The sequence below is a fragment of the Chiloscyllium punctatum genome, chromosome 6 (genome assembly GCF_047496795.1).
Source record: "Chiloscyllium punctatum isolate Juve2018m chromosome 6, sChiPun1.3, whole genome shotgun sequence".
NCBI lineage: Eukaryota > Metazoa > Chordata > Chondrichthyes > Orectolobiformes > Hemiscylliidae > Chiloscyllium > Chiloscyllium punctatum.
The window spans coordinates 89349143-89421231 of record NC_092744.1 but is presented as its reverse complement, the minus strand read 5'-3'; the positions used below and the strand labels follow the sequence as shown (position 1 = coordinate 89421231).

Sequence of the window (72089 nt, the reverse complement as noted above, 5' to 3'; positions counted from 1 at the left end):
AGAGACCTGGGTTAAATTCCCACCTCAGGCTGTGTAGCGTTTGCACATTCTCCCTGTGTCTGTGTGGGTTTCCTCCCACTGTCCAAAAATGTGCAGGTTAGGTGAATTGGCCATGCTAAATTGCCCGTCGTGTTAGGTGAATGGGTCTGGGTGGGTTGCGCTTCGGCGGAGTCGGTGTGGACTTGTTGGGCCGAAGGGCCTGTTTCCTCACTGTAAGTAATCTAATCTAATCTAAACGAAATATTGTGTCTGGAGCCTTACTGTCTATTATTGAAGGCAGTAATTTGTCAGAGGAGAAGGGAAATCCATTTCATTATGTAGTCTGTCTGCCTTGATACTGAAAAGTTTGTAAACCACTGCCTAGAAAAAATATATCTGAGAAACTAATTAGGCTAAAGACCGACTGGACCCTGGAACTGCTAGAATACATCCTAGGATATTAAAGGAAATGATAGTGGATGTGCTGGTAGTATTGTTTCAGGAATCCTTAGATTCTGGAAAAGTCCCAGATAATTAGAAAACTGCCAATGTAACATCTTTGTGACTTCACAAAGGGGAAACCATGCCTGACAAATACATTTGAATTTTTTCAGGAGGTATCAAGCATGATAGACAAAGGGAACCAGTCGATGGAAATATGTCTGGATTTCCAGAAGGCATCTGACAACGCACCATACATTAAGCAAATTAATAAAAGAAGTGTCTATGGTTTTAGCATGCATAGAAGATTAATCAACTAATTGAGGCGACACGGTGGCTCAGTGGTTAGCACTGCTGCCTCACAGCGCCAGGAACCCAGGTTTGATTCCAGCGACTGTCTGTGTGGAGTTTGCACATTCTCCCCATAACTGCCTGGGTTCCCTCTGGGTTGTCCAATCCCCTCCCATAGTCCAAACAGCAGGACCTATACACCTTAATGGTAAGGTCCTGGGAAGTGTTGCTGAACAAAGCGACCTTGGAGTACAGGTTCATAGTTCCTTAAAAGTAGAGTCACAGGTAGATGGGATAGTGAAGAAGGCGTTTGGTATGCTTTCCTTTATTGGTCTGAGTATAGGAGTTGGGAGGTCATGTTACGGCTGTACAGGATGTTGGTTAGGCCATTTTTAGAATATTGCTTGCAAATCTGGTTTCCTTCCTATTTTTAGGTGAGGATGTTGTGAAACTTGAAAGAGTTCAGAAAACATTTACAAGGATGTTGCCAGGGTTGGAGGATTTGAGCTACAGGGAGAGGCTGAATAGGCTGGAGCTGTTTCCCCTGGAGTTTCTGAGGCTGAGTGGATGGCACAGTGGCTCAGTGGTTAGCACTGCTGCCTCACAGTGCCAGGGATCCAGGTTTAACTCCCACCTCGGGTGACTGTCAATGTGGAGTTTGCACATTCTCTCCATGTCTGCGTGGGTTTCCTCCGGGTGCTCCAGTTTCTTCCCACAATCCAAAGATGTGCAGGGTAGGTGAATTTGTGATGCTAAATTGCCCATATTGATAGGTACATTAGTCAGGGGTAAATGTAGATGAATGGGTTTGGGTGGGTTGCTCTTCAGAGGGCCGGTGTGGAGTTGTTGGGCAAAGGGTCTGTTTCCATACTGTAGGGAATCTAATCTAGTCTTACAGAGGTTTATAAAATCATGAAGGGCATGGATAGGGTAAGAGAGTCCAATACTAGATGGCATACATTTAGCATGAGAAAGGAAAGAAATACAAGGGACCTAAGGGGCAACATTTTCACGCAGAGGGTGGTCCGTGTACGGAATGAGCTGCCAGAGGAAGTGGTGGAGGCTGGTACAATTACAACATTTAAAAAGCATCTGGATGGGTACATGAATAGGAAGGGTTTAGAGAGATATGGGCCAAGTGTTGGCAAGTGGGACTAGGTTAGGTTGGGATATCTGGTCAACATGGACGAGATTAGATTAGATTACTTACAATGTGGAAACAGGCCCTTTGGCCCAACAAATCCACACCGACCCGCCGAAGCGCAACCCACCCATACCCCTACATCTACCCCTTACCTAACATTACGGGCAATTTAGCATGGCCAATTCACCTAACCTGCACATCTTTGGACTGTGGGAGGAAACCAGAGCACCCGGAGGAAACCCACGCAGACATGGGGAGAATGTGCAAACTCCATACAGTCAGTCACCCGAGGCAGGAATTGAACCCGGGTCTCTGGCGTTGTGAGGCAGCAGTGCTAACCACTGTGCCACCGTGCCGCCCACTGTGCCACCATGCCGACGAGTTGGACCAAGGAATCTGTTTCCGTGCTGTACATCTCTATGACTCTGTGAGTCTATGTGCTGTTTAGGTGAATTGGCGATGCTAAATTGGCGAGGCTAGGTGCATTAGTCAGGGGGAATGTAGGGTAATAGGGTTGGGGAATGGGTCTGGGTGGCATACTCTTCAGAGGGTTGGTGTGGACTTGTTGGACCAAATGGACTGTTTCCATGTTGTAGGGATTCTGTGATTATTTAAAAGGGAGAAAAGTATAAAACAGATGACTATAGTCAAATTAGCATAATGTATGTTATTGGGATCATATCAGTCTATTATAAAGGATATAATAGCAGAGCATTGAGAAATACATAATGTGATCAAGAAGAGTCAATGTGACTCCACAAAGGGGAAACCATGCCCGACAAATTCATTTGAATTCTTTGAGGAGGTACTAAGCAGGATAGACAAAGGGGAAGCAGAGGATGTAAATACATCTGGATTTCCAGAAGGCATCTGACAATGCACCATACATTAAGCAAATTAATAAAAGAAGTGTCTATGGTTTTAGCATGCATAGAAGATTAGTCAACTAATTGAGACGGCACGGTGGCTCAGTGGTTAGCACTGCTGCCTCACAGCACCAGGAACCGAGGTTTGATTCTAGCCTCCGGGCAACTGTCTGTGTGGAGTTTACACATTCTCCCCGTATCTACATGGGTTTGCTCCGGTTCCCTCCCACATTCTAAAGATGTGCAGGTTAGGTGAATTGGCCTTACTAAATTTCCCATAGTTTTCAGGGATGTGTAGGCTAGGTGCATTAGTCAGGGGGAATGGGTCTGTGTGGGATACTCTTCAGATTCCAGCCTTGGGGTTTGCATGTTGTCTGATGGTTCCTCCCACAGTCCAAAAATGTGCAGGTTAGGTGGATTGGCCATGCTAAATTGCCTTGTAATGTCCAGGAATGTGTAGATTAGACATGGTTACCATTGCATAAGTTACTTAACACACAAAGCATTTAGTTTTGCAAACAAACAACAAATTTTCACTTATTCTGCTTCAAGTCCCTTCCCATCCCATCCCACACATTCCTGAACCCTGCCACGTCATGTCATGTCTGGTGTCAAGGTAGTTTGTTACAAAACTCCCTTCAAACAACTTAAGGCCAAGCCACCATTACCACCTGCTGAGATAGACAATGAGAATGGCATACCTCATTCAATCAAACATTCCACCATCTACTGCAAACACATTGACACACACCAGGCTGACAAAGACTGGTCCACCTCCCTACTGACTCATTAATCAGGAATGTAATTCATCTGAAGCACTGAGCATCTTGCAGTAGTCAGAATCTTTTGAAAACATTTGAAAAGTTTCACACTAAAGGGAATGTTACAATGTGCAATTGTGTAAATTGACTGATTGTGAATTGAATCCTGCTTTAAAGTCCTTTTATTTTCATATCCACCAGTCTCAATATTGCACAAAGTCAAGATTGATTTCCACCATCTCTGTTTTATAAACTCTCAGTTTTTGAATGTGGAGTGAACAGTTCTAAGTTTAGACCTTGGCAGATGCATTTGAACTCTGACGGGTTTTATGGTGATTATCACATTGTAGTTTGCCATAGCACGTAAATTGCCTGACAGCACCAGCACTGCAGGTTTCCTACCTTTATGTGTACTAATAACCATATGTGAAGGACATGCCTCCAGTTTCTCATGTTTGACTTCAAGTTTCCTAAGCTTGCTGTTAGATCAGAAGATCATAAGATGGAGGAGCAGAAGTTCACCAGTTGAGTCAGCTCCACCATCCAGTAAGATCATAGCTCTTCCTTAACTCCACTTTACTGCCTTTTCCCTGTAACCTTTAATTCCCTGAAGTGGAGGTGCTGGGTGTTGGATTGGGGTGGACAAAGTTAAAACTCACACAACACCTGGTTTATTTGGAAGTACTAGCTTTTGGAGTGCAGGTCCTTCATCAGGACAATAACCTGGTGTTGTGTGATCCTTAATTCCCTGACTGATTAAAAATCTGTTTCAGATTTTCAACATCTGCAGTTCTTGGTTTAATATCATTGTTATGATACAGTCTAGTTGTTTTCCCTATCACCCGCAAACTTGGTGATAGTACTTTCACTGCTGTCATCTAAGTCAATTATACTAGCATCACAGAGATATACAGCATGGAAAAAGACCCTTCAGTCCAACTCATTCATGCTGACCAGATATTCTAAATTAAGCTAGTTCCATTTGCCAGCATTTGGCCCATATTCCTCTAAACCCTTCCTTGTACCAAACCAGATGCTTTTTAAATGTTATAATTGTACAACTTCACCACTTCCTTTGGCAGCTCATTCCATATACACACCACCCTCTGCATGAAAAAGTTGCGCCTTAAGTCCTTTTTAATCTTTCCCTTATTGAAAGTAGAATCACAGGTAGACAGGATGGTGTAGAAGGCTTTCAGTACACTTGCTTTCATTGGTCAAAGCATTGAATATGTGGAACTACCACTGTGTTTAATAGGAGACATTCAGAACTGATACAGTAACTCAAAACCATCTCCCGTTGACATTCCATGACATTACAATCACTGGATGTCCTACGATCAACACCCACAATTGAACTAGACTCACAATATATATACAGTAGCAAAAAGGGCAGGTTGGAGGCTAGGAATCCTGCAGTGAATAACTTACCTCCTGACTCCCCAAAGTCTGTTAACCATTAGCACAGCACAGGCAAGGAATGTGATGCAATACTCCCACTTGCTAGATAAGTGCAACTCCAAAAACACCCAAGAAGCTTGACACTATCCAGGACAAAGCAGCCCACTTCATTGGCATCATATCCATGAACATTCAGTGTTTTCACTACAGTCAATCAGTAGCAGTGGTGTGAACTATCTACACAATGCACTACAGAACCTCACCAAGACTCCTTTAACAGCATCTTCCAAATCTACAACCTATAATCTGGAATTATATTGCTAATTTATCATTGGGTCAAAATCCTAGAACTGTCTTTCTAACATCATTTTGTGTGCCCCAATACCACCATCTTCTCCAGGGTAATTAGGGATCAGCAATAAATACTGCTCCAACCAGTGGCACCCAATCCCATGAATGAATAAAAATCCTCCCTCACGCACCGGCCTTTATGCCCACATTGTTAACCCTCCATGTTTGTCTCCATGGAGGATATTTCAGGCTCATTTTTAATTACAACTTCCGGTTCTTTATCACATATATGATAACAGGCACTTTGCAAGAGTCTAATTGGACAGCATAGATGCTGAGAAGCAGAAAGTTCTGTGAGACATGGAGACAAAATTCTTGGTCAAAGGTGGAGGTTTAAGCACCATTTTAAAAGCAATAAGTAATAGAACAGTGAAGGAATTCTCGTGCTTCACTGCTAAAACAATGGAATGTGCAGTGAGCACTACTACAGCAATTAAAATTCAGGATTCAACAGAGACCAACATTGAAGGCTTTATGTAATATACGGGCACTTGGTATCAGTCACATTCAATTCAAGATATGAAAAAAGAAATTGATGAATATACTACTGCTGCTGCATGCAAGCTGCTACTTGCTGGTTGTTATGAGATTTTGCTCAAGCAGTGGGAGACATGGTTGGCTGTTTGCTGGGAGTGGGTGATTACAGACTAGCTCAATCGGTACTGTCAGTGCAACAGGCATGGGACAGCTGCAGGCTGTGGAAGATGGCCTCAGTCAGAGCTTTGACAATCAAGAGTTAATGATCAACCAATGAGATTGTGAGATCTGTGAAATACAATTTAAAAGGCTCTAGAATTTGTTACAGTTTGTTATTGGTCGCCATTACAAGCAGCCTCAGTTTACAACTGCATTCCATTCTTGAGTCCATTAGCAAGTTGATTTGCATGCAAGTCAGAACACAATGCAGGACAATGGAAAACAAGCATTTGTAAGTCCAGGAAATGTCTATATGTCAGATCTTTAAAATTACACCCCTTTATGGGATTGCTTTCGTAAGCATCCGCATGCAATTCTAAATTAGATGTTTGTAAACTGGAGGCTCCTTGTAACTCATTCTCCAACTATGACAGTAAGTTGTAGCCACTGCGATTTGGTTTGTTTTCTGTACTTAGAAATATAATATATTTAATTTTTAGCTGTTTCATACTGAAACATGTGCTATTGAAGTTGTGACCTAAGTTTATAGATCTCCTTTTTGGATGTCTCCTCTGTGAATTGTACAGCTTCCCTTCGATATTTACTTTCGGAGTGACATTATGTCTGCTCAACTGTCAGCGTTTCCAGGTGATCAACTTTATTCCCTAGATCTAACTTTCAATGTCGGAATAAATTTTGGGAAATGTATTTCTGCATCTGCTTAAAATTTCCAAATGAGGTCTCTTTTCTTTTCCATCAGGATCTGCTTCTGTCTGTCAATACTATCTCTGTAAATCGCATTAGCTGACTGCAACGCATTCATTTTGTTTGGCATATTATCTTAAAATAATAGAATTCACCCAATCAGTAGGCTTAGTGACGCTGGCAATCTCTTTCTTGCTTGTGACACTGAGGGTGCACATTATTTTCACCCCTCAGTGACACGTCCTTCAAGTTTTTGTTTCCTGAAATCTTCCACAGCTCTTTGCAACTCTTCAAGCAAAGGTTAGCAGGGTCACCTGTTTCAGTGATGTGGAACATTCAGTAAACATACTTTACCATGCTTGTCCCTCTGAAGTACTTAGCAATCAGAAGTTCCTAACTGTCAAATCTCATTTCTCCTCTGCACTGTCAGCATGACCTTCATCAGTTTCAGAGAATCAATCTCTGGATATCCATTTTCTTTCATGTTTTCAGGAACACTAGTGCTTCCAAATAAACATTTGGACTATAACCAGATGCTGTGTGATTTTTAACTTTATTCTGGAATATTCAGAACCAGGATGATGTTATTCAGTGCTGCAGATGAAACGTTTCCTGGAGATTTATAGTTATTAATTTATTTCTTTTGTTCTTGCTGATCTGAATGGTTTTGAGAATCTGTGAAATATATTTGGAGAATTCTGTGCGTAAAAGAGTGATTAGTGTAAACATTTGGGAGCCACAAAATGTAACATGGTGGCAGTCAGTGCCTATGAGTTAAGCACAAACATCCATAGAAAAGGCTATTGTTAGGTAACAAGTACACGTGATTACAATAAATACAACTACATTTGATCTAATTACTCAGACTTTAAGGGGCTAATACAGATACATCTGCTCCCACGGAAAGTTAAAGTTGAACTCCTTGACTCTACCCATTGACTGTGTGATATCAGCAACACGGGTGCAGCCACTGTAAAAAGGTCATAGAATCCTGCAGAGTGGAAGCAGGCCACTCAGTCAAGCAAGTCCACATGATCCCCTTGAGAACATCCCACCAAGACCAACCACCCTACCCTATTCCTATAACCATGCATTTCTCATGGCTAACCCACCAAACCTGCACATCCATAGAGTCAGACTATAACAGGGATGTACAGTACAGAAACAGACATAGAACATAGAACATTACAGCTGTTATGACATGAGGTAAACACTTCTGCTCAATGTAAACCAGCAACACAGAAAAGATTTATCTCGTGCAGTAATCTGTGAAAATTTGAGAGGCCAAAGCACTATTTAAAGTAAAATTTAACAAATTCATTTCTTAAAGTATAACAAAGAATAACTAACTAACAACTATTTACAACTCATTCCTCTAACCTATCTTTTACCTTTCCCTTCTACAATACAAGTCTGATAAAGTTCCCAATTGAGATTTACAAGACAAAAATTCTTATCTCAAAACCAGACAGCTTTCAGTTTTCTCTATATTCCTGTCTTCTTTTCTTCTTCTTGAGAATTCTGCTTCACAGGTTACTGATTGATAAAGATACCTTTAAGAGAGCTATTTTTCAGACAGTCTTTACATGCTGGTAGCTTGGTAGTTCTCCTCTCAACTGTTCATTTTTTCCCAGTCTTATACCCCCAAAGCATCAGATTGTGTCATTGGCTTTTAAGATTATCAACATACTAAATTCAGACTTGATTGGACTTTGGTATTTTTCGGGGTATAATTTAAACTGACTGGCCTAATTCAAATCTGTTTTGTTGATTCCAGGCAACCAGCTACCCTAGCTACCCCAGTAGCTGGAACACATGTTACATTGTATCTTATTGAGAGCACTTGGTGCTGTCACTGCTAGCTTTTAACTCTCTTAAAGGTTGAGTACATCCACATCTTCCTAAGACAGCACAGTACAGCTCCTTCGGCCCTCGATGTTATGCTGACCCACCTCGGGTGACTGTCTGTGTGCCTGTTCTCTCCTTGTCTGTGTGGGTTTCCTCTGGGAGCTCCAGTTTCCTCCCACAATCCAAAGGTGTGCAGGTTAGGTGAATTGGCCATAGTGTTAGGTGCATTAGTCAGAGGAAATTACTCTGGTGGGTTACTCTTCAGAGGGTTGGTGTGGACTTGTTAGGCCGAATGGCCTGTTTCCACACTGTAGATAATCTATTCTAATTTAATCTAATCTGAGCTGTGAAATCAATCTGAAGACCATCTAACCTACACTATTCTTTTATCATCCATACATTTATCCAATAGCCATTCAACTATCCTTAAAGTTGGCAATCTATTGCCTTTGAAGACTGGGCATGGAACTTTACTCTTTGAGTAAAGAACCTATCTCTGATATCTGTCCTATATCTATCGCCCCTCAATTTAAAACTATGCACCCATCACCATCTGAGGAAAAAGGTTCTCACTGACCACCCTACTAACCCTCTGATCATCTTGTATGTCTCTATTAAGTCACCTGTTAACCCTTTTTCTATCTAATGAAAACAGCCTCAAGTCCCTCAGCCCTTCCTGATAAGACCTTCCCTCCATACCAGGCAACATACTGATACATTACCTCTGCACCCTTTCCAATGATTCCACATCCTTCCTACAACGCGGCAACCAGAACTGTATGCAATACTGCAAGTGCGACTGCACCAGAGTTTTGTACATCTGCAACATAACCTTATGGCTCTGACACTCAATCCCTCTACCAATAAAACTAACACATCGAACGCCTTTTTGACAGCCCTGTCAATCTGGGTGGCAACGTTTATGGATCTCTGTACGTGGGCACCGAGATCTCTCTGCTATTCTACACTATCAAGAATTAGCACAGTGCTCTGTATTCCTGTTACTCCTTCCAAAGTGAATCACCTCACTGTTTTCTGCATTAAACTCCATTTGCCACCTCTCAGTACAACTCTGCAGCTTATCTATGTCTCTATGTAACTGCAACATCCTTCAGCAGTATTCACAACTCCACTGACCTTAGTGTCATCCGCAAATTTACTAACCCATTCTCCTACACCCTCATCCAGGTCATTTATAAAAATGACAAACAGCAGTAGCCCCAGAACAGATGCTTGTAGTGCACCACTGGAATAGAATCCCTACAGCGTGGAAACAGGTCCTTCAGCCTTCCAAGTCCACACTGACCCACCGAAGAGTAACCCACCCAGACCCATTCCCAAAACTATTACTCCACATTTACCCCTAACCTACACATCCTTGAATACTATGGGCAATTTAACACATCTTTGAATTGTGGGAGGAAACCAAAGCACACCCATACAGACACAGAATGAATGTGCAAACTCCACATAGAGAGTCGCCCAAGGCTGGAATTGAGCCCGGGTCCCTGGCACTGTGAGGCAGCGGTGCTAACCACTGTGCTACTGTGCTGCCCAGTAATAACTGAACTCAAGGATGAACATTTCTCATCAACCATGACCCTCTGTCTTCTTGCAGCTAGCCAATTTCTGATCCAAACCTCTAAATCACCCTTAATCCCATGCCTTCGTATTTTCTGCAAAAGCCTACCATGGGGAAACATATCAAACACTTTACTGAAATGCATGTACCTGTACACCACACCAACCGTTTATCCTCATCCACCTGTTTGGTCACCTTCTCAAAGAACTCAATAAGGTTTGTGAGGCACGACCAACTCTTCACAAAACCGTGTTTATTATCCCTAATCAACGTATTCCTTTCTAGATGATTATAAATCCTACCTTTGTCAACACTTTACCAACAACCAAAGTAAGGCTCACTGGTCTATGATTACCAGGCTTCCCTTTCTTGCACAACATTTACTATCCTCCAGTCTCCTCGCACTATTTCTGTAGACAATGACGACATTCAAGATCAAAGCCAAAGGCTCGGCAATCTCCTCCCTGGCTTCCCAGAGAATCCTACTGTAAATCTCATCTGGCCCACGGTACTTACATATTTTAACACTTTCCAGAATTGCTAACACCTACTCCTTGTGAACCTCAATCCCATCCAGTCTAGTAGTTGTATCTCAGTATTCTCCTCAACAATATTGTCTTTTTCTAGTGTGAATACTGATGAAAAATATTCATTTAGCACCTCTCCTATGTCCTCAGACTCCACGCACAACTTTCCACTACTGTCCTTGACTGGCCCTAACCTTGCTCTAGTCATTCTTTTATTCCTGACATATCTATAGACAGCTTTCAGGTTTTTGTGATCATACCTGCCAATGACTTCTCATGTCCCCTCCTGGCTCTTCTTAGCTCTCTCTTTAGGTCCTTCCTAGCTAGCTTATAACTCCTAACTGAGCCTTCACTCCTTATCTTTATATAATCCTTCTTCTTCCTCTTGACAAGAGATTCAACTTCTTTAGTAAACCATGGTTCTCTCGCATGACAACTTCCTCCCTGCCTGACAGGTACATACTTATCAAGGGCACGCAGTAACTGCTCCTTGAATAAGCTCCACATTTCAATTGTGCCCATCCCCTGCAGTTTCCTTCCCCATCATATGCTTCCTAAATCTTGCTTAATCGCATCATAACTGCCTTCCCCCCAGCAATAACTCTTGCCCAGCAGTATATACCTATCCATTCCATCACTAAAGTAAATATAACCAAATTGTGGTCACTATCACCAAAGTGCTCTCCTACCTCCAAATCTAACACCTGGCTGGGTTCATTCCTGACTACCAAATCTGATGTGGCCTCGCCCCGTGTTGGCCGGTCTACATACTGCATGAGGAAACCCTCCTGCACATATTGGACAAAAACTGACCCATCTAACTTGAACTATAGTATTTCCAGTCAATATTTGGAAAGTTAAAGTCCCCATAACAACTGCCCTGTTACTTTCGCTCCTATCCAGAATTAATTGCTATCATTTCCTACATCTCTGGATCTATTCAGAGGCCTATAGAAAACTCCCAACAGGGTGACCTCTCCTTTCCTGTTTCTAACCTCCGCCCATACTACCTCAGTTGACGACTCCTCATCAAATGTCCCTTCTGCCACCGTAATACTGTCCTTGACCAACAATGCCTAGCCTCCCTCTCTTTTACCACCTCCGCTGTTCTTACCAAAACATCTAAACCCTGGAACCTGCAACAACCGTTCCTGTCCCTGCTCTATCCATGTCTCTGAAATGGCCACAACGTTGAAGTCCCAGGTACCAATCCATGCTGCAAGTTCACCACCTTATTTCGGATGCTCCTGGCATTGAAGTAGACACACATCAAACCACCTTCCTGCCTACCAGTGCACTCTTGTGAACTTGAAATCTCACTTATGACCTCACTACACTCAACCTCCTGGACACTGGAACTATAGTTCAGGTTCCCATCCACCTGCTGAATCAGTTAAAACTCTCTCTAAGAGCATTAGCAAATTCCCCCTCCCCAGGATATTGGTACCCCTCTGGTTCAGTTGTAGACCATCATGTTTGTAGAGATCCCACCTATCCCAAAATGAGCCCCAATTATCCAGGTATCCGAATTCCTCCCTCCTGCACCATCTCTGTAGCCCTGTGTTCAACTCTTGTCTCCCCTTTTCCTCACCTTGCTAGCATGTGACACAGGTAAAAAACCAGAGATAACAATTCTGTTTGTTCTAGCACTAACCTTCCAGCCTAGCTCCCTGAATTTCTGCCTTACATTCCCATCCCTTTGCCTACCTATGTCATTGGTGCCTGTGTGGACCACGACTTGGGCTGCTCCCCCTCCCCATTAAGGATCCAGAAAACACAATCCGAGACATCACAGTCCCTGGCACCTGGGAGGCAACTCACCCAATGTTGGAAAAAGCACAGCAGGTCAAGCAGCATCAGAGGAGCAGGAGAGTTGACGTTTCAGGCAGGATCCTTCATCAAGGCTAGGGAAGGGGAAGGGTGCTGAGAAATACATGGAGGAGGGTGGGGCTGAGGAAAAGGTAGGTGGAATGGTGATAGGTGCTGACAGACAGGAGGAGATTGAGATTGGTCATTGGGAAGGGTGGCCTCAAAATAGAGCCACACCCAAACTGCAGGAAGAACACCTCATCTTCTCCTCAGGAGTGTACAACCTTATGGCCTCAATGTAGAATTCACCAGCTTCCAAATTTCCCCATCCCATACCTCACCTCAAGTCCAGCCCTCCCTCTCCACCTCGCTCCCTTGACTTAATCTAATCTGTCCATCTTTCTTCCCACTTGTCCGCTCTACCCTTCCCACTGACCAATCTCAATCACCTTGTACTTGCATCCAGCTATCCCTATCGATAGCTATCACTATCCCATTGACCTTTTCCCTAGCCTCATCGCACCCCCCCCCAAACAACGCCCCCCCCCCCCACCTCCAACGGTCATGATGAACAGATCTGCACAAAACATTGACTTTCCCGCTCCTGCTGTGCTTTTTACAGCTCCACATTTTATCAACAAATGACATTTACCCAAACCAATTTATTTCACATTTAGTGTCATATCCTTTCTTAGCTATTGCTCTCCAAGGACACCAAATCCTCTGAGGTCCCACAGGCAAGGAGAAGCATTTTCTTTCTTAACCCCAGAACTGTGCCAGTTGACCCTGATGTTTGGTATGCTCAGCAATGATTAGGCTCAATGAGCTGAATGACTAACTCTTGCACTGATTTCTTACATTCTCATGTGTTCTGAAAGTAGCAGCAAAATCATTTCAAAATAGCCAGAAAGGTAGGTTGAGCTACAGAAGGGAAGTTTGCAAAGAATAATGCAAAATATAGTAACAGGTTATTCACCTCAAGAGCTCACACATTCATAGCTGATTGCTACTCATTTAAATGGAGAGAAATAACATGAGCTATCACCTGATTTACAGTAAAACTCACCCTGGGATCAACTGAGAGGTGAGTGATATGCAAAATGTGTCACGGATAATTTCAGACTGTAAGATAGAACTGGCTTCATTGAGATTGGCCTCTGCTCAGATGCTGTGCTATAAATCTTCACTGTTGTAAAGTTTTATTACTACACTCAACGTTCCCACACAGTTTTGATAAATAAAAAGCTATAAATATTCGTGGTTTTGAAAACCCCCTCTGTCAGGATGTGTAACACAGCAGCAAAGGCACAACACGGCTGGAACTGGCATGTCCCCGCCACAATATATTGTACAAAGAAGAAACAGCAGTATTCTCATTGCAATCCACATAACTGCAGCTGAAAGATCCAAACCTTTGACAACAGGTTTCAGAGGAACTGAATAGTATATTCAGGCTAAAGGTGTGTTCTGTCTTCATGACTAGACATAACTTACCTTGTTGGACAGGCAATGTGAGCCAGGAAATGCTGCCATTGTTGTCAGGGCATAGAACACCATGGCTCCCATTTGGAAGACAAACCCAGCCCAAAATAATACCCGCTCATCACTGCTAGTACAGAGTTAGAGGAAATTACTATGAACCTGCTTTACCAGGAACATTACCAAAAAAAATCATGACAACACATTGCACAGGAAACATGAGAGCACATAATCAACATGAGGCAGAAGTTAAGGAGTCTTAAAGGTAGAGCCAAAGACAGAACATTTCAAGAAGAAGCAGATCTTAAAGGGAATTTGGGCAATCTTGTTGTCCTCTGCAGCTGATGATGAACATGTCTACAGTAAATAAACGTGTTGCAGTATGGAGGGGAGTGGGAGTTGTGGCGGGCTTGCACAGAGTTGATGAAAGACACCATACATAGGCCATTGGTCATAGCCTGGACAGCAGATTTGTCCTATCTTTTGCATGGGAGGAGGTCACACTTCAATGGGTTTCTTGCTTGGAAACAAATTTCAGATAAATAAGATTTGACAGTAAATGTGACTGTTCAAAAAGAAACAATTTAGCACTTTGGAATTTAACTAAATAACTAATTAAAAAGAGAGTGACCTGTAAAACTTGCCAAGCAGCCGAGCTCATTATTGAAATAGAACATAGAACATAGAACATAGAACAATACAGCGCAGTACAGGCCCTTCGGCCCTCGATGTTGCGCCGATCAAAGCCCACCTAACCTACACTAACCCACTATCCTCCATATACCTATCCAATGCCCGCTTAAATACCCATAAAGAGGGAGAGTCCACTACTGCTACTGGCAGGGCATTCCATGATCTTACGACTCGCTGAGTGAAGAACCTACCCCTAACATCAGTCCTATATCTACCCCCCCTTAATTTAAAGCTATGCCCCCTTGTAATAGCTGACTCCATACGTGGAAAAAGGTTCTCACTGTCAACCCTATCTAACCCCCTAATCATCTTGTACACCTCTATCAAATCACCCCTAAACCTTCTTTTCTCCAAAGAAAACAACCCCAAGTGCCTCAGCCTTTCCTCATAGGATCTTCCTACCATACCAGGCAACATCCTGGTAAACCTCCTCTGCACCCGTTCCAGTGCCTCCACATCCTTCCTATAGTATGGCGACCAAAACTGCACACAATATTCCAGAAGCGGCCGCACCAGAGTCTTATACAACTGCAGCATGACCTCAGGACTCCGGAACTCAATTCCTCTACCAATAAAAGCCAGTACGCCATATGCCTTCTTCACTGCACTATTTACCTGGGTGGCAACTTTCAGAGATCTGTGTACATGGACACCAAGATCCCTCTGCTCTTCCACACTACCAAGTAGTCTACCATTAGCCCAGTAATCCATCTTTTTATTACTCTTACCAAAGTGAATCACTTCACACTTAGCTACATTGAACTCCATTTGCCACCTTTCTGCCCAGCTCTGCAGCTTCTCTATATCCCGCTGTAACCTGCCATATCCTTCCTCACTGTCTACAACTCCTCCGACTTTCGTATCATCCGCAAACTTGCTCACCCAACCTTCTAACCCTTCCTCCAGGTCATTTATAAAAATGACAAACAGCAATGGTCCCAAAACAGATCCTTGCGGAACACCACTAGTGACGGCACTCCAAGATGAATCTTTGCCATCAACTACTACCCTCTGTCTTCTTCCAGAGAGCCAATTCCTAATCCAAACCTCCAACTCACCCTCAATGCCATATCTCTGTATTTTCTGCAGTAGCCTACCATGGGGGACCTTATCAAACGCCTTACTAAAATCCATATATACTACATCTACCGCTTTCCCCTCATCTACCTCCTTCGTCACCTTCTCAAAGAATTCAATAAGGTTTGTGAGGCACGACCTGCCCTTCACAAAACCATGCTGACTATCCTTGATCACATCATTCTTATCCAGATGTGCATAAATCCTATCCCTTATAATTCTCTCTAAGACTTTGCCCACAACAGAAGTGAGACTCACTGGCCTATAGTTACTAGGATTATCCCTACTCCCCTTCTTGAACAAGGGAACCACGTTTGCTAGCCTCCAGTCCTCTGGCACTACTCCTGTAGACAAAGAGGACACAAAAATCAAGGCCAATGGCTCTGCAATCTCCTCCCTTGCTTCCCAGAGAATCCTAGGATAAATGCAATCAGGCCCAGGGGACTTATCTATTTTCACCCTTGCCAGAATTTCCAACACCTCTTCTCTACATATCTCAAAGCCATCCATTCTACTTATTCGTGCCTCAGTATTCATATCGACAACAATGTCCTGTTCCTGAGTGAATACTGACGAAAAGTATTCATTCAGCGCCTCCCCAATCTCTTCAGCCTCCACACGCAACTTCCCATTACTATCCTTGATTGGACCTATTCCTTCCCTAGTCATTCTTTTATTCCTAACATACCTATAGAAAGCCTTAGGGTTTTCCCTAATCCTACCAACTAAGGACCTTTCATGTCCCCTCCTTGCTGCTCTTAGCTCTCTCTTCAGGTCCTTCCGGGCTACCTTATAACTCTCAATCGCCCCTATTGAACCTTCACGCCTCATCTTTACAAAGGCCGCCCTCTTCCATTTAACAAGGGATTCCAACTCCTTATTAAACCACGGCTCCTTCACACGACCCTTTCCTCCCTGCCTGATAGGTACGTACTTATCAAGGACACTCAATAGTTGCTCCTTGAACAAGTTCCACATATCAATTACGCTCTTGCCTTGGAATATCTGATTAAAAACCAGAGCATTAGAGGGACAAGGCCCGAGTTCTTGATCATCAGGGAAGAATGTTGACACTAACTAAGTTCATACAAATGTGGGGTTGGATGTGGGATTTCCTCCTGTCGTGGCTCTTTTGGGGGCAGGGATGTGGGAGCAGGAGGACGAGGGGGTCAAGGTGATTGTGTCTGGCTCACTCAATATCAGTTTTCACACGTATACTTCCTCCCTCACTCAGACACTCCTCCTTTCTGACCTATACGTGCACACACACTCTCACTCCCCTAACCTCATTCCCTCACTCTTTATCTTCGTTTTCTCTCGTTCATATGTTCTCTGAACCTCATACTCTTTCCCTCATATACACTCTCTACTTCAAAGTCCCTCTCACTTTCTCTCTTTCCCTCTCTATCTCCCTAACACTCCTTCTCAGTCACTCTCCCTTGCAGTCTCTGACCATTACACACTTGCTCTTTCTCATACTGTCTCTACTTCATAGTCCCTCTCATCACTCTTTCCCACCCTGTCTCTTTCCCTCACATACACTAGAGACGTTTGAGAGACCTGCTCCTCCATCTTCACTATAATGTGGAGGTGCCAATGTTGGACTGGGGCGGACAAAGTTGAAAATCAACCAGGTACAACCTGGTATCATGTGATTTTCAATCTTGACTGTAGTTCATCAGTCAGCCATACCTGTACAGGGAGGAATGTGTCTTGTCTTCCCATCAAGATTTTCCCCAAAACTGAACCCCTTCCCCTGATCAGAAGAAAGTAAGGACTGCAGATGCCTGACTTCTGAAGAAGGGCTCATGCCTGAAACGTGGATTCTCCTGCTCCTTGGATGCAACACATTTTTAGCCCTTCCCCTGATCCACTTGTAAAATCTCATCAAAACTATCAAATGTGATCTGAAGAAAGATTATTCATGTACAATGATGATGGTCTGCAACATGCTGCCTTATGCATCCAGCAGGTATGTGTTACTTGCCAGTAGGTGACCTTATAGAGATTTATAAAGTCATAAGGGGCATGGATAGGATAAATAGACAGGTGTTTTCTCTGAGATGGATAAGTCCAGAACTAGAGGGCATAGGTTTAGGGTGAGAGGGGAAAGATATAGATTAGAGTAGATTCTCTACAGTGTGGAAACAGGCCCAACCAGTCCACACCGACCCTCCGAAGAGTAACCCACCCAGACCCATCTCCCTCTGACTAACGCACCTAACACTGTGGGCAATTTAGCATGGCCAATTCACCTGCCCTGCACATCTTTGGATTGTGGGAGGAAACCAGAGGGTACCAACATCCTGAGGGTGGGGGAAATTTGCTAATGCTATTTGGGAGGGTTTAAATTAATTCAACAGGAGGATGGGAAACCAAATTGTAGCTCCAGTGTCCAGGAGACTGAGTGTAGTGAGGTCAGCAATGAGGTTTTGTGGTCACAAGAGTGCACAGGCAGACAGGAAAGTAGTTTGAAGTGGGTCTACTTCAACGCCAGGAGCATCCAGAATGGGTGAACTTGCAGCATGGGTTGGTTCCTGGAACTTCAATGTTATGGCCATTTTGGAGACATGGATAGAGCAGGGACAGGAATGGTTGTTGCAGATTCTGGGATTTAGGTGTTTCAGTGAGAACTGGGAAGGTGGTAAAAGAGGGGGAGGTGTGGCATTGCTAGTCAAAGACAGTAATACAATGGCAAAAAGGATGTTTGAGGGCTCATCCGCTGAGGTTGTACGGGCTGAGGTTAGAAACAAGAAAGGAAAGCTCACGCTTTTGGGAGAGTTCTGTAGGTCTCTACATAATTCCAGAGACGTAGAGGAACGGATAGCAAAGATGATTCTAGATAGGAGTGAAAGTAACAGGGTAGTTGGTATGGGGACTTTAACTTTCCAAATATTGACTATAGTTTGAATACTTTAGATGGGTCAGGTTTTGTCCAATGTGTGCAGACAGGCCAATAACCATAGATTTGGTACTGGGTAATGAACTCAGCCAGATGTTAGATTTGGAGGTAGATGAGCACTTTGATGATAGTGATCACAATTCGATTATGTTTACTTTAGTGATGGTAAGGGATAGGTATATACTGCAGGGCAAGAGTTATAACTGGGGAAAAAGCAATTGTGATGCAATTAGGCAAGTTTTAGGAAGCATATGATGGGGAAGGAAACTGCAAGGGATGGGCACAATTGAAATGTGGAGCTCATTCAAGGAACAGCTACTATGTGTCCTCGATAAGTATGTACCTGACAGGCAGGCAGTGGTTGAGTAAGGAAGCCGTGGTTTACTAAAGAAGTTGAATCGCTTGTCAAGCGGAAGGGAAGGCTTATGTTAGGAAGAGATATGATGGCTCAGTTAGGGTGCTTGAGAGTTATAAACTAGCCAAGAAAGACCTAAAGAGAGAACTAGGAAGAGCCAGGAGAGGACTTGAGACGTCGTTGGTGAGTAGGATCCAGAAAAACCCTAAAGCTTTCTGTAGGTATATCAGGTATAAAAGAATGACCAGAGTAAGGTTAGGGCCAATCAAGGACAGTAGTTGGAAGTTGTGTGTGGAGTCTGAGGAGTTAGGAGAAGTGTTAAATGAATATTTCACACTGGAAAAAGACAATGTTGTCAAGGAGAATACTGAGATACAGGCTACTAGACTAGACGGGATCGAGGTTCACAAGAAGGTGGTGTTACAATTCTGGAAAGTGTGAAAATAGATAACTCCCCTAGGCTAGGTGGGATTTATCCTAGGATACTCTGGAAAACCAGGGAGATTGCCGAGTCTTTGGCTTTGATCTATATGTCATCATTGTCTACAGGAATATTGCCAGAAGACTGGAGGATAACAAATGTTGTTCCCTTATTCAAGAAGGGGAGTAGAGACAATCCTCCTAATTATAAACCAGTGAACCTTACTTCAGTTGTGGGTATACTGTTGGAAATGGTTATGAGAGATAGGATAGATAGAGATAGGGTGATAGGGATAGTCAACATGGTTTTGTGAAGGGTAGGTCATGCCTCACAAACGTTATTGAGTTCGTTAAGATAGGTGACAAAACATTGGATGAGGGTAAAGTGTTAATGTGGTGATTATGGATTTCAGTAAAGCGTTTGATAAGGTTCTCCACGGTAGTTTATTGCACAAAATATGGAGGCATGGAATTAGGTGTGACTTAGTGGTTTCGATCAGAAATTGGCTTGCTGAAAGAAGGCAGAGGGTGGTGGTTGATGGGAAATGTTAATCCTGGAGTTCAGTTACTAGTGGTGTACCACTGTTTTGGGGCTACTGCTTTTTGTTATTTTTATAAATGACTTGCATGAAGGCGCAGAAGGATGGTTTAGTAAATTTGCGGATGACACTAAGGTCAGTGGAGTTGTGGACAGTGCTGAAGGATGTTGCAGTTTACAGAGGGACATAGATAAGCTGCACAGCTGGGCTGAGAGGTGGCAAATGGAGTTGAATGTGGAAAGTGTGAGGTGATTCATTTTGAAAGAAGTAACAGGAATGCAGAGTACTCGACTAATGATAAGATTCTTGGTAGTTTAGATGAGCAGATAAATCTCAGTGTCCATGTACATAGATCCCTGAAAGTTGCCACCCAGGTTGATAGGGTTGTTAAGAAGACTTACGGTGAGTTAGCTTTTATTGGTGGAGGGATTGAGTTTCGGAGCCATGAGGTCATGTTGCAGCTGTACAAAGCTCTGGTGCAGCCGCACTTGGAGTATTGCGAGTCGTTCTGGTCACCGCATTATAGGAAGGATGTGGAAGCTTTGGAGAGGGTTCGGAGGACATTTACGAGGGTGTTGTCTGGTATACAGGGAAGGTCTTATGTGGAAAGGCTGAGTGATTGAGGCTGTTTTCATTTGAGAGAAGAAGGTTGAGACGTGACTTGCTGGAAAATCTCAGCAGGTCTGGAAGCATCTTTAAGGAGAGAAAAGAGCTGACGTTTCGAGTCTAACTGACCCTTTGTCAAAGCTGGTCAGTTACACTCAAAACATCAGCTCTTTTCTCTCCTTACAGATGCTGCCAGACCGGCTGAGATTTTCCAGCATTTTCTCTTTTGATTTCAGATTCCAGCATCCGCAGTAATTTGCTTTTATTGAGACATGACTTGATTGATAATCAGAGGGTTAGATAGGGTGGACAGTGAGAGCCTATTGCCTTGGATGGTGATGGCTAGCACTAGGGGACATGGCTTTAAATTGAGCGGTGATAGACATAGGACAGATATTAGAGGTAGTTTCTTTACTTAGAGAGTAGTAGGGGCGTGGAACGCACTGCGTGCAATAATAGTAGACTTGTCAACTGTAAGGGCATTTATATGGTCATTGGATAAACATATGGATGAAAATGGAATAATGTAGGATAGATTGGCTCCACAGGTTGGTGTGGAGCTCTTGGAATGAGTGAAAGGAGGAATGATCACACTTCCACTGCTCTCACAATTTGGGGCACTTTTCTTCCCAATTTAGCATCTAATAGACTCACCAGTGAATCTCTCAAAGAATTGGGGAGAGGGTCGGTGGTGATTGGAAGAGCAGCTCCTTGCAGAATCCTCCAGCTGTATTCACAGCATGGGGAAGATGGGCCATGGATTGGATAGACCCCGTGGTGGGCCACCTTCTGACCTGCCTGCTACACAAGCCTGACATGGGCTGTTTTGATGAGTCGAAAAGTGTGGCACTGGAAAAGCACAGCAGGTCAGGCAACACCCGAGGAACAGAAGAATCGTGATGATCATCAAAATATCACTTGTCCTGCTCCTTGGATGCTGCCTGACCTGCTGTGCTTTTCCAGTGCCACACTTGTCTACTCTGATCTCCAGCATCTGCAGTCCTCACTTTCTTCTGTTTTGTTGAGTGTTTGGGGTCTAACTCTGTTTAATCACCCAAGTAAAATTGCTACCATCCATGCAACGTCTTGCAGGGAATCTTGATCTATATGCGCCCTCTCTTCACATGAGGCTCTTACTTCCTCCAACTCACACTGTCCAATCATGGACTCAGACATCATCATTAGTGTTATGCATATTTACCATGTTAATACTATTAGTTTACATCACTATAGCATCAACATCTTGAGATGCAGCAGGCCATTCCCTCAGCTATGTAAGCAAAATTACATATAAAATGACTTTCAGTATTGATGACTTCCTGCTCCAGTCAGAATGCACTAAGAGAGGCAGGCCAGTTTGACTTGGTGCTTTTCTCAGTTGTGTAGCCACCAGCAGCACACTGAGCAATGGCTGCACGACACAATCAGTTCAATCGCTGTCGAGCACCCATTGTCAGGGATTGTCTGCTTACACAGCCAAGGTAATAATTGGAGATGAGCAGGGCAGCTGCATCATAAAATAGACATCGCGTTTTTTTTTCATATTTGTTCGTGGGGATCTGGGCATCAGGGGTTGGAACAGCATTTATTGCCCATTCCAAATTCGTCCTAAAGATGGTGGTGAGCTGCCTTCTTTTACCACTGCAAGTCTAAGGCAATGGGTATACACTTACTTACTTACAGTGTGGAAACAGGCCATTCAGCCCAACAAGTCCACACCGACCCTCCGAAGAGCAACCACCCAGACCCATTCCCCTACATTTACCCCTTCACCTAACACTACGGGCAATTTAGCATGGCTAATTCACCTAACCTGCACATATTTGGACTGTGGGAGGAAACCGGAGCACCTGGAGGAAACCCACACAGACACGGGGAGAATGTGCAAACTCCACACAGTCAGTTGCCTGAGGCGGGAATTGAACCCGGGTCTCTGGCGTTGTGAGGCAGCAGTGCTAACCAATGTGCCGCCCAATGCAGTTATGGAAGCAGTTCCAGGATTTTGACTCAGTGACACTGAACAAACATCAATATATTTCCAAGTCAGGAGAACTTGCAGGTGTTGATGTTCCGACATATCTGTTACCCTTGTCCTTCCAGTGGGTAGCGATCATGGGCTTCGAAAATTATTCAGGAATGAAATCATGCAGCACCTTAACACATATAAGGCGATGAAAATGGGTAACTCTGCTCCAAAATGCTGTGGAAATATTGACACAATTGGAGCTTTTGGGTCCAAGATTGAGAGATTTTTGTTGGTTGGGTTATCAGGTTGGGGGTGAGGAAGGTGTGAATAAGGATCGTGTAAATAACAATAAGATGCAGATCAGGCATGCTCAAAATATGCAGTGGAACACAATCTTAAAATCTAAATGGCCTCCTCCTGTTCCAGATCCTGGCATGTGCAGATTTATCTGTTTCATTTGGAGACTATCTGGCCAGTGTCAAATTGTCCAGTAAAGAGAGGATTGATTCACGCTTAGTTCTCAGGCCTCCCTGTATAATAGTGCAGCTCTTCGGAGGAGGGCCTAGAGATTTACCAGAATGGAGTGAGGGCGATGGACTTCTGTTAATGTGGAGAGACAGAAACTGGGGTAGCTGGAATGGAGAAAGTTGTAGCAGATTTGAGAGAATTATTCAAATAGGTCCTGAGGGGATTTGAAAGTGTAACTATAGAGCATGTTGGTAGAAGGGTTGATAACCAGGGGAGATGAAGTCAAAGGAATTGGCAAATGTATCAAATGCGACCTGAAGAAACATTATTTGCATACAATGATGATGGTCTGAAACATGCTGCCTAAACTTTCAGAATAGAATTGGAGTTTAAATTGACAGAATAACATGGGCACGCTAGGGGACTGGGACAAATTGGATAGTCTGTGAAAGAGCTGGCAAGTGCAGGATGGGTTGAATGGCCTCTTATACTCTTCATTCCCAGGCAGGCAAAAAGATGGTGCGAGGAGCATTTTGTTTCTTTGGTTACAAACTTCAGTTTTCATTGTGTAAAATCAAGAAAGAATCAGATGCAAACAGGAAAAGTCATAGCTAATTTCCGATTTTATTACTGAAATGTATGCTGACATTTCAATACAAAAATCCTCAAGTCTGCAAGTTCACATCAATAATTTCAAACAAATGCACAACCATACAGAATGTGCAACAATCCCAGGATGTGGTGCCTTAACACAAATCTTGAGTTTACACTTAAATACTTACATAACTTACTCAATAATAATGCAGTTTGTCATCTTTGGCATGAAGTTCAATGGCACTAAAATATAGCCGGTGTCAGGTACAAATATTCATACAAAATATATTAACATTTTTTTCTTATTTTTGCTTCACAATTTTTTTTGTAAACGGTGTGAATGCTGTCACGAATGAAGTATAGGCAATGGCCAGCAATTGCACATTATTGGAGAAAGGTCTTTATCTAAGTAACTCAGCCATTCCAACTCCTGAACAAAGTCAATTCTCTCTATTGTCCAGATCCCAGTCACGTCTGCTGGTGTCACAGCCCACACAAGCTGAAATATATAGTGAAAATTAATACCCCAAATCTGGTTTTCCATCCACATCCCTTTCTGCATGTTGTGGCTCTTGCTTGGATGAAGATCCAATAACTTGCTTTGGATCCTCATCCACTCAGATCATAAACCCAGATGTTTGCCAACTACCTAGGTGTGGCATCACCTGTCCCCTCCCATCTGATAGCTTCAAACTCAGGCTTCCTGGAATGTGTCAGGGCACAGCCACCAAGAATTGGAATTATCCCTGGTAGTTTCTTGGCCATAGTCCAGTTTCAGTCAGTGAGAAATGAAACATTAGATAATCAAACCAAGGCTTTTGATCCTGGTCCACAATCCAGGCTTCCAAGATTTGTCTCGTTTTGTAAATGAGTGAAAATAATAACTGTGGCAGAAACCCGCTACCACTGAGTTAAACCTCCTGCCTTATAGTGGTGCCCTATATCATCCTGGTGAAGTCTGCTATATCCCCAGGGAAGTGAGACACATTCACAGCAAGTGGCCACAGAGCACAGATACACACGTCAATCCCAATAATAAATGGGACCCACATGGACAGTCAATTACAAGAGTTATACCTTCACTTGTAGGGGAAAGGACCCACTTTGAAAAGGATCTTTCACATTTCTGTCGTGGTTACAATATGAATGAGACCTCCACCTAGAAATTGCAGTTCCCACATCCAGACATCACCCAAGTTGTTCGGAGTGGCAATGTCAGTGGTTGGGACCACAGAAAGATATCTTTTTAATTCATTCACGGAATGAGGGTATCACTTTATGGGCCAAAGTTTATTTCCATCTGTAGTTGAGAGTCAACTACATTGGTGTGGGTCTGCAGTCACATCAAGTGCCAGACCAGGTAAGGTCAGCAGTTTCCTTCCTTAAACACCATGACAGAACTAGATGTGTTTTTCCAACAATCAACAATGGTTTCGTGGTCATCATTAGACTCCTAATTCCAGATCTTGATTGAATTTGAATTCGACCATTAGCCATGGTGGGATTTGAACTCTGGTCACCAGAGCATTTCCTGGGTGTCTGGATGAACAGTCCAGAAATAATACCACTACACTATTGCCTCCCCTTCTATATCAATCTGGAAGCACAAGTTGACAGAGGACCTCCCCCCCTGCCCCAAGAAGGAGCCGTGATTTCTTGAATACAATCAACGTGGGCATGCTGGGACCATCACATTCTCTGGCTCAGAGGCCTGGCTGTCCAAGTCCTAGAATCAGATGCTCAGACACATCCATTATGATATTCAATTAAAAGGAGCACAGGACCGTCTGCTGATGGGAGCATGCTCTGCCAGGTACGGTGTACTTACAGAGGGCTTGCCAACTAGGGGTTTGTTCTGTACAAAGACTGGCATCGAACCAACTGGCTCTTACTTGGAGACCCTTGCACATGGCATCAGATGACAGATTCATTCTTTTCTTGTAGAAAATGTCTATCTTATTGAGAAAGGTGTGTATTGCGGTGTCACTGCACTGTGAGTGAAGACATTTCATTGCATGCACCGGCACAATGGCAGAACACTTGGCCACTACAAAGACTTGTAAAAGGATGTTCTATGAAGTGTGATTGTGACTAAGTGTTGAGATTTAGCAGCAGCAACAGTGTGTGCTCTGTCACAAACAGTGTGTAACAAAGGAGAAAGCTGCTAGATTCCTGTCCAGGAAAAAGTGTATGCAAGAATCTCCAAGTCAAGAATGGAAAGTTTGGGAAGTGTTCAGATCTGAGTGGAACTTATGCACTTTAAATGCAACCGTTAAACAATAGTCCCATGGTATATGGACAAGAGAAGAAAGCAATGATAATGTTGGAGTGAAAGTATCAGCTGCCAGTAGAGAACTGAAGTTAGCTTTTAAATGATGTTTTAGTAACAGCAGAGAATTGCACAGTGTCTAAAGCTGAAACAAAACAGGTGCTAAACAAATTGGAATTACAGCTTTACATACAGTATATATTCTGTAATAGCACCATCTAGTACTGTATATTCATACTTATTTATATATTTATGCTGCTGTGAAGCTTTTTACTTGGCAGTTGTGTGAAAAAATACTGTCACCTCCTACGAGACGTTTGTGTCCATCACAAAATGCAGCTTCACAGCAGGTTGACTCATTTTAAGTTAGTTCGTGAGTGTCACCTGTCACTCAGGGTAGGTACACACTTGGCACAATGGATAGCACAGCTCTTCCCACGTGTACAACAGTCTTCGTAGCAGCTTATGCATATGGTTATTGAAGGCTACATCTCCCCAGCCCTGCATTCCACACCACCCCCTCGTCCAAGTATAAAGCTCCGTCCCAAAGTGCACAGAACTTTCTTCTTGTTTCCATTGTTTTGACATCTGGGCTGAGGGAAAAGAAAGGCTTTCCAAAGAAGGAAATGTTTATGTTTCACTGAAGTCCTCTGTTTCTTGCCATCAGAGTCTTGTTCAGATAAGAATTTCAACCATTTCACTGTCTGATGATTCCTGGCTTCTACTATTGGAGACCATCTGTGTCACTGGCTGCGAAGTATCTGTGAGTATCAAAAATCAAGTTAAGATTCATCAATTTTCTTCTCTTCAATCTCAGATACCAGAAACTCCTCCTACGGCCACAGCCCCCAGAGCTTCAGAATCACCTATATCTGATCCAAACGGCATAGCCAGAATTCCTTGAGATTAGACCAGTCTACGGGTGGGGGGTGGGTGTCTAATTTGAAGAGGCCAGAAGTGGGAATCGACACACTCTCCAAGTTTATATGTCTATGGATTGGTTACTGTTCAGTGACATTTGAGTCAGTTTGCCCATCTCCACCCACCTCTATGTTGAAAGACTAATTTTCCACCTCCTGTCTCGTCTCCCTCTATCACTTGGTGTTATCACTAGCCACAGGCACTCACCTAATGAAGTGACTGGAGGTTTGGTTACTTGCAAGCAGATTCCAGCCTCGCTATCCTCTGGGTTTCCCTGGCCTGAGGCTGTATGTTCAATCTCTACCGATTTCTCAGTCTGTGTGCTACCGTCCCTGCTCCCATGTTTGGCATGGAATGTCACTGAATGCACGGCCAAAGTGGCTGCTGGATCCTCTATCGGACCTTTGCTGAAAGTACCTGGGAAGATGTAAAGATTTTAAGCACTGACCCTTAATTTTATTACACAGTAATACAAACTTTGGTAACATCTTTGCTCGCTGTTTCGATGTAGTTTTTTTGCAGATCACATGAAACAAACTCATTAGTAAGGTTCAAACTGATGTACAAAGTTGTGGGTCAACACAATGCTTTCATGAGTCTAACAACTCACTCTCTATAAAGCTGACTGAAAACATCCCGGATACTGACTGACTTGGCGGCAGCACACAATGAAATTGACAAGTTTACCGTTGTCACAGAACTTTACACAAGAGCCCACACCACTCAATCTTTCTCACCTAATCTTTTCCTGGAGACTCACAGTGTTTTATAAGAGAAGGAGCTGTTGGCTAGCCAATTCCCAGTGATGCATAAAAATGGTACAAGACTATGATGAGTTGCCCAGCACCATTTCATCAAGGTGCTCAAAGCTAGGAGAGCTTTTGAAAGAAGTGAGATGCTGTTCCCTGGGCAGAGGAACTGTTTTAACCAATGGGATCTGACTATAAGCAATGGGCAAAAAGTGATAGGCTTGGGAGGATGAGGAGAATTGTTTTAACACAGAGTTAATATGAGCAGAAAGGAAGGTGGAAACAGATTCAGTAATAATTTTAAATAAAGAGGATTTATAAAAAAACAAGGATCTTATTGGGGGTATGGGAACATAGAAAGTGAATGGAACTAACCAGATAGCTTGTTGAAAGAGCCAGCACATGGTATGATGGGCAGAATGGTTTCCATCTGTGCTATATCATACTGTCACTTATCATTCATGTTAGGAAACAGGACTGAACAAATCCACAAGGCATCCTTAAACACGGAATCATGAGGAACAGCAGCAAATTGAGCTTATTCCATTGGAATTTGTAAGAATGAGATTGATCTCATGTCAGATTCTGAGGGTGGGTTTGACAAGGTAGATGCAGAGAGTTTCCACTCGCGGGGAAAATGTCAAACTGAAGCCCAGTTATAAATAATAGAGCACCCATTTATGGTAGAGGTGAGGACTATCTCTGAGAGTTTGAGATTGGAATTCTCTCTCCCAGAGAGTGCCGGAGGCTCAGCTATTGAATATATCCAAGGTTCAGTTAAACAGGGAGTCCACAAGGGAGTCAAGGCCATTCTTAAAATAGGCTGAATAGGCTGAATAGTCTATCCCTGCTCCTACTTCTGATGATCGTATGAAATGAGAAAACATTCACATCATGTTAGAAGAATTACAACATTTCTAGCATTTCTTTACCTGATTTGCCTCTTGTTGTTTTGTCAAGAAATTGTTCATTGTTCAGTTGGTTGACAGAACTGGCGTGGCTCACTCCTGTAGCCAATGTGATGGATGGAACAGAGCGTGCCGGGCGGAGAGCAGACTGCTCAGCTTTTACCTGTTCCCTTCTCGAGCGCTGCTGGAGCACCTTGATGATGGCATCCTTCTCCAGGATTTGGGCGTGCAAGGCTTTGATCCTGAAGGCAGAGGATACAGACAGAGTTACTGACTGCCAGTGACTGCTCTAAAACTGCTGCAAATTGCACAGAAAATCTTGCAAACTGTGCAGCCACTTTAAACTATTAACAATTAATTCAATGATGTGTCTTCATTTTTTACAAAAACTATTCATTGTCGTGTTCAAGATGCTTAATTCAACACACTCCAACCAGAGGTACACAGTCTTACCGGAGGTACACACTGGACCTAGATTTCGATCTTGCCTCTGGTACCACAACAGCATAATTTTTCCAGAACCATTGCAAGTTGGAACTGAGGCCTGTGTTCTGGTCGAGCTTTCTGACCTGGCACATTGAGCAGCCATTGACCTGGCAATGAGGTAGCCAGCATGGCATCAAGATGATAATCTCCAGATGGATGTCAGTCCATCCTTCAAGTCTGCCACTCCCATAGGACCAGCAATTGCTGAGTAGTAACCAGGACACTGAGCAGCTCAGACACTGTGACCAGCTATCACCCAGTATAGCCCAGACAGTGACCAGCTCAGAAACTGTGACCAGCTATCACCCAGTATAGCCCAGATAGTAACAAGCCCAGTCACTGTGACCAGCTATCACCCAGTATAGCCCAGATAGTGACCAACTCAGTCACTGTGACCAGCTATCACCCAGTATAGCCCAGACAGTGACCAGCTCAGAAACTGTGACCAGCTATCACCCAGTATAGCCCAGATAGTAACAAGCCCAGTCACTGTGACCAGCTATCACCCAGTATAGCCCAGACAGTGACCAGCTCAGTCACTGTGACCAGCTATCACCCGGTATAAGCCAGACAGTGAACAGCTATCGCCCAGTATAGCCCAGAGAGTGACCAATTCAGTCACTGTGACCAGCTATCACCCAGTATAGCCCAGATAGTAACAAGCCCAGTCACTGTGACCAGCTATCACCCAGTATAGCCCAGACAGTAAGCAGTTCAGTCACTGTGACCAAAAATAGAAGTACCATACATTCCTCTTGTTAGGAAGGAGCTAGCCCCAGGCTTATATTTACCAATGGAGAAATAAACACTGACTGAAGAAGTTAATAACTAGGTCACTTAAACACATCACAAATCAGGCCCCCACATTAATAGCTCTACCTGCTCTCCATCTCTTGATCTCGATGACTGCTCACAATGATCTCTCCCCTCTGGTAGCAAACAGGTTTCTCCAAGGAGCCATCATTGAAGCTGCTGTTTGGCGAGTGTCGAGGGGAATGATTGATAATTGTGGTGTCTCTGGAGGAGAAATGAGAAACCATTCATTTATTGAGGGAAAGCTGAGGGGCGACAGGATGGACATGGTCAGAAGTATGTGGATGTAGGTGAGATATCAGGACAGGTATCTAAAACCCAAGTGTCAACAAATAATAAAGTCAGTCACAAATCCAAGTGGGAATTCTGGAGAAATGTCCCTATCTGTGGTAGAATTTGGCACCACAAAGAGCAGCAGAGGAAAATATTTGGAAGGATAATGACGGAGAAAGAAATGGAAGGATACAGTGATAGGGTGAGAGGTGGAGTTGGGTGAATGTTGGCCACGTGTTGGAGAAACACTGACACAGATGAGGTGGGCTGAATAGCCTGTTACTGCCCTGGAATCTCGATGTAATTCAATGCTAAAAAATAAAATCCCAGATTTATCATTTGCTTTCCGGCATCTTTTTCAAAGAGCGAACAATGGGTTTTGAAAGTTAGGGCAGTGGAAGAACAAAGTGGAGCAACTGAAGAGGGGGATGTGCTGTTAAAATCATGGGATTTCCAGCTCTCAGCATGATAACAGCATGTGTTTTGAGCAAGGACACACTGAGATGGAATGATTTATTTAACAACTCACTGATAAGGAGTAGTTAAGTGCAAAAAGTTCTGCAAACATGGCATTTACCTCTGGGTAGCTGCAGTGGCTGCAGCATCCATTGCAAACTGCCGCATGGTGCTCTCCTCCAAATACTTCTGTTCCCATTTGGTCATATCAGCTTCCAGGGCCAGGATCCGTTCTTCCTTTTCCCTGAGCAGCTCCATCAGAGCGGGACCACTGTATTCTGTGGTTCCTGAGTTGTGGGTCATTGCCTGACGCTGTTGGGGGCAGAGAGAAGCCACTGTTAATTCTCAGGAGAACAAACTAATGGAGCCATTGCTAACGTATGTGGTATGGTGGCATAGTGGTTAGCACTGCTGCCTCACAGCACAAGGACCCAGGTTCGATTCCAGCCTCGGGTGACTATCTGTGTGGAGTTTGCACATTCTCCCTGCGTCTGCGTGGGTTTCCTCCGGGTGCTCCAGTTTCCTCCCACAATCCAAAGATGTGCAGGTCAGGTGAATTGGCCATGCTAAATTGTCCATAGTGCTTGGTGCATTAGGGAAAATGGGTCTGGGTGGGTTACTCTTCAGAGGGTCGGTATGGACCTGTTGGGCTGAGGATCTGTTTACATACTGTAAGGTATCTAATCTAAATTGTCAGAATTCCATGTACAACTTTCAGTCTTGGCTCAGTGTCTCGCACTTTTATCAGTTTTGGGTTCAAGTTCAACCGCAGGCACATGCTTCAGTGTAATACTGAGAGAATGCTACAATGCTTCAGATGGGATGTTAAACCAGGGGGAGAATGCTTGCTCACTCAGACGGATGTAAAATATCACATTTTGAAAATAGGAAGGAGAGCAATGCCTGGGATCCCTCAACTAACCACGTTCACGTATAAGGTGATGGGATCGCGATCACAATGCTGCTTGCAGGAAGGTGCTATGTACAAAATGGCTGCTGCACCTGCTACTTTACAACAGTGGCTGCACATCAAAAGCTCTTCTGCAACCACACTTTTGGCTGTCTTGAGGATGTGAATGATGCTATACAAATACATGAATATTGTTTTTTTTTGGAGCTAGCTGCTACTTTGCAAAACTCAGTTTTACTTTGAGGTAATCCCATGATGTGGTGAGTAGAACATAGAACATTGCAGCACAGTACAGGCCCTTTGGCCCTCGATGTTGTGCCGACCTGTGAAACCAATCTGAAGTCCACCTAACCTACATGATTCCATTCTCATCCATATGCCTATCCAATGACCATTTAAATGCTCTTCAAATTGGCGAGTCTACTACTGTTGCAGGCAGTGCGTTCCATGCCCTTACTACTCTCTGAGTAAAGAAATTACTTATGACATCTGCCCCATACCTATCACCCCTCAATTTAAAGCTGTGTCCCCTCATGCTAGCCATCACCATTCTTGGAAAAAGGCTCTCCCTGTCCACCCTATCTGACCCTCTGATTATCTTACGTCTCAATTAAGTCACCTCTCAACCTTCTTCTCTCTAACGAAAACAGCTCAAATCCCTCAGCCTTTCATCGTAAGACCTTCCCTCCATACCAAGCAACATCTGAGTAAATCTCCTATGCACCTTTTCCAAAGCTTCCACATCCTTCCTATAATGCTGTGACCAGAACTGTACACAATACTCCAAGTGCAGCCGCACCAAAGATTTGTGATTCTGGGAAATTCTAAACAAACTCTTACCTGTTAAACCCAATGCACAAAGCCAAGGACCTGGCAACAAGCTGCAGAAATCAACCCCTTGCTGGCTGGCAACAATCTAACTTTTAACCAGTAAACCCATCTGTTTATACACCGGCGTCCCCATATGCTACACCGCGAAGGAACTTAAATGTTTAAACACAATCTGAAAGGCAGGATGAACCCATGTGTTAAAAGTTTCGCTCTTTCCTTTACCTGTTGTGTTCGCAGGCTCTTCAATTCCTGCTCCAGCCGGTTCCTCAATCGCAGTTCAAGCTGTTCCCGTTTCTCACAGGCTGCCTGCAGCTGTGATAGTGCGTGCTGGAGCTTTTCCACCTTTTCCACATATGCTTGCTTCTTCCGCAGCTGACAGAGAGTGAGAGATGAGAAACACACCAGGATTTAGTGTCCTACTTCCTCATAATCATGCTTTTAATTCGTTTGGATAGAATTTAGGTAAAGTACCTCATCTTCTAACTGTACTACTTTGGACTGGGTGCTGTTGAGTGCCTGGTCGAGGAGCCCCATTCGCTTGTGTTGTTCTTCATTCCTGTTACGGGACAAGCTTAATTCCCTTCGAAGCTGCTCCTTTTCTTGCTGCTGTTCTCGATCTGTTGGTAAATAAAGCAATCATTACCAACGCGGCAACACATGACGAAGAGTTACAATATTAACACTCACTCTCTGTCTATATATATATATATATATATATATATATAGGTGCTGTCAGATCTGCTAAGTTTTTTCAGCTCTTTCTGCTTTTATTTTGAGTTAGGAGCAGTTCATTCTGCCTCTTGAACCTCTTTTGTGATACAATCAGACCATGGCTGATCTGACATTGGTCTTAACCCCACTTTCCTGACTTACTCTGATACCATCTGACTCCCTGGTTAGTTGAGAATCTCTGTAACTAAGCATTCAAGTGTCTTAGTGACCCTACCTTTGGTATTATCCAGAAAAAGAAAATTACACAAATTAATGGCCCTCAAAAATTGTCTCTGGATCTCCATCTTAGATGGAGAACACCTTATTTTTAAACTGTGTCCTGCAGTCTGAATCTCTCCCACAAGAGAAATGGCTTTTGAGCATCCACCCTGTCAAGGTCTTTCAGAATCTTATATCTTTCAATAAGGCCACTTCTCATTTTTCTAAACCCCAATGGATATAGGATTCATCACTTATGTCCCTCATTACATACACTAGAAATCTAGCATCAACCACAGGCTATATTTATGTATGTGTCGGGGAGAAAGGAGGGACATCACCTACATAAAGAACAAAGGAAAGCATTTGTATAGCACTGGTTAAGGATCCAGCTATGGCCAACAAAATGCTTTTGAATTACAGGTATTGCTAAATGTGCCAAATGTGACCAGGTTGTGCGCAGCAAGATCTCAGAGAGACATTGACCAGATAATTTAGAGTCATACAGCATCAAAACATGCTCACCATGTCTGTGCCAAGCAACAAACACCAAGCTACTCTAATCCCATTTGGCTGCACTTGGTCCATAGCCTACTATACCTTGGCATTTTAAGTGCTCACCTAGACACTTAAGTGTTGTGAGAGTACCTAGCTCCACCACCCTCTTGAGCAAAACATTCCATATATCTCTCATCCTCTCAGATCTCTTCTAAACTACTCACTTCTCAATTTAAACATATGCCCGCTGGTCTTAGATATGTCTGCCATGGGGAAGAGATTTGCATGGTACCCACTCATTATTTTGTACATCTCAATCGATCCCCCCTCAGCCTCCTCTGCTCCAGGGAAAACAAACGCAACCTATCCAGTCTCTCCTCATAACTTTCCATCTCAGGCAACATCACGGTGAACCTCCTCTGCACCCTCTCCAGTAAATCACGTCCTTCTGATAGTGTGGTGACCAGATCGTATGTATTATTCCATCTGTGGCCAACCAATGTTTTATAAAGTTGTAACTTCCCTGCTCCTATATTTATCACTCCAGCAAGTATCTTGTATGCCCTTTTCACCAACCTATCTATATGTGCTGAAACTTTCAGGGATTGATGGCTTGTCTCAAGGTCTGTTGGCTCCTCAATACTCTTTCAGCAGCGACCATTCATTGTGCATTAGGCCATCAAACATGCATCATCTTGCATTTATCTGATTTAAACCCCATCTGTCATTGCTTTGCCCAATTTACCAGATGATCAATATCAGACTCTAGCCTGAGACCATCCTCTTCATGATCAATAACACCAACAATTTTCATGCAATCCGCAAAGTTACTAATTGTACATTTTATATTCATATCCAAGTTGTTCATGTGCAGAACAAACAGCAAGGGTTCCAGTACTGATCCCTGGGGTACACTGCTAGTCACAGGCTTCCAATTCCAATAACAATCCTCCACCTTCACTCTGGGTCTCCTGCTTGGAAGCCAGTTTTGGATCCAGTTTGCCAACTTGTCTTGGAAGCCCATGGGCTTTCAGATGAGACTTCCACATGGGAACTTGTCAAAGGCTTACCGAAATCCATGTAAAACACATCAACCTTTATTTAGTCATTTAAAAAAAACCTCAATTAAACTGAATGATCTAATTCAAAGTATGTTACATCCATCAGTGTAGCCATCCCTCAGCACTTACCCTCTGACAGTGCAGCACTCCAACAGCACTGCCCCTCTGACATTGTAGTACACCCTTAGTACTGACCCTGACATGCAGTACACCCTCAGTACTGACCCTGACATGCAGTACACCCTCAGTACTGACCCTGGCATGCAGTACACCCTCAGTACTGACCCTGAGATGCAGTACACCCTTAGTACTGACCCTGACATGCAGTACACCCTCAGTACTGACCCTGACATGCAGTACACCCTTAGTACTGACCCTGACATGCAGTACACCCTCAGTACTGACCCTGATATGCAGTACACCCTTAGTACTGACCCTGAGATGCAGCACACCCTCAGTACTACCCCTCTGACAAGCAGCACACTCCACTACTGCCCCTCTGACAATGAGTTACACCCTCAGTACTGACCCTGACATACTGCACACTCCAGTACTGCCCCTCTGACAGTACAGCACACCCTTACCAACACTCACGTCTACTTGATCGTTTACTGAGAGTGGAGACCAACCACCCCTGATTAGTAAACCCAGCTTTGGGATGGTTCCCACAGGAGGGAGTTATGAATGGGGTCCTGCCTGAACAGGTCTTCTTCATCAACTGCTCCCTGAACACAATCACAGATAAAACTGATATCGATGCAGAACTGTGCCTGCCCAAGGTTGAGAAACATGATGAATTCCTGCAATGCAATAAAGAAATAGCAGCCAGCCCAGTAATGCTGACTGCTGCACAGACACAACTGAAAACATGAAACCACTTTCTAGAGAGAGGCTTTATGTTCCAAATCACAGTCCGTCTTCGGCAACTTTGCAAATAATTGTGTGAAAGCATCACAAATCCTGGCATTGTTTTTTGTTTAACTCTTCCGTAAAAGCTCTATGTATTAATATCAACAGAAACCCACATTCCACATTCCTTTCCCCTTTCCACACCCCAAGGGAATGACTGAGAGACCTTGGTAGGCTCCTAACTTCCTGCTATAAAGTTCGAGTATTCAGTAAAGAATGCGCTTGAGGATGGGAGGAGGGGAAGCTCGGCTGTTGATGCAAGTCATGGGACAAATCCCTCCTGACCTACATACTTCACAATCACATACATTCCAACAGCAACATACCTCCCAGAGTAAAGCTGCATTTAACACTTTCCTGACCATGGGAGAGCATGTTTTACACCATCGAAAATAAAACAGTCCAGTAGACAGAGGCCACAAGAAACTGAGCAATTAAGCAACCCCCAGGAGTTTTACTTTTTGAAAAAAGGCTTTTCCCATTCCAAAGCTGGGCAGATTGAAGCAAATGGGGCAGATATTGGCATGTAACATACCAGCCTTGAATGAACATTTCTGTTGAGTGAGTTGGCAGTAATGGTGCAGTGGTTGATTTACTCTGCAGCCCGGTCTACACCCATCTCACTTTTAATAACTACTGTAATTTCAACAGGTCCAGTGAGGTAGCTGACCATGTTTACATTTACAGGACTGTTGCAGATATAACCCACCACACTCTGTTCCTATGTTCAAATATTCTTACAACATGGCTGAAAATGTGTTGCTGGAAAAGCGCAGCAGGTCAGGCAGCATCCAAGGAACAGGAGAATCGATGTTTCGGGCATAAGCCCTTCTTCAGGAAGCCCTTCCTGAAGAAGGGCTTATGCCTGAAACATCGATTCTCCTGCTCCTTGGATGCTGCCTGACCTGCTGCGTTTTTCCAGCAACACATTTTCAGCTCTGATCTCCAGCATCTGCAGTACTCACTTTCTCCTCTATTCTTACAACACACCAATTACAGCACTTTTCCCAAGGTTGTGTCTTAGACAGACTGCTGGCATTATTTTTACACACTCAGTCTAGCCAATCCTACTGCCTTATTTCAAAACAACTTCTGCCAGACAGACACATACTCACCCACCTGAACAAGCACACTGATACACACATGTACTCTCTATCTCACACACAGCCACTCTCTCTTTCACACACTAATACACATACACTCTCCCATGCACAGAGTCTCTCTCACACATGTGGTCACATATTGAGTGTCCTCTCACACAAACACACTACACGGACAGTGTCACTCACACACGCACACACACAATCTCGCTCTCACACAGATACATATTCTGTCTTTCACACACACACTCACACAGTCTCTCTGTCTCTCTCACACACACACTCACAGTCTCTTTCTCATACATGCAGCCTCTCTATCATGCACACACTCACACAGCCTCTCTGTCATACACACACACTCACACAGACTCTCTCTCATGCACACACTCACACTCTCTCACACACGCACTCACATTCACAGTCTCCCTCTCACGCACACTCAGTCTATCTCACACAATCTCTCCCTTACGCATCAACCAATCTCTCTCTCACACACAGTCTCTCTCTCTCACACACACAAACACATAGAGTCTCTCTCTCTCTCCCTCACATTCACACACACACTCAGTCTCTTTGTCACGTACACACTCAAAAGTCTCTGTCACACACTCACAGTCTCTCTCACACACAGTCTCTCTCTCACACACAGTCTCTCTCTCACACACAGTCTCTCTCTCTCTCTCTCTCTCTCCCTCACACTCACAGTTTCTCTCTCTCAGTCACAAACACACATAGTCTCTGCCTCACACACAGTCTGTCTGTCTCTCTCTCTCACAGTCTTTCTCTCTCTCTCACACATTCACACACACACTCAGTCTCTTTGTCACGCACACACTCACAGTCTCTCTCACACAGTCTCTCTCTCTCTCACAAACACAAACAGTACCTCTCTCTCACAAACAGTCCCACACACATACACAAAGTCTCTCTCTCTCTCACACACACACACGTACACACAGTCTCTCTCTCTCTCCCCTTCACACTCACAGTTTCTCTCTCTCAGTCACAAACACACATAGTCTCTGCCTCACACACAGTCTGTCTGTCTCTCTCTCTCACACAGTCTTTCTCTCTCGCACACACACAGTCTCTCTCGCATGTGCATACACACACTCTCACGCGCACACGCACACAGTCTCTCTTGCGTGCACACACACAGTATCTATCTCTCTCACACATACACAGACACACACTCGCACAGTCTCTCCTCTCTCTCTAACACACAGTCTCTCCCTCTCTCTCTCACACACAGTCTCTCTTTCTTTCTCACATATACACACACAGACTTTTTCTGTTTCTCACATGCATACACAACCTCTCTCTCTCCCACACACAGTCTCTCATTCTCACACACACAGTCTCTCTCTTACACACAAACAGTACCGCTCTCACGCAAACAGTACCTCTCTCTCTCACACACAGTCCCCCGCACACACACAGAGTCTCTCTCTCTCTCACGCACACACATACGCACAGTCTCTCCCTCTCTCACACACACATACAGTCTCTGTCTCTCTCACACACAGTCTCTCGCTCACACACACAGTCTATCTCTCTCCCTCACACACAGTTTCTCTCACTCACAACTACACATAGTCTGTCTCACACACAGTCAGTCTCTCTCACACACCGACAGTCTTTCTCTCTCCCTCTCATACACACACAGTCTCTCTCTCACACACAAACAGTACCGCTCTCACACAAACAGTACCTCTCTCTCTCACAGTCCCACACACACACGCATACACAGTCTCTATCTCTCTCTTTCTTACACACAAACACACACACACTCTCTGTCTCTCTCACACAGGCTCTCTCTCTCTCTCACACACACAAACACACACAGTCTCTCTTTCTCCCTCACACACACAATTTCTCTCTCACTCTCACAAACACAGTCTCTCTCACGCACACACACAGTCACTTTCTCTCTCTCTCTCACACACACACACACACAGTCTCTCTCTCTCACACACACAAACACACACACAGTCTCTCTCTTTCTCTCCCTCACACATGCAGACTCTCTCTCACACACACAGTCTCTCTCTCTCACACACACACACACACAGAGTCTCTCTCTCTATTTCTCTCTCACACACACACACCCAGTCTCTCTCTCTCTCACACACACACATACACACAGTCTCTCTCTCTCTCTCTGTCTCTCTCTCACACACACAATTTCTCTCTCTCACACACACACAGAGTCTCTTTTTCTCACATGTACACAGTCTCTCCCTCGCTTTCTCACACATGCACACAGTCTCTCTCTCTCCCAGACACATACATACAGTCTCTCTCTCCCACACACAGTCTCTCTCTCTCTCCCTGACACACAGTTTCTCTCTCTCTTTCTCTTTCTCTCTCTCACACACACACACACACACAGTCTTTCTCTCTCACATATACACAGAGTCTCTCCCTCGCGCTCTTATATACGTGCACACACACAGTCTCTCTGTCTCTCTCTCTCTCACACACACACAAACACACACTTTCTCTGTCTCTCACACATACACACACATACCCACAGTCTCTCTCTTTCTTTCACACACGCAGTCTCTCTCGCACACATAGTCTATCTCTCTCTCTCTCACACACACACAGTGTCAGTCTCTCTCACACACAATCTTTCTCTCTCTCTCACACACACACACAATCTCTCTCTCATGTTATCAGTTATAAATCTGGCTGAGTGGTCAGGAGAAAGATGGGTTTTCAGTAATGAAGGAATGCAGTTGGATGAGGGTGAAGGGCAAACAAACCCTCCATACTGTACTTTGTTCATAGGGCATGATGTTCACTCAACTGTGACTAACAGAATCACAACCTGCACTCAATACAACAAATGTCGCTCGACAGAGTCAGGAACTGAAAAGCCAAGCACATCACTGCGACTCCCCAAATCTGACCTGGTCAGCAGAAACTAAATTGGTGTTTCCAGCCAGCTTCCACTAGGGATCCAAGGACTTGTCCATAGAGTGTGCCAATAGCATGAGAAAACTGCAGAGGGGATTGTACAGGGTGGAAGGTGCTCCAATAATTCCCAGGTGAAAGGTACTCCAACAATTCCCTGATCGAGATGCAGGAACTGCAGCATCTGTTGTACTTAGGTGCAAAAACTATGCTGTGGTCCACTTCTTAGGAATGGGTCTATTCAGTCTGAATGCTGAGAAACCATTGCCACAAGTCTAACCCATCCAACTGCATCAATCAGTTTCCTCTCAAAATGTCAATCAATCCTGAGGAAACCCAGCAGGCTCATTGGGAGTGCACTAGGGTGAATAAAGAGGGACTAGTGGGGGAGTAGTGAGTAGTGAGTGAAAGAATAATGAGTGGAGGAGTAGTAAGTGGATGTATAGTGAGTATTGAGTGAAGGAGCATTGAGTGAAGGAGTATAGAGTGAAGAAGAGTAGTGGGTAGAGGAGTCGTGAGTGGAGGGGTTCATCACAGTGAGGAATGCATCACTGCCAGGCATGAAGAACCCACGTCCTGCCCTGGTACGTGCACACATTCCAGCATCGGTGAATGGATAGTAGTGAGCAATTGGCAGTACAGGTGTGAGCTGTGTCATTTGGAAAACTCAAGGGAAGTCTATATAACACAAACATTGTTGTGTGTGTGTGGAAAAGGAGCCCTTCTTGGGAAAATTAAAGTCCTCACCTCCTGTTTGTACCTGGCTCAGTAAAAAAAAGTCAGACGCCATGCCGACCAAGTTTCCCAAACTAAACTAGTTCCACTTGCCTGCATTTGGCTCTCATATCCCTCTTAACCTTTCCTTTTCATGTATTTGTCCAAATGTCTGTTCTGAGAGCAATATTTTATGGTCAAAGTGCCACTCATATTTGATAGTTATAACTAATTAGTGACCAATAAGCTACACACTCAGAAACCTTGACTGTGTATTAAATTGAAAATGTCACAGATCCCTAGTCACAGAATCTCAACAGAGCAGATCGGTTCTCTGTTTCAGATCCTGCTTTCAATCTGCCTGGCTGTTTGTTTTGGAAAGTGCAGCAGCCTTCCAGGCTTTAACCCAGCTCCCAGGAGAACCCTGCAACGTTTGAAAGATTCCAATCAGCCAGTGAACACTGCCTGCCTTCTCTCTGACTCTCTCCTGACCTGACTGTAAGGCCACATTAGCAAGGGCAAGAGCAAACCTGTTTGCTTGCGATATACTGCATGCAAGTGGCGTGTTAATTACGCTGCACAATACTCTATTAACTCTGCCCGTGTTACTTAAGAGCAAGCAAACTAATCTTTGAGGAGGGAGGAGTGCAATAGCCAGAATCACCTGAGGTATGCAAAAAATTTAAACTACCTTTATTATCACAAGGCATGAGTATTTCAGTGCCAAGAAGAGTTTGTTTAGTGCTCAGGTTTCTCTCTCCTTAGCTTTTCACGTTCGCTTGTAGATTTGAACTAAACCCTGAAGAGTTTGCCCAATTTGAGCACTCCTCCTAAAAGGTGTAGGATGGGGTACATTGATAGGACATGACAGAAAAAGATGCAGAGGCCATTGTTTGATAGCATTACACATGAAGTTGAGAGTGTGCCTTTAATGGTGATTCCAATTTGCTCATGGGTTGCCAGGGAAACTGTGCAGCCTTCCCGCAGGCCAGAACTATGGCCCCCCCAAGTGACTACTAGCACCCCTTGGTAAAGTGGTAGTCCACATTCCCCCTGACCAAAAGTAAGGAATCTTCAAAGTACACTCTTTGAACGCAAAGGTCACATAATTCCATTTTGTTACACATGCTGGCACTGGGCAAAATCCACTAACACCAACCAACAGCCCATCTCTGCCAGGGTTAACTTGGGATTGATTGAGCTAGTCAAAACCAGGAAGGAACTTGGGATTGATCTAGAGCTGAGTGAACCATTCTGAGCTCTGAGCAGGGGAGAATGTAACATCAGCACCTGAGAAAGTGCAAAAAAGAACCTGTTAATATTCCCTTTCGTGCCAGCTGAAACCTGCCAGAAATATACCATCTGGCCTAGGAAACTTTGCAGGGTGTGGAGGAAGGCTGTCAGCAGTAATGTTCAGGGTTCAGGGAATACCCCTCAGTGAAGGGGTAGTCCTTCCCTCAAAATAAAGACAAAAGATAAATCCATTCCTTTGGATAAGTTCCACTTGCAATGATTCTAAACCTGCCTGACAATTCAAAGTTTAAGAAAATCTGTTCAATTTCTAGCACCTTTTTTGAGCCAAGAGAGCCTGATTCTGTTAACACATGTTATAGTTTAGTGTCCCTGGAATGGGGTTGGTTGTATCATTTTAACAGATAATAAACTTACTTTGGACAATCAGCCTGCTGACAATGCTCTGACCGTCTTCTGAGATCTCACATTCTTTGCTGGTCAACAGTTTATTAGCGGAGTCAAGCTTTTCTATAAAAGGGAAAAGTACTGTGAATTGAACAATCAATTGAACTGTCAGCCCATAATTAGCTAGATGCACCACAGTATCAGTCAAAAGCCATGAATTCATCTTCAAACCACACTGTGCTAAATACAAAACATCTTAACATCTTCAATCTGAAAATACTTAAGTTTAGTTATTATTATGAAGTGCAATTGAAAAAGCAGTCAGAATCCTCCCATACTTCCTGCTTTGGCAAAATCTAACATGTTCCCAATGTCAATCTTCTTCCACTGATTCTTTCAATGTGCCTCAGTTTGATCAACTACAGTTCTTGGAACTGCATATACCAAGATATTGACATGCATAAGTCCAAATTCACAATGCAACAGATGTTTGGAAACATTTTCTTTGGAACCTACAGCAAATAATATTTAAGTGGAATTAACACCATTAACCCTTTAAATATGCAATTCTCTGACAATTCTAGTTTTGCTAAAATATAAGCAATCCTCATTTTTGCTTGTTCTAAATCTCTTGATTGTTCCAATTTGTGACCACCTATATCTTTGCAAATTGGTGAAAATGGAGATTTCCGCCACCACCTTCTGATTTATGAGCTTACCTCGCAGATCACGGTTGAAATCGTGAAGTCTCCTGATCTCACTTTCCATTTTGTTTCTCATTGTCTTTTCCAGGGCCTCCCGTTTGGAAGATGCCTTCATGAGGTTGTCATAGGCTTCAGAAATCCTCTGGATTTCTCTCTCCAACTGCACGGGCAAAAACAGGGGCATGTTGAAAAGTGAAGGATGATGAAATGGGATTTAGCAGCATGAGTGACACGAAATTCAATCAGACGACTTGGTGCCATATAGGTCAACAATACCATGCACACAAGGATGCAATGGTTCACTGATAAGAAATGCTCAGGGTGAAATCAATCCAAAGTGATTTGATTGTTCAAACTCTCAAAGAATAATACCTCATAGAAGAAGACAATTCAGTCAATGGTAATTCTGCAGGTTTTCTGAGGGCTGTCAAATTCACCTCTCTCCTGCTTATTTTCTATCTTAATATAGCGGATTTCTTAAATCAGAATTTTCAATAATTACTTAAGAATACAATCTGTTTAAACTCCATATTAAATGCTCGATTTGCTTGTATTAATATTGGGAAGATGGCAACTCTTTCTTTCAATACCAACTGGTTAAAGTTTGGGGAGGTACTGACAAAATTGATCTAAACTAGATCCCAGGCAATAATTTCACAACCAGTAATGCAAATCCTATCACTGAAAGGACTACTGCACAAAGCCATTATAAACGATACACTGAAATAACAGTGAAACATGAGCAGTGTACCCAAGCAGAATCAGGGTCTGAAGGCTGAATGTCCACCCACACAGGCAGGGCAGTACACTTAAGGGGACAGGAGGTCAGAGATAGTTTACAGAATCAGTGCTGTGAGCCTATCATCTCTCTGGGAAAATGGGGAGTTCACTCTCAAATTTGGCGTTAACACTTTCATAATCAGAATTTCACTTTTCCTTTTCTCAGCCCTCTGCTGCTGGGGTAAGGTCTTGTGTGATACTTCACCCATCCTTTTGCAGGCTGTTAAATGATGCTGGTATTTTACAGTTGACACCTCTGGGTTGCTTACACCTACAAATACAGACATCCAGCAGAAACTGGTGGACTGCAATCAGAGGTGTGGAATCCTAATTGCTTTTCCAGTAGCAGTTCCCTCATTTCAGTCACTTTGAGGTCAATTGAGTCATTCCTAACCTCCCCCTCAGATCTAGTTAAAATCAGACAGTGCAGCACATACCAACAAACAAAGTTAGGACATTCCCAGTTAAACATTGTTCAGTTACTCACTGAGGTTTTCTGCTCAGACCTGTGTTGAGCCTGTTGAAAACTGGTAATCCCCATAATCCCAAAGCATTCCTGAGCCAGAAGCAAAGCATGGAGGGGCCTGCATTGGAGGCCTCCCTTGACAAAGAGCCTTCTATTTCTAACTCATCAAGGGTTAGTGAGAAGGACAAGCCTCCCTGCACCTGACTGAGAAGCAAATGAAAGAGGGTCTTTCACATGGGAAAAAAAAACAACTGTTGTCTCTCCCTTCAAGCCTCAGCAAATTTCATTCCTAAACCATTACAGCTGAGCTCAGAAGGGAGATGACACACATTTAAACTTACTGTGACTCTGCCAACTTTCTAGTCACAGCAAATGCATTCATAAAATAGACACCAGATTGTCACATAGCTCAAGTGATTTTTACTTCAGTGCAGAGTTTGACAGTTCCATATGAGACTAAGAACACTGCAGGAAGTTATCAAAGTGAAACCATAGACAAACGAGTCTTTATAAATGCAACGTAACAAGCTATCTCTCGGGGACTGTGTTGTAAAAGTCTGCTGCAAATTGAACAACTTTAATTGCTCATCAAATACCCAACTAAGAGAAAAAGCAATCATTTGGTTTATTGACTAGGGTTTAGTAGACAGTGCGTCATTTGCCGATTATAAGCTGTTGGAATTCACAGCCTTAAACAGTGAGGAAAGAGGAATGAAATGCATGGATCTGGCCTTTGAGATTCTTGCAGAGCATTCTTACTGTGGGCGGTAATTTGTCAATGAAAATTCATGAACATATTAGATGCAATCAAAATAATAATACAGCAGTCATCACCACCCAATTTCAGCAGTGGAAAATAACACAGGGATTGTAAAAACAAGAAATCATATAAGGTATGCAGAAAAATAACAAGCAATGGCACACCAACAGGAGGCGATGGTCTGGTGGCATTATTGCTGGACTGTTAAGTTAGAGACCTAGGTAATGTTCTGGAGACCCAGGGTTAAATCACACTATAGCAGATGGTGGAACTTAAATTCAATAAAAATCTGGAATCAAAAGTTGGTTATTAACTTTATTTAGAATTAATCACTATCAGTTGTTGGAAAAACCCATCTGGTTCGCTAACGTCCTTCAGGGAAGGAAACTGTCATCCTCACCTGGGCTGGCCTACATGTGACTCGAGAGCTAAAGCAATGTGGTTAACTCCTAGTTGCTCTCTGAAATGGCTCTAGCAACACATTGGTTCATGGGCAATTAGGGATGGACAATGAAAGCTAGCCCAGCCAGAGATGCTCACATTCCATATACAAATTAAAAATGACTGGTGGCTCTCTGAGGGCTACTCAAACAGACAATAGTTACCAGCTATACATGTAAATGACCTCCATAGGTAGCAGTGACCAAGAGGCTTTGAACCTTCAGATTAATTCATTGGAAACTGTTCATAACTATCTAATCCAAGAATCTGATATGTAAGTCAGATATTTCCAAATGACAAAATATTTGCAGTAACAGCATCTACACAGTGTCTCCTTGTCTCATTAAACATAAATTCCTGATTTTTCTATTGTACTACAACTTGTATCACAGTCGGTGTTCAATTCAAATACTTTCAAAGTATGCCCATTGATATGGAGCTATATTGTTGGATGCTACTGCATATATCCTAACTTAAAAAGAAGCACTTGACAAAAATGTTCCTTCATACCTTTTGGATTTTTGCTGATTTTTCAGTGTGGCCATCAAGCTCCTTCCTCAGGTTTTCGTTCTCCTTCAGCAGCATCTCGACCATTTGTTGGGCACGGTTAATGAGTGCCACATGATCAACTGTCACCATCTGGCTGCTGTCATGAGTGGCTTCAGTAACCAGCACTGCTTCCATGGGTGAAGAAGCTGAAGTGGTCAGGAAGCTGTGCCTCAGTGGCTGGCCAGGATGTACTGTTTGAGCTTGAGACATCCTGAAGAAAAACAATGCAAGAGACATCACAATAGTTTCAGTTGTCTGGAATGTAACCCTGCTGTACGAAATACCTGCTGTTTACTTTCGGATTTTACACTGAGCTCTGAGTTCCTATGTCACCACTAGCACAGGCACGGACAAGAAGCCTCACTTTAAAGTTTGATAAATAAAGAAAATTGAATGCAAACATCCTTGTTCCCAAACCACTGTTCACTATTTCAGGGGAAAAAAACCCTGAATAGCAATTGCCAAACTTTATCCAAGTTCATTAAATCTAACCAGGTTAAATTATACAAGTACAGCGAAAATAGAAAAAAGTTAAAAACTCAGAATATGTCAACAAACATTGCTTGGCTTACTACTACGTAAATCAGTAATTCTTATATCATGAGTTGCAATGGCTATGCAAAGATTGTTAACGTGTTTGCAAAGGGAAAGCATTAATATAATGAGTGGACTATGTTCTGCAGCCTAAATCAAAGCTGTAATGCAATGTTCTTAGGTACAAGACATTCTATATTCAGATATTAAATCAAATGATAGGATTGTACTGTCCTAGACTTTTCCAATCTCTCCCACTCTTCAGCTTATGAATTTTTATACCATGCAATGTTAGGCTATCAGCTGGGAGGACACATCATCATTGATGGACTAACACCACAAACCATTTTAAACCTTGTTACTTATCATAGTTGATGATCACCTATCGATGAGAACTTCTTTGCATTGCACAAACTGAGTATTCTCCCAAACTCTAAACTGACATCTCTCCTTATTTTCATGTATAACTCCTCAATTATTGTTCTGAATGTGGTCCTACTTTACTCTGAACAAATGACAGTATTTAAAACTTACTGTTTTACATTATTATTCTGTTAACAACTGGGTACATAATTTCCCTTGGGGGTGGTATGGGTAGTCTCTGGTTGACGTCTTAATCCTTGCTAAACAACCTCTAGTTGCCACCTCTGGAAAATTTTCAGTGATCAAAAACCTACAGAACCATGGGCCTATAATAATATTCCATCTGCTTAGCAGATCTGGCTTCCAGCAATAAACTAAAAGCATATCTCCAAATTTCAGTACAAATTTACCTCTTAGCAATCCCAAACCAAGGAGGTGCCAGATACACAACCAGAAGTTCAGAGATGGATAAAAAGAAAATGATGTTGAAAAATGTGTTGCTGGAAAAGCACAGCAGGTCAGGCAGCATCAAAGGAGCAGGAGAATCGACGTTTCGGGCATAATCCCTTCTTCAGGCTTATGCCCAAAATGTCGATTCTCCTGCTCCTTTGATGCTGCCTGACCTGCTGCGCTTTTCCAGCAACACTATTTTCAGCTCTGATCTCCAGCATCTGCAGTCATCACTTTCTCCCAAAAGAAAATGATCTCTGGTATGCAAAATGAAATTGCTATTTGCTAGAGATTGTTTATAGGTTTACAACTCTCAACATTGTTCACTCCAAATGATCCTCCAGCCTTAATCTCTCAGTTTCCCATTGGTAATTCAAGATGTGAATTATACACCTCCCAGGAATGTGACAGGACACACCTTTGCATTGCCACTTGTTTTACTATAGCAACAATGCTGGTTTTCAAATCTTATCAATACATTCAGAACTTGGAAAAATATTGGTGAGCTGAAATATTTAATTAATTTAAATTAATAGGATGGAAATGCTAACAGAGCAGAACAGAGTAGTAATTTTTATTAGAGTAATTTCTGTAATAATGCAGTTTTTTTTGTAAAAGGTTGTGATAGGGGAATGACGTGTTTGCCATTAGTCCAATATCAATACCTCATACACAAGGCATCCCTTCCCATCTATAGCAAACAGTCAAGATTATTTTTTTCTTCCTGGGCTTTGGCTCGATTATTTAAGATGATTTTATGATAACTAATTGGCAATAATAGAGGTCACAAAGGAACTCTGAGAAAACTCCTCAAACAAAAGTGTACAGGGTTTATAGAATGTACAATGTAGGTCATGATGCCGCCTGCTTTTTCCACACAGGAAGTCTCAGGTTTCCCTTTGGAGGTTATCTCACTTGGACACTGGGTGCAGCAGACGAACTTCACATTGCTTGACCTCTCAATGTGTTCACTCAAACATGACCAAAGAAGGAAGGGCTTGCCAGGAAGGAAATCAGCTTAAGGAAAATTACAAGCTGACACTTATTTTTTTGTCAAGGCTGTGCTACATGATTAGTTCAATGGGTCATTCAATGATTAGGCTACAAATCTGTCACTACAATGATGTCTGCAGCCTTCTATATGAGACAACAAATCTTGCAATGAAAAAAAAGTGCTGTCTGGCTCCTGACCTTTGCGTAAGTGTTCTTGCAAAGTGGTTGATGGTGTTAACATCTTGAATACTAAAATTGATGGTACCAAAAATTCTTAAAAAGATTGTTCAGGTATTGGTGACTGACAATCTGTCAGCGCTCTCCTTGCAGGAGTGCCGTTATGGTTGCAATTGTTGAAGATGTCAGTTTATTTTACTTTTTCTACATGTTGAAAGAAGGCAGCTAATAATTAAATCAAGTCCAGTAATTTAGAAAATGGACAAGATGCAGCTTCTTCACTGAAACCCAGGTTATTACTTAGACTCCCCAACATGAAATCTGAACATTATCTCTCACTCTGTACAGTATTTCTCTCTATATGTGATTGGAGTAAGTCATTATACTGAAGTACAGTTCCTTAGACATTGAAAACCTTTCTGAGCTTCACACTGGGCATTATTCAGCGAGGGAATTAATAGGCAAGGGTACCAAAATTGAGATCATGAAATACTGGAGCAAGAGTTGGCCACTTAGCCCCTCGAGCATGCTCTGCCAGTCAATAAGATCATGGTTGTGCCTGAATGTACTTATATCCATTTCCCACAAAACACAACCTCTCCATCATAGTAGTGACAAGGGATTGAAATAGTTCTTCTGGAACTGTCCCTACTTCCCCCAAACAAATCTGCAGACATTACTTGCATCACTGAGCCTAGGGTACAGTGGATAAGTGAACTGAGTTCAGGAATCAAAGCAAGGATGGTGCTGGTCATGAGAAATAAGTATTGCCATGCAGGGCAGTTACTCAGTGGGTGAACCCAAGAACTCACAAGTCAGTTGGTAAGTTCAATTATGTCAGAGGATGTTGAAGAATCTTAGTTGGTTTGCAATGTGAGATAGTGCAGAGTATATTTACCTTTCTGCTCTTATCTGGTTGCTGTAACCATAATCACCAGGCACATCCTGCTGGGAGTTGAAATATGGAGTGGCAGACATATCGTAAAAGTAACCATGCTGCTGGGAACGGCTGAGCACAGGAGCTGCAGACTTCATGGGGAAGGGGTATTCTGGGGGAGGACCCCGGGCCTCGATGGAATGACAGGGCACCTGAGATCCTGCCCGCACTGGCTGCTTCTGATATCTAGATAGCTGGGGGAAGCTGTGTGAGGAACTCATGGTCACCTGGCCTTTGGTGCCATTCCTCTCGAGAGAAAGTTGCAAGAGTCTCTCGCTGAGAGACCGCACATGTCCATGTTTCAATTCCTTCAGTGCATCATCGTGAAGTACATGCTCTGGACTGACTTCACGTGTCACTGACTTGTCTTCAGTGCTGGCCTTCTGATTTGTTCCAGCAACCACATAAGAACCTGTGCCCACAGACTGTTGGTTCCTCTGCACAGCCAGGAGCTCAGATTGGGCCTTGGCTTCTTCATAAGAGGGGAGTTCTTCTCCATTGAATTGAAGCTGGTGTAGGCGATGTAGCAGGTTTTCTGAGTGAGCATGGTCACCCTGATGCTCTTGGCCTTGTGGCTCCTGCCGGGTGGAATGCTGGACAATTTGACTCTCCTCCTGAGTGAGGCTTTCCAAAGAGGACCGGGGGCTGCTGGACCCTCCTCTCATTGCCTGTTGCTGGATGGCCAGCAACGTGCGGTTATCCGTAAGATTCCCATACCGCAACTGCTCCTGGATCAGTCTGTGCAGGACCGTACCTGATGAATCTTCTGCTGTTCTCATTTTAGCTCAGGTAATGGTTAGTTCCTAAAACACAAAACAGGCAATGAATTCCAAACATCACATATTTACACACACAAAAAGGTATTGATATTTGATATCAAACAATGAAATCAATCAATTAGTTTTGATATATTTCATAGAACCCATAAGGTCAGAAGGAGGCCATTCAGCCCATTATGCTCTGTGTCAACTCTTTGGATGATCTTCAGTTTCACTAACTTGCTTTGACACACTCCTGATATATTTTCTCCTTTTTTGAAATTCTCAGTTGAAAGTTCTTTTTGAAGCTAATTCTATTGCTCTTTCAGGCAGATAATAACAGAACATTCAAATATTCTCAATCTAGATTCTTTTAACCCTTACTATGAACCTGTGATCTCTGGTTATCCAGCCTGCTGCCAATGGGAACCTTTCACCTCCTCAAAAAAAAATTCTTCATTTTGAAGAACCTGTCAAATATTCCCTTAACCATCTCGGACTAACAATTCCAGCTTCTTTAATCTCTCCACATAGTTAATGTTCTTTGCCTTGATATTATTCTAATGATTCTCCCTTGCATCCTCAATCTTCTAAATTCAATACATTTATTTTGAAATTATTGGTAACATTGCAAAACGACGCACGCCCATTGAATTCTCAGAGCAGAATGTTTCCACATTGGGCACAATGAGTGATATACAGGCGAGTTCTGCATTGTTCAGTGTTTCTTCCAAGCCCGGACAGTATGTGCACAACCTGCCAACACTCACTCCCCCTCATCCTCAGCAAAAATCCTGAAGCTACTTCCAAGAAAATGACACAGGATACAATCTAGCAGCACTAACTCTGTCACATTGTGTTCCAGTGCCTGCCCCAGCGAAATACTGCCCACATGCATGTCCCTGGGAACCATCTCCCTGGTGACAGCACATCAGGCTGAAGAAACAGCCGCCCTGGCTCAGGATAGCTTGCTTTATCATCATAAGATAATGGCATGAATTTGAAGAATGTCAGACATTAAATTGCAAGCATGAAATGAAGTATGGGCAGGTGGGGAGGTGTAGTCGGGGGTGGTGATGGCTGCTGAGAGGCTGAGCAATTGCTAGTCTGAACATCCTGCAGGACACTTCCACAATAAGTTGTGAAAGCTAAAGACTGTGAATGATTCCCACACAAAGCCTCTATAATTAAAACCATCTGCATTTTATCTGATTCCAAATGTTTAACTATATCAGACAACCTTTAGTAAAATTCACAACATAAGTGAGAAATTTGTTTTATGTTTTAAATCCTGTTTATCAGGAATAGATTATTAAAACAAAGCACATTCAGGAAGGTCAGCCTGCAGCATGGCCACAGGGGTGCAGGCAGGAAGGTTTTTGAAAGTTGAGGAAATACTGGCACTAATGAAAGCATAAATCACTTCGGACATTCCGAGAATGGATGGGTGATCAAGAATGAAGGGATCCCATTATTTCTGTAATTTAGGTCTGGTTCTGATTTTACTACAGATCGATAGAATTTAAGGCATCTCTCACAAATCCTGTCTCAAAATTGCAAGTGTTTTTCTCGCTAAAACACCACTATTATTACCACTTCTAACCACTCAAATTTGTAGGAAGCAGATCTGTTCTTAACATACGTTTGCAGAGAGTGGGAAAAAAAAGCAGATCAGCAGATATTAACAGCAAGATACACAAACAAAAATATACTTTGAAAACGTTGGGGTGCATTCCTCCTTTGTAAAGCATGGTTTTCCCTGAATGGGGCCACTAATAAAAATACAACAAGACTTGCGAACGGAAACTGAATTCCTTTAAGTTTCCAAAACAATAGCTCATTCACCTACCTGCAACATCCTGGGGCAAAATGTGCATTCCACCTCAATGTGAAAACATCTCTCAATCCACTACAGCACTCAAACACAAAAACCAGCACATTTCAATCTCCAGCACTAACCCATTATCCAAAACTCTGTCCGATCTCCAATACATTCTTCATGTGTGTTGCAGCAAAAAGCTCTAAAGTCACGCAAGGAAAGATTTTCCTGCCATTAACATCTTTAAAGATTATTGAAGAATTTCAGTGCTAACAACTGCATCAGAGACTGTAGCATATCAAAAAGCCCAATTGTTTAAAAGTTTAGTTATTATTTGATAAAGTTCTCTCCCCTCTTTACATCAAACTAAGAAATTGTTGTTCTCCTATAAACAATAATATAAAGGTACACTATTTATTTACTATACCATAAGTATAATTACTAATGTAGAGAGAATATTTTATCATCTGTATAATCCTTCAGGTGAATATTACAATGTAATATTTATCCTGTTGTAATCTAAAATCACACAGGGTAAATATTACAATCTGAAATCCTTACCGACACGGTGAATGTTACAACCTGAGATCTTTACCAACATGGGGTGAACATTACAATCTAATCGTGACTAACTCGATGAATATTTCCTTCACTGACTCCTTTTCGCCGGCACATTCTTGTTGAGTGAGCTCAGCAGCTAGTAGTGACGGAGGATCAGCTCACCCGGCTCACTGGGGGTAACAGCTCGGAAAGACGGACAGGTTCAACTGAAACCTGTGAAAGGCGGCTGGTTGCTCCCAGTTAGCGAGCAAATCACTCGCGGTGCCCCCCCAAAGGAGATGAAGCCCGGAACCCAGAGGAAATAGTTTGCACCTCCTGCAAGTTATTCGCTAGAATCAAGTGTGAAATCCCTTCAGCGTGTCCCAAGGTTGAATCAGGGCACAATAATAGACTGAGAAATGGGAAACTGACCTGAAACGGTATGCTCACATCGGGGAGAGAGTCCGAGCTTCTGCCTCAGGCTCAGGGTTCGGTGCTGGAAGTGACCGTGCTGTGGGAACTGGGAGGCGGACAGTGCTAGCTGCCTGTTTGCTTGTCTGCTGTGGAATGGCAGAATCCCAGCTGCGGCCGGGGCGATGCAGCCGCGACAGGAATTTCAGGAATGCGTGTTCCTCGCTCTATCAAAGGCCGTCCCTGCCGCACACCAAGACTCAACCTGCAGAGGGCACACACAATGAGCAAACAGTCCCACAGCTTCACGGCACAGCAGAGATTGACAATCCTTCAGCCTTGTGGAAAATAACTACATGGGGGGGAGGGTGACTGAAACCGCCTGCACTGACACCTCCAACCCCCCCATCCCCCGCTGAGGGATGCATAACTGGGACTCTCCCTCCAAAAATCCTGATTTAGAGATGCCGGTGTTGGACTGCGGTCTACAAAGATTTTTTTAAAAAATCACACAACACCAGGTCATAGTCCCAACAGGTTTAATTGGAAGCACTAGCTTTCAGAGCGCTGCTCCTTCTTCAGGCTCCCTCTCGGATGCTGCCTGAACTGCTGTGCTCTTCCAGCACCACTAATCCAGAACCTGTTGGACTATAACCTGGTCCAAGAATTCTGGGGGGCCATCCAAACTTTCAGTCTTCAGGTCAGTGGAATTGAAACTTCCGAATTTATTAAGGAATGTCGCAGATTAAAGAAAAACCAGAATGGTAACCAGGATGTGGAGGTGCCGGTGTTAGACTGACCTTGGACAAAGTAAAAAAATCACCCAAAACCAGGTTAGAGTCCAACGGTTTGATTTGAAAACACTGGCTTTCAAAATGCTGCTCAGGTGCCACCAACACCTAATGAAGGAGCAGCGCTCGGAATGTTAGTGTCTTCAAATAAACCCATCGGAATCTAACCTGATGTCGTGTGATTTTCAATGCATTGCTCCAGTAGCAATGACTGCGGATTTCCTTAGAGTCCGAATAGCCACAATAATATTTAGCAGCAGAAGCAGACCATTCGGCCATCTGCCTGCATCATAAAGTCATGATCTGATAATCCTCAAAACTTTTTGCCCCATAACCCTCAATTCCCTGATTAATTAAAAATCTGTCCATCTCAGCCTTAATGATCCAGTCTCTACTGCTCTCTGTGACAAAGAATTCCACAATTCACCAGCCTCTGAGAGAAAAGTGAATCCTCATTTCTGTCTTTAAAGGGTGACCCCTTCTTCTGAGATGCTGCCCTTTGGCTTGATATTCTCCCAGAAGGGGATTAAATGTCTCCATAATTTCCCTGAGAAATCTTGTATGTTTAATTTTGAAATTCCAATGAGCACAGGCCTACTCAACCTCTCCTCAAAAGACAGTCCCTCCACACTTCGGATCTTGGGATCACCTTGTGAGCCTTCTCTGGACTGGACACATTGCAGCTGTATTCTTCCCTGGATAGGAGGACCAAATCGTTCACAGTATTCCAGCTGCGGTCTGACTGGTGCCTTTCTAGTTTTAGCAAAGTCTGCCTTTTTTTTTAGTAAAGCATTCCTTATGAAATAAAGGCCAACGTTTCATTTGCCTTCCCTATCACTTGCTGAACTTGGATGCTAACATTTTTTAATTCATTAAACATTATTACAGGTTCTTGGTGATACCACAGAACACCTGAGTACAGCCTGTGTAGATCAGTTGTAAATCACCACTTGCTTTCCCAAATATTTTGTGTTATCTGCAAACTTGTCTATAGGGCATTTACTTTCCTCATCCAAATCATCAATTTATATTGTAAATGTTTGTAGCTCCAGCACTCATCCCTGCGGCACACTAGTTAAAGTTTGTCATCCTGAAAATCTCAACTCTTTGTCCCAACTCTTTAGTAAAAGTTAAAATTCCCACATCTTTTATCAGACCTGAACACCAACTGACAGGAACCACCCTGACTCCAGATTGATTCAATCATACCAAAAGCACCAAGAAACTCTCTTTGTATGCAAGTAAAATTTAAATATTATGAATCAAGCAATTAAGACATGTAACAGTAAAATTAGAAGTAAGTTGCCTTGAATCCAGGGATTGATTTGGTACAACTCAGGTATGAGTAATAGTGCCTCAGTTGAAGATGTACAGGCTAGTTACTGTGGAATAAACATTATTACAGGTTCTTTGTGATACCACAGAACACCTGAGTACAGCCTGTGTAGATCAGTTGTTGGCTGGAGAACAGTTCACATCACTGGGGCATTTTGGTGCTTAGCAAGAGCTCAAAGGAAGGTAAAAAAATGTCTGTCCATAAAGATAGGTTTTATGGACTATCTTACCTGCCCATTGAGATACCAGTCCAGAGAACCTTGGAGTTTGGATGTAGATGCATACACTGTCCCTGAGGAAGCTTGCTCCTTATAGAATCCATACAGTGCAGAAGCAGGCCATTTGCCCATTGAGTTCACAAACATCGTCTAAAGAGCATCCCACCCAGATACACCTTCCCTACCCCTGTTACCCTGCATTTCCCATGGCCAATTCCTCTAAACTGCACACAGAGAAACTAGAGTGCCCAAAGGAAACCCACACAGGCATGGGAGAATGTGCAAGTTTCGCACAGACAGTCACCCAAGGATGGAATCAAACCTGGATCCCTGACGTTATGATCTGTGCTAACCACTGAGCCACTGTGCCACCCACATTTCCTGCATGGATTCTTAAGCATCAGTGAGTCCAGTATTGACTGCTCTTTCTGCCTTTTGCTTAACTGAGGATGGAGTGGGGAATGTCACTGCTTGATGCCTGTGTCCAAAGTGGCAGAGAAATTACAGAAAATGTTGAGGTCAGAATAGGATGGGAAAGAGCCTTTGATGAGGCTTTGCCCAATGGGAGAGCGATGAGTGAAGTGGTAGAGACAGCTGAATAGACCTCTTCAATCTTTGTAACAGAAAGTCGTGTGTGTCTTATGTTGGCAGTGAGGATGGAGGGTGCAGGGCAGCGTCATTTGCCAAGATATTCAGTGGTGAAGACAAGGAGCTTGCCTTCCTTTTGTCTTCCTAGATATGTCAGCACCTTTCATGATGAGGGTAGGATGAAATAATGTTGAACATGGTTCAGTCAGATCTGAAGCTGAATGGTTATCATAGGGAGATCAGATATAGACAGTTCTGTGGCAGTGGATGTGACTCCAGGATGGTGTGATGCCTCCCAGGTGCCAGGGTCAAGGATATCAAGGATATTAAAAGCGCGCAGCTGGAGTTGGATGAACTTCGGATCATTCGGGAGGCAGAGGGGGTCATAGATCGGAGCTATAGGGAAGTAGTAACTCCAAAGATGGCAGATAGATGGGTGACAGTGAGGGGGACTGGGAGGAAGCAGCCAGTGCAGGGACCCCCTGTGGTCGTTCCCCTCAAGAACAAGTATACCGTTTTGGATACTTGTGGGGGGGACGACTTACCAGGGGTAAGTAACGGGGCTCAGGCCTCTGGCACGGAGCCTGTCCCTGCTACTCAGAAGGGAAGGGTGGAGAAGAGCAGAACAATAATAATTGGGGACTCGATAGTTCGGGGCACAGATAGGCGGTTTTGTGGGAACGAGAGAGACTCACGTTTGGTATGTTGCCTCCCAGGTGCAAGGGTACGTGATGTCTCTGATCGTGTTTTCCGGGTCCTTAAGGGGGAGGGGGAGCAGCCTGAAGTCGTGGTCCATATTGGCACCAATGACCTAGGTAGGAGGAGTGCTGAGGATGTTAGACAGGCTTTTAGGGAGCTAGGTTGGAAGCTCAGAGTTAGAACGAACAGAGTTGTTGTCTCTGGTTTGTTACCCGTGCCACGTGATAGAGAGTCGAGGAATAGGGAGAGAGAACAGTTAAATGCGTGGCTACAGGGATGGTGCAGGAGGGAGGGATTTCGGTACTTGGAGAACTGGGGTTCTTTCTGGGGAAGGTGGGACCTCTATAAACAGGATGGTCTGCACCTGAACCTGAGGGGCACCAGTATCCTTGGGGGGAGGTTTGCTAGTGCTCTTGGGGGGGGTTTAAACTAACTCTGCAGGGGCATGGGAACCCAGACTGTAGCTTTAGGGTGCAGGACCTGGAGTGTAGGGAGGTTAGGAATATGGCATCAATCTTAAAGGAGGGTGCCTGTAAACAGAAGAGTGGCTTGAAGTGTGTATACTTTAATGCCAGAAGTATACGAAATAAGGTAGGTGAACTCGCAGCGTGGGTTGGTACCTGGGACTTCGATGTTGTGGCTATTACGGAGACGTGGCTAGATCAGGGACAGGATTGGCTGTTGCAGGTTCCAGGGTTTAAATGTTTTAGTAGGGTCAGAGGTGGGGGTAAAAGGGGGGGGGGTGTGGCTTTGCTTGTCAAAGATAGTATTACAGCGGTGGAAAGGAAGATGGACGAAGATTTGCCATCTGAGGTAGTTTGGGTTGAGGTTAGGATCGTTGTCCTAGATAGTCCTAGAATCGTTGAAGAAAGGATTGCGAAGATGATTCAGGAGAAGAGTGACAGTAATAGGGTGATTGTTATGGGAGACTTTAACTTTCCTGATATTGATTGGGAAAGCTATAGCTCAAGTTCGTTAGATGGGTCAGTGTTTGTGCAATGTGTGCAGGAGAGTTTCCTGACACAATATGTAGATAAGCCAACAAGAGGTGAGGCCATACTGGATTTGGTTCTGGGTAACGAACCAGGCCAGGTATTAGAACTAGAGGTAGGTGAGCACTTTGGGGACAGTGACCACAATTCGGTGATTTTTACTCTAGTGATGGAGAGGGATAAGTGTGTACTACAGGGCAAGAGTTATAGCTGGGGGCAGGGAAATTATGATGCGTTGAGGCATGACTTAGGATGTGTGGATTGGAAAAGTAGATTCCAAGGCAAGAGCGTAATTAATATGTGGAACTTGTTCCAGGAACAACTATTGAGTGTCCTTGATAAGTACGTACCTATCAGGCAGGGAGGAAAGGGTCGTCTGAGGGAGCCGTGGTTTAATAAGGAGTTGGAATCCCTTGTTAAATGGAAGAGGGCGGCCTTTGTAAAGATGAGGCGTGAAGGTTCAATAGGGGCGATTGAGAGTTATAAGGTAGCCCGGAAGGACCTAAGAGCAGCAAGGAGGGGACATGAAAGGTCCTTAGTTGGTAGGATTAGGGAAAACCCTAAGGCTTTCTATAGGTATGTTAGGGATAAAAGAATGACTAGGGAAGGAATAGGTCCAATCAAGGATAGTAATGGGAAGTTGCGTGTGGAGGCTGAAGAGATTGGGGAGGCGCTGAATGAATACTTTTCGTCAGTATTCACTCAGGAACAGGACATTGTTGTCGATATGAATACTGAGGCACGAATAAGTAGAATGGATGGCTTTGAGATATGTAGAGAAGAGGTGTTGGAAATTCTGGCAAGGGTGAAAATAGATAAGTCCCCTGGGCCTGATGGCATTTATCCTAGGATTCTCTGGGAAGCAAGGGAGGAGATTGCAGAGCCATTGGCCTTGATTTTTGTGTCCTCTTTGTCGACAGGAGTAGTGCCAGAGGACTGGAGGCTAGCAAACGTGGTTCCCTTGTTCAAGAAGGGGAGTAGGGATAATCCTAGTAACTATAGGCCAGTGAGTCTCACTTCTGTTGTGGGCAAAGTCTTAGAGAGAATTGTAAGGGATAGGATTTATGCACATCTGGATAAGAATGATGTGATCAAGGATAGTCAGCATGGTTTTGTGAAGGGCAGGTCGTGCCTCACAAACCTTATTGAATTCTTTGAGAAGGTGACTAAGGAGGTAGATGAGGGGAAAGCGGTAGATGTGGTATATATGGATTTTAGTAAGGCGTTTGATAAGGTCCCCCATGGTAGGCTACTGCAGAAAATACAGAGATATGGCATTGAGGGTGAGTTGGAGGTTTGGATTAGGAATTGGCTCTCTGGAAGAAGACAGAGGGTAGTAGTTGATGGCAAAGGTTCATCTTGGAGTGCCGTCACTAACGGTGTTCCGCAAGGATCTGTTTTGGGACCATTGCTGTTTGTCATTTTTATAAATGACCTGGAGGAAGGGTTAGAAGGTTGGGTGAGCAGGTTTGCGGATGATACGAGGAAGGAGTGAGGAAGGATGTGGCAGGTTACAGCGGGATATAGAGAAGCTGCAGAGCTGGGCAGAAAGGTGGCAAATGGAGTTCAATGTAGCTAAGTCTGAAGTGATTCACTTTGGTAAGAGTAATAAAAAGATGGATTACTGGGCTAATGGTAGACTACTTGGTAGTGTGGAAGAGCAGAGGGATCTTGGTGTCCATGTACACAGATCTCTGAAAGTTGCCACCCAGGTAAATAGTGCAGTGAAGAAGGCATATGGTGTACTGGCTTTTATTGGTAGAGGAATTGAGTTCCGGAGTCCTGAGGTCATGCTGCAGTTGTATAAGACTCTGGTGCGGCCGCATCTGGAATATTGTGTGCAGTTTTGGTCGCCATACTATAGGAAGGATGTGGAGGCACTGGAACGGGTGCAGAGGAAGTTTACCAGGATGTTGCCTGGTATGGTAGGAAGATCCTATGAGGAAAGGCTGAGGCACTTGGGGTTGTTTTCATTGGCGAAAAGAAGGTTTAGGGGTGATTTGATAGAGGTGTACAAGATGATTAGGGGGTTAGATAGGGTTGACAGTGAGAACCTTTTTCCACGTATGGAGTCAGCTATTACAAGGGGGCATAGCTTTAAATTAAGGGGGGGTAGATATAGGACTGATGTTAGGGGTAGGTTCTTCACTCAGCGAGTCGTAAGTTCATGGAATGCCCTGCCAGTAGCAGTAGTGGACTCTCCCTCTTTATGGGTATTTAAGCGGGCATTGGATAGGTATATGGAGGATAGTGGGTTAGTGTAGGTTAGGTGGGCTTTGATCGGCGCAACATCGAGGGCCGAAGGGCCTGTACTGCGCTGTATTCTTCTATGTTCTATGTTCTATCACCGAGTGGCCACTGGATGTTCTGAAGGGTGAGCGAGAACACAAGTGTCCATGTCAATACCAAGGCCATAGGAAAAAAAGAGGAATGCGATCCTGCAAGCAGAATGCAAGGATCTGGGAAATACGCTCAAATAGCAAGATAACAAAGGCAGAAATCTCTGAATCATTCCCAGTGCCACATACTAGCAACATTGGAAATAGGAGAGTAGAACATTTGAATGCATGACTTGGTGTGGAGAAGGTGATGTAGGAGGGAGGGATTTAGATTTCTGAGGCATTGGGAAAGGTATCCCGGCAAAATGGGAACCTGACAAGCTGGATGGGTTGCACCACAGCAGGATCATGACCAATATACTTGTAAGAGCATTAGCTATCTTTGTGATGGGTGAGAAAGAGAGAGGCTAGGAACCTAACCAGGGAGACAAGAATGAAGGGTAGAAATACAGGGCATGAAAATGGAAGACAAAGTCAACAAGGGCTAGCAGCTGCACTATAGTCATAATCATAGAAGCATAGAGATGTACAACATGGAAACAGACCCAGTCCAACTCATCTGTGCTGACCAGATATCCTAAAACAATCTAGTCCCACTTGCCAGTATTTGGCCTATATCCTTCTAACTCCTTCCTATTCTTGTACTCATCCAGGTGCCTTTTAAGTGTTGTAATTATGCCCACCTTCACCACTTCCTTTGACAGCTCATTCGGTACACGAACCACTCTCTGCGTGAAAAAGTCGGCCCTCAGGTTCTTTATAAGTCTTTCCCCTCTCACCTTAAACATATGTGTTCTCGTTTTGGATTCCCCTATCCTGGGAAAAAGACCTTGGCTATTCAGCCTATACATGCCCCTCATGGTTTTATAAACCTCTATAAGGTCGCCCCTCAGCTTCCAACATGCTCAAGAAAAAAGCCCCAACCAATTCAGCCTCTCCTTTGGCCCAAACCCTCCAATCCCGGCAACATTCTTGTCAACCTTTTCTGAATCCTTTCAAGTTTAATAATATCATTACTATAAAAGAGCAACCAGATTTGAATGTGGTATTCGAAAAATGGCCTCACCAGTGTCCTATACAGTCACAACACGATGTCCCAACTCTTATACTGAATGGTCTGACCAATGAAGGCAAGCATGCCAAATGTCATCTTCACCACCCAGTGTACTGCGACTCCACTTTCAAGGAACTGTCCACCTGCATCCCTAGGGCTCTATGTTCTGCAATACTATCCAGGGCCCAGTCATTAATTGTATAAGTCTACCCCAGTTTGCCTTACCCAAATGAAACATCACATTTATCGAAATTAAACTCCATTTGCCACTGCCATTGGCCTATCCGATCAAGATCCCATTGTACTCTGAGAGAGCCTTCTTTGTTATCCACTACACTACCAATTTTGGTGTCATCTGCAAAAATACTAATCATACCTCTTATATTCACATTGAAATCACCTAGATAAATGACAAAAAGCAATCAGCCCAGGACCGATTTCTGCAGCACACCGTTGGTCACAGGCCTCCATTCTGAAAAACAATACCTACCACCATCCTCTGTCTTCAAGCTAATTTTGTGTCCAAATGGCTCGTTCTCCTTGTATTCCACTTTGATCTAACCTTGTTAACCATGGAGAACCTTGTCGAAAACCTTACTGAAGTCCAACGTCTTTCACTTTGTCTTCATTAATTTTCTTTGTTACTTTATCAAAAAACTCAGTCAAGTTAGTGAGACATGATTCCCCATGCGCAAAGCCATGTTGACTATCCCTAATCTTTCCTTGCCTTTCCAAATGCAATTAAGTTTTGTCCCTCAGAATCCTCTCCAACAACCTATCCACCATTGACATCAGGCTCACCAATCCATAGATCCCTGGCTTTTTCTTACTACTTTTCTTAAATAATGACATCATATTAGCCACTCTCCAGTTTCCTGGCACCTTGCCTGTGACTCTCAATGGTACAAATATTAAAGATAGGACTGTATACATCATACCTAAATACATGGAGCTATCTCAATAACATAGATAATATTAACAGTACAAATAGATGTAAACTGGAACAATATGGTTGCAATTACAGAGACATGGCTGTTGGGTGGCCAAAGTTGGGAACTGGCCATCTAAGAATATTCAATACTATGGAAAAAAAGTAGCATTTTTAGTGAAATGATGAAATCAGTGTAAAAATGAGAAAGGATATTCGTGCAGGAAGTCTCAATATGGAATCAGTCTGGGTGGAGAAGCAACAAGATGTGGAAAACATTAGTCAGAGGTGTATATAGGCCTCCAAAGTAGGTGAGGTAAGAGATAGTATTAAATAGGACATTTGACATGCATGCAACAAGGGTGCTACAGTAAACAAGGGTGAATCTAAAGGTTCACTGGGCAGACCTGATTGATAATATGGTAAAAACAATGACTGCAGATGCTGAAAACCAAATACTGGATTAGTGGTGCTGGAGGAGCACAGCAGTTCAGGCAGCATCCAACGAGCAGTGAAATCAACGTTTCCTGATGAAGGGCTTTTGCCCGAAACGTTGATATCGCTGCTCGTTGGATGCTGCCTGAACTGATTGATAATACCACAACTGATTAATTCCTGGAATGTATACAAGCCAGATTTTCAGAGCAGTACATTGAAAAAACAATTTGGGCATTGATTATCTTGTTGTGAGAGGTCCTTTAGGAAAGAATGGTCATAAAATGTTAGAATTTTCGTTGTGATTGAAAACAAAGTAGTCCAATCCAATATAGGATTCTAAATCTAAACAAATAAAACAAAACAGTTATGAGGTGTGAGTTGGCTCTGATAAACTAGGAAACCATTAAAAGGCATGGCAGTAATTGTAACTAATTAAGGAATAGGCAAAAAAAAATACAGAAAAAGTGATCCAACCACGGCTAACAAAATAAAATAAGTCCAGTATTAGATCTAAAGAAGAGTCATATATAGTTAGGGAAAAAAAATGTAGCAAGTTCATTATGAAAGGTACAACTGACCTCCCAGAAAGAGATCCTAGTAAAACAAGGATCAATTGGAAAGGAGGATTTGGAGGAGCTCAGTATTAGTTAAAAAGAAATGCCAGAGAAATCAATAGAACTGAAAGCTCATGAATCCTTAGGATCTGATCATCTATATTCAAGGATACTAAAAGTGGTAGCCTTGGAAATACTGAATGTGTTGGTTGTCTTCTTCCAAAATTCTATACACTCTGGAATATTTCTTCCAGATTAGAGTGACAAACATAACCTCACTATTTAAAAAAATGGACAGAGACAAATCCAGGAATTACAGACATGTTAGCCAAATATCAGTGGTAGGGAAATGCTAGAGTCCACTACAAAGGTTGTGATATTAGTACACTTAGAAAATACTAATGGAATACATAAAGTCAACATGGATTTATAAAAGGGAAGTCATGTTTGACAAGTCTGCTGGAGTTTTTGAGGATGTATAGAATAAATCTAGATTAAATAAAGGAGAACCAATGGAAGTGAAGCATTTGGATTCTCAGAAAGCTTTGATAAAGTCCTATACAAGAGGCTATTGTGCAAAATCAAAGCCAACAGGATTTGATTTAGATTTAGATTTATTTAGATTTTATTGTCACATGTGCTCAAGTACAGAAGTATAACAACACAGTGAAAAGTGTGCAATTTCACCACACACTGCGCCTTCTTAGTTACAAACGTTCTTACAGAAAATGTAGATACAAAACAATAAACACAACAAAGTTTAAAAAGTTAAGAAATCCCTTCATAGAATAAGTAGCGAAATAAAGAAATGAAGTAATAGTTACGATTAAAGTCCCTCTGAATATTGACAGAAAAATAAAGAAATAAAGTTAAAGGTTATATACCTGTATTGGATTAGATTGAGAATCAATTTACATGTGGAAACAGAGTGTCGGAGAAAAAGGGTCTTTTCTGGGTGATAATTGGGGTACCACAGGGTTTAGTGCTGGAGCGCATTATAATTTATAATTTATAATCTATATTTATAATCTGTATCACTGATTTGGTGAGGCAGTTCACTATAATAGTTCCACGTTTATTGACAACACAAAACTAAGTGGGAGTGTATTTAGTGAGGAGGTTGTGAAGAGTTTTTGAGAAGTTGGGTGGGTGAACAAACACATAGTAGATGCAGTATAGCATGGATAAATGTGAAGTTGTTTACTTGGGTGAGCAAAATAACAGAGTATTATTTAAATCATCACAGATTGCAAAAGGGTGATGTATGAAGAGACCTGGGTGCCCTTGTACATAAAAGCATAGAAATTTTGAAATTAGGAGCAGGAATTGGCCTTCAAGCCTGCCCCGCCAAAGAATATGATCATGGCTGATTCTCTTTCTCACTATCAAATTCCCACTTTCTTACCATATCCCTTGACATTTTTAATATCTAAAATATTATCAATCTCTATGTTGTGAATTCTAGCAGAGTTGGATTAGAGGTTCAGTGAGGCTAATCGTGATGTCAGTCGTAGAGACGTAAAGCACGGAAACAGGCCCTTCGGTCCAACTTGTCCATGCTGACCAGATATCTTAACCTAATCTAGTCCTATTTACCAGCACTTTGTCCCATATCCCTCCAAACCCTTCCTATTCATATACCCATCTGGATGCCTTTTAAATGCTGCAATTGTACTAGCCTCCACCACTTCCTCTGGCAGCTCATTCCATCGATTCATAACTTTCTGTGTGAAAACATTGCTCCTTTGGTCCCTTTTATATCTTTCCCCTCTCACCCTAAACCTATGCCCTCAAGTTCTAGATGCCCCCACCACAGGGAAAAGACTTTCTCTGTTTATCCTATCCATGCCCCTCGTGATTTTATAAACCTCTATAAGGTCACCCCTCAGCCTCAACGCTCCACTGCAAGCAGCCCCAGCCTATTTGGCCTCTCCCTATAGCTAAAAGCCTCCAACCCTGGTAACATCCTTGTAAATCTTCTTTGAACTATTTCAAGTTTCACGGCATCCTTCCAATAGGAAGGTGATCAGAATTGCACACAATATTCCAATGTCCTGCACAGTTGCAACATCACCCCCCAATTCCTATACTCAATACTCTGACCAATAAAGGAAAGCTAACCAATCGCTTTCTTCACTATCCTATCTCCCTGCAACTCTATTTTCAAGAAACTATGAACCTGCACTCGAAAGTCTCTTTGTTCGGCAACACTCCCTAGGACCTTACCATTAAGTGTATAAGTCCTGCTCAGATTTGCTTTTCCAACATGCAACCCCCTCACATTTATCTGAATTAAACTCCATCTGCCACTCTTCCGCCCATTGGTCCATTTGATCAAGATGCTGTTGTACTCTAGGGTAACCTCCAATTACACCTCCCATTTTAGTGTCTTCTGCAAGCTGACTAACTATACCTCCAATTCCGATACAAATCTTATCATAGCCCACATTGCTCAGATCCCATAAGTTTCCATGCTGTGGGTTAACTGTGTTTTTCATTGAAAAGTAAGATATAACTTTGGATAAGACTGCAATAACCAATTTGACTGGGACAACACATCTATTTTGGGACAGGCTAAGCAAAGACAAGCCAGAGAATTCCTAGAGGCCTGACACTCCAACCACAACGCCATAAACAAACGCATAGATCTAGATACCATCTATCAACCCCACAGAAAACGAATAGGAAATGACATCACCACAAACCCCAGGAACCCCATCCAGGACAAACATATAAATAGAAAGCAGGAGACAACAGCTTTGCTTCACTTGGAGGTCGCCACTGATGATGTTACCTAGCCAGGTAATGAAATGTCTGGATATCAAACCTACAGCTCAGCGAGCAAAGCTACATCCTAATTTTTCTGGTTATTTTCAGTGAAGAAATTTGAGGAAAAACACAACAATGGGTGCAGCATTAATTTAGTTGCCTTTTACAGCTGAATTGCTTCACATGATAGTAAATGTGTTCCCTAATCCAGGAGGTTTGTGCACTAAACAATTGTGTCAGCATTGGATCAAAACATTTAACTCAGATGGTATTTTGCAGATAAATATTTTGTATGGAAATATTATAACTCTGGATATGATGAATAAATATTTACTCCAAAATAACTTGCACTTATTTATAGTTTATTTCAGACAAATTATAGCAATAAACATTTAGAAAATCTTCAAAGCATGTGGAAATTGCGGAGTTGTATTTTTGGAATTTTTTAAATCTGTTTTTCACTCCTGAAAGTGTTATCTCTTGCTTAGGGGACTATTCCTTGTGTGCTATTCCCTTCTTTCAATTCTCCCATATTGCTACAGCACAGCATCTGTGATATCACTCACAGGTAAGTGGGAACCTTGGTCCAACCCAATTATATCCTGAGCTGAAACAGATATAAGACCCTTCACCATCTACCACCAAGATTGAGCTGATCTTCCTACCCTGCCCCCACTCCAAACCACTCCCCCTCCCCCCACCAAATTCAGCTTAGTTGTAGCTTTTATATTCCTTTCTAACCACTTTCTCATATCTACACAACTGCACGTCTCAAAATAACATTCCAAACTTGCAGTGCTACAGAGACATTTACTGACTTGGGGAAGTGACCCGAAATTGTAAATTCCACTCCACACGTGGAACCTACCAATGTTGTCGGCGGGGGCAGCAGTCCCCAGTCAGGTTGGGCCTTCCATGTCCAGCTTTTACAGAAGTAGCTAGCCATTTATACCAGCAGCTACCCCCACCAAAGTGGGATTTTAGCATCTCCGTATGATGGCTTGCAGATGTGAAGACTTTGCAGATTCATGTGGGGAGCCCTTCCAGAGACACAGATCACCCCAATGGATATGAAACCAGGGGCATGGAGGCTGGGTTAAGGGTGTTGTAGAGATAGGAGAGATCATTAGTGAGAAGGAAAGAACAGTAAAACTGGTGAATGATATCTACTGATCTGCTCCATCTTGTTTACATCAAAATCCAGCTTCCATATGACCAGTGTGTTCATTTCCAAATATTACTGTTTTTTTGTTACTGCTTTTTCTCTGAAAGGAGCTATTAAGTGACATGGATGTCTTGGACAGAGCTTGGAAAGTATGTAGCTATGACGGTTCTGTGAGGGCAGGAGGAATGGTTTATGTTTTAGAATATGACACACAGCACATGATTGGGGCCTTCAACCCATGATGTTATGCTAAAAACATAATTCATAGAATCTCTACAGTATAAAAACAGGCTATTCGGCCCAACAAGCCCACACTGACTCTCTGAAGAACATCCAACCAGACTCACCATCTCTGTCTTGCTGCTTTTCCCATGGCTACTCCACCTAACCCACACATACCTGGACACTATGAGTAAGTTAGCATGGCCGATCCACCTAACCTTTGGACTGTGGGACGAAACCCAAGCAGACACTGGGGGAACACGCAAACTTCACACTCTCACCTGAGGCTGGAAATGAACCCAAGTGTCTGGCACTGTGAGGCAGCAGTGCGAACCATTGAGCCACTGTGCTGCCTTGTATTCTTTGGACATAACACCTCGGCCCCTTTTTTTTCACTTTGGGAGCCATCAGTTTCCTCAGCTCTGCCTGGTCAAAGGCCTGAACCACAAATGGGAAATGTGGGCAGCCATTTGTAAAGGCAGGTGTTCACAGAGCTGGGAATTATCCCGATTCTGTGCTCCTGACTGGGAATGGAAACTGGGGCTCAAGTCTCATCAGATTTGATTAGGCTACTTTTCAGGTTTGAATCAGGGAGAGAAGAGTTTTGTTGTAAGGTTATTATTGAGATTCAGGAGAAATGTTTGGATGAAGTGTTATCAACATGAAACACTAACTCCGTTTCTCTCTCCACAAGCAGTGGAGTTTTTCCAGCGACTGTGTGATAGATTTGCAGAATCTTCAGTATTTTCCCTTTGTAATAGACTTGGCTTGTTCAGGGACTCAAATTCAGGTTAGAGAGCCTTGTGTAAGAATAAGAGTTGGTGATTAGGATGTAGCTAACGTTAAATGTTATTTTCTATTTCAGATTGAGATGAAGGTAAGGAAAGGAGATAGTGATGCTAATAACAGAGAGTCATGAAGCATACTCTAGCTATGAATATATGTATAAATATTGGTAATCTTAATTTTGGAAATTAATACCAGTCTTGATCATATTGAAATATGATATCCTGTCTAACTCCGTCCATGCTATGAAAAGACTTTTTGTGATCTTAAATAAAAAAGGTCTGTTGACTCAGACAAAACACCAACTGCCGTTCAGCTGTACCCAGTTGACGACACTTACAAAAGGCAAGTTTGCGCGCGAGAGAGAAAAAAAAAGCAGTGAAGATTTAAGGAACCATTTGGTCACATTTAACTTTCAAACATTTGAGTAATTGAAGTGTGCTGATCGCTGGGAGTGTGTTTGGGAGCTGGGAGTTGCAGCCAGCTGGCCCGGCACAATCTTTACATGCAGCAGGCCCATTAGCGAGAGAAGAGCTGCCATTGTACTGTCAAAACAAAGACTGGGACATCTGTTCACTTCAGATTTGCTCCTGCACAAAGACAGGAATGTTCGAGCTATTTAACACGCAGAGAGAAAATAAAACTTCAGCCCAGACTTCCCTTCATTTAAATACACGTGTTGCAGCCTGGGCAGCAAGGAGAGAAAAAGAAGAATGCCATTCCACTGTTTTATTTATTTAGTCACTTCGCTTGCAGCTTAAAACAGTTCCAAGGGGCGTTTTATAATCTTCCCTTCTTAGTTTAACCTGCACTGAAGCTGAATGAACCATTTTCAATGTTGTCGATCTTTCAGTAAAATATTGGTTTGGAACCTGGCTGCTGGTTGAAATTCAATTCCTTTTTTCTCTGCAACTGGTTTTTAAAACCTACTCCCATTCCCAGTGACCCCGCAATCAGCTCAATCTCAATCTCCCAAATTCATCTGTCAATTTCTTCTGCTCCTCAACTTTACTTGCCCAGGTATTGGCCTGTAGGACACAATATGTGAGACCACAGTTTTGTAGGTGTCACCTGTGTCTCAATGGGTAGCAGTATCACCTTTTTAAAAAAAAATTGTTCATGGGATGTGGGCAGTGCTGGCTGTGTCAGCATTTATCACCCATCCTGAGATGCTCTGGAGAAGAGAGTAGTGAGCTGCCTTCCTGAACCACGATAGTCCATGAGTCTCATCTTCGTGTGAAGAATGTGGTTTCAAGCCTGGTTCTACTCTGGGTACAAGTTTTCAATGAGATGTTAATCTGAAGCCCCACTTGCCCATTATGTGAACATAAAGATGTCTACAAATGAAGGCAAGTTCTCCCTGGTGTCCTCGCCAGTATTTATCCCTCAGACTAAGTAGACCGCACATCATCTGATCATCTCCCTCAACTATCATTTCATCTCTTATTAATGGTGCCACCTCACCATCTTTTCTATTCCCTGTCTCTCAAATATCCTTGAATGTTAAGTTCTCAGTTTTGGTCTCCTTGTAACCATGTTTAAGTAATGGCTATGACATCAAATCCATTCATCTCAATCTGTGTCATCAGTTTGTCTATCTCATTCATGCTGCATCATGCATTAAGATACAAAGTCTCTAAGTTTGTTCTACTGTCAAATTTCCCAACATTTCTATGGTTCCTCAGTTCTGTCCCTTGCTTTCATTTTATGGTAACAATCCACTCAATCACTAACCTTCAAACCTTCCTTCTCATTCACCTTTGATGTGCCACAGTGATGGAAGCTCAGACTTCAGCTCATCAACTCTGAGCGAGAGTTCATTAAGCAACTAACACTTGCTGCAGATGTGGTCATTGTGAAAGACAATTGGGTCCATCAACTCCCAGGTACCTGACCTTACATCTATAATTTATTTATTTAGTTCATAATTTGTTATTTTTTTATTTCAAATTGGTTTTTCAGATTTTAATCTGTAAAATATTTATTCTGCTTAACTTTAATCTGAATGCAATTTATAATAGATAGCCAAATTAGCAGCTATTATCAACTAGTCATATGGGGAGGCAATTGTCTAGTGGTATTATTTCTGGAGTGTTAATCTAGAGACCTGGGTAATATTGGGGGACCTGGGTTTGAATCTTGCCAGGGTAGATGGTGAAAGATTAATTCAATAAATATATGGAATTAATGAGCCTAATGATGATCATGAATCCATTGTCAGAAAAATCCGTTTGGTTCATCAATATCTTTTTGGTAAGGAAAGTGCCAAGCTTACCCTGGTCTCCAGATCCATGTGACTCCAGATCCACACTGATGTGGTTGACTTTTAACTGATGTCTGGGTAATAAATCAACCTAATCATCCACACCATCATCCTGTTAATAAATCAAAAAAAGTGAACTGATCTCCAATGATTTCACTCTGTTTGGTGCTGAACTTCCAACCCTGGGTTTCAATTTATCTATTTACATACTATGAACCAAAAAAGCAAGCAAAAAGTTCTTCTTCCCCATTGCATCAAATTCCCATGCTGCTTTTAAATCCGAGAAATATGTACCAATTGGGCTGTGCCGCACCCCAGACTAGCATATCAATGTTTCAGAAACTAAATTGCAACACCAGGTGAGACATTTATTAGAGGAATGTCATATGCCTCATACAGTGCCAGAAATATTAGTTGATTGCCACGTGATTGAATGTTTTCAGATCATTTACCTCCTTATCTCAACATTTAAACAGGCTCTGCTCATTGATGAACTGGATGGAATGCAGAAATGACAAAGTGGACTGTTGGCTGGCTAGGCAAAGCAGGGTTATTTGAACAATTCAGGTATGAAGAGAGGTGAATTGAGGAGACAAGGTTAGATTCTTCCAGCTCAAGGTGAAGCCATTATCAGCAGCAGCAGACAGAAAAACATTGCAGAGAGTACTGAGAAGAATGACAAGAATGCTCCCAGGATGTAGAAATATTTTCTCTGGAATAAAAGTGGACTAAGATAAGAGCAGTTGTGGTTTGTAAAATTATGAAGGCCCTCTGGAAAACATATCTAAAGAATTAGATTACACTTCTGGGTGAGTCTGGAACAAGCAACCATAAACTGAGTCCAAGACAGCTATTGCTGTCTCCTGCTGAGTTCATGTTCCCAAAATGCAACTCCACTTGGTGTTCCCTGCCTCCACTTCGGGAAGCCCTGAAACAGGTACTGACAGGAGAAGGAAATCAAGGTGCATGAAGGGCAGGTTACTAAAATGTGAAGGACGCTGGTAACTAGCACAAGCTCCAGCATAGACCAGCTGCGCCAAATACTGGACTGCAGATTGCAAGTATGTAACTTAGCTACTATGCTGAACTGAGCTGATAATGATTTTCAGTTCTCCATCTGATAACACAGGGAGCAGGTGGGAAAAAGGGCTCAGTGCATCTCAGAAGCATAAACAATAGCAGCACATGCTTTGCTGAACTGAACAGCAGCTCTTTAGCTTGAGGGATGGAGCTAAGGTTAGAGAAACAGTGGGTAGTGCAGGTGTGTTCCTCATTGCCTTTCATCACGGCTTGTCCGCACTCACAGTCTTTGAAAACAAACCTTCAGTCTTCCACCTGTCACATAAATCCTATTTACTCAGGGAACTGGAGCAGTATTAGGTCAATGCATTTATAATTCATTTACACTGCTGTTATTGTTCTGCTTAATCTGCCTGCATGTTTGTTTACTTGTTGGAAGAACTTCATTCATACCCGACTTACACCTTAATATCAGTATAAAGCATAACAGCTTCTTACACTGTTACCTCTTACCCTGATTTCTATATATTAAAGATCAGGGATTCACAATATGAAGAGCCTCAGAGTGCCAGAGTTGGTTGTTACTAATGAACCATTTTTGATGGAACGACAGCGATTAAAGTTCATGTTCAGTAACGACAGGCAGGCCAACCTTCTGCTTGTTCAAACAGGGAGACTCAGACTTGCTTGGCAAATGCAGTGGTCAGTATCAGACTGAACAGTACAAATCCTGAGGCTCCCATTTTAATCTGTCCCTCAGGGAAAACCAGTAAAACAAAATGATTCTTGAAAATGAACATACTGGTCTTACCCAAGTTCCATTTTGAAGCATATAAGGTGAGGCAGATCAATTGCCAGACGTTTTTTTTACTGGTTTTTCCTTTCGCTCAGCTCAGTCACCTGGTATGAAAATTTACAAATGGGGGGATAGGTTTGAAAAATTAGATCTTCACAAATTCAAATATGTAGAGCCACAGATAGTTGCTCACGAATGTCCTTTCGGGAAAGAAAGCTGCCATCCTTAGCTGTTATGGTCAACATGTGACTCCAGACACACAGCAATGTGGTTGACTGTCAACTGCCCTCTAAAATGACCTAGCAAGCCACTCAGTTGGATCAAACACTATGAAATCTCAACAAAGAAATGAAATCTGACAGATCACCTGGTATTGACCTAAGCACCAGAGATGACAATAGCTGAAACAGCCGTGTCAACCCTGCTTACTAACATCTGGGGTCTAGTGCCAAAGTTGGGAGAGCTGTCTCACAGACTAGTTAAGCAACAGCCTGCCATGGATAATGTCCTGGACCATCACCATTCCTGCATATGTCATGTTCCACTGAGAAGAGAGACCTAATAGAGACAAAGGCACAATGGTCAGGAGGGAGTTGTTCTGGGAGTCCTCAACACTGACTCTGGA

At 43.0% G+C, this 72089-nt stretch overlaps 1 protein-coding gene across 3 annotated transcripts; it reads right to left on the bottom strand.

Moving 5' to 3' along the window:
• Positions 1-23451: 23451 nt before the first annotated feature.
• Positions 23452-52704, bottom strand: LOC140479189 (angiomotin-like 2a). 3 transcript variants are annotated; one of them, XM_072573217.1, is made up of 12 exons: positions 52529-52702; positions 48941-49782; positions 45487-45736; positions 42545-42689; positions 41856-41948; positions 32528-32673; positions 32279-32428; positions 30437-30627; positions 29653-29790; positions 28312-28529; positions 26838-27047; positions 23452-26470 (listed from the first exon to the last, which is right to left on the bottom strand). In XM_072573217.1, exons 2-12 carry the CDS (start codon positions 49756-49758, stop codon positions 26385-26387), a joined length of 2445 nt encoding a protein of 814 aa, XP_072429318.1. In that variant the 5' UTR covers positions 49759-49782; positions 52529-52702; the 3' UTR covers positions 23452-26384. The 3 variants fall into 3 exon arrangements, with proteins under 3 accessions (XP_072429318.1, XP_072429319.1, XP_072429320.1); XM_072573218.1 differs by lacking the exon at positions 52529-52702 and adding an exon at positions 52118-52234; XM_072573219.1 differs by lacking the exon at positions 26838-27047 and having other exon boundaries at positions 52529-52704.
• Between the last annotated feature and the right edge of the window lie 19385 nt (positions 52705-72089).

Excerpts from the sequence above, each read along its gene's own strand:
- LOC140479189 (XM_072573217.1), bottom strand. The coding sequence starts at position 49,758 with ATGAGAACAGCAGAAGATTCATCAGGTACGGTCCTGCACAGACTGATC. Across the intron at positions 28,530-29,652 it reads GATCAAGAGATGGAGAGCAG|GATCAAAGCCTTGCACGCCC; the intron begins GTAGAGCTATTA and ends CTCTGCCTTCAG. Across the intron at positions 27,048-28,311 it reads AACAACAAGAGGCAAATCAG|GTACTTTCAGCAAAGGTCCG; the intron begins GTAAAGAAATGC and ends ACATCTTCCCAG.